The sequence below is a fragment of the Idiotropiscis lumnitzeri genome, chromosome 22 (genome assembly GCF_059441095.1).
Source record: "Idiotropiscis lumnitzeri isolate Australia: NSW breed Sydney's pygmy pipehorse chromosome 22, RoL_Ilum_1.0, whole genome shotgun sequence".
In the NCBI taxonomy this organism is placed as follows: Eukaryota; Metazoa; Chordata; class Actinopteri; order Syngnathiformes; family Syngnathidae; genus Idiotropiscis; species Idiotropiscis lumnitzeri.
Genome location: NC_142412.1, coordinates 1,005,888 through 1,077,607, shown reverse-complemented (window position 1 = coordinate 1,077,607; position 71,720 = coordinate 1,005,888).

Sequence of the window (71,720 nt, the reverse complement as noted above, 5' to 3'; positions counted from 1 at the left end):
ACGCCTTAGACCGCTCCGCCATCCTGGAAACTTGTAATGCTCTCTTGACTGTGTTTGCTTTGTTCTTGCTTGGTAGTTTCAATGGGCACTGTCTGAGGTGGGATTCGAACCCACGCCTCCTGAGGAGACTGCGACCTGAACGCAACGCCTTAGACCGCTCCGCCATCCTGGCACCTGGTAATGCTTTCTTGAATGTGTTTGCTTTGTTCTTGCTTGGTACTTTCAATGGGCTCTGTCTGAGGTGGAATTCGAACCCACGCCTCCTGGGGAGACTGCGACCTGAACGCAACGCCTTAGACCGCTTTGCCATCCTGGCAACTGGTAATGCTCTCTTGACTGTGTTTGCTTTGTTCTTGCTTGGTAGTTTCAATGGGCACTGTCTGAGGTGGGATTCGAACCCACGCCTCCTGGGGAGACTGCGACCTGAACGCAACGCCTTAGACCGCTCCGCCATCCTGGCACCTGGTAATGCTCTCTTGAATGTGTTTGCTTTGTTCTTGCTTGGTACTTTCAATGGGCTCTGTCTGAGGTGGGATTCGAACCCACGCATCCTGGGGAGACTGCGACCTGAACGCAACGCCTTAGACCGCTCCGCCATCCTGGCACCTGGTAATGCTCTCTTGAATGTGTTTGCTTTGTTCTTGCTTGGTACTTTCAATGGGCTCTGTCTGAGGTGGGATTCGAACCCACGCCTCCTGGGGAGACTGCGACCTGAACGCAACGCCTTAAACCGCTCCGCCATCCTGGCAACTTGTAATGCTCTCTTGACTGTGTTTGCTTTGTTCTTGCTTGGTAGTTTCAATGGGCACTGTCTGAGGTGGGATTCGAACCCACGCCTCCTGGGGAGACTGCGACCTGAACGCAACGCCTTAGACCGCTCCACCATCCTGGCAACTGGTAATGCTCTCTTGACTGTGTTTGCTTTGTGCTTGCTTGGTACTTTCAATGGGCACTGTCTGAGGTGGGATTCGAACCCACGCCTCCTGGGGAGACTGCGACCTGAACCCAACGCCTTAGACCGCTCCGCCATCCTGGCACCTAGTAATGCTCTCTTGAATGTGTTTGCTTTGTTCTTGCTTGGTACTTTCAATGGGCACTGTCTGAGGTGGGATTCGAACCCACGCCTCCTGGGGAGACTGCGACCTGAACGCAACGCCTTAGACCGCTCCGCCATCCTGGCAACTTGTAATGCTCTCTTGACTGTGTTTGCTTTGTTCTTGCTTGGTAGTTTCAATGGGCACTGTCTGAGGTGGGATTCGAACCCACGCCTCCTGGGGAGACTGCGACCTGAACGCAACGCCTTAGACCGCTCCGCCATCCTGGCAACTGGTAATGCTCTCATGACCGTGTTTCCTTTGTTATTGCTTGGTACTTTCAATGGGCTCTGTCTGAGGTGGGATTCGAACCCACGCCTCCTGGGGAGACTGCGACCTGAACGCAACGCCTTAGACTGCTCCGCCATCCTGGCAACTGGTAATGCTCTCTTGAATGTGTTTGCTTTGTTTTTGCTTGGTACTTTCAATGGGCTCTGTCTGAGGCGGGATTCGAACTCACGCTTCCAGGGGAGACTGCGACCTGAACGCAACGCCTTAGACCGCTCTGCAATCCTGGCAACTGGTAATGCTCTCTTGACTGTGTTTGCTTTGTTCTTGCTTGGTACTTTCAATGGGCTCTTTCTGAGGCGGGATTCGAACCCACGCCTCCTGGGGAGACTGCGACCTGAACGCAACGCCTTAGACCGCTCCGCCATCCTGGCACCTGGTAATGCTCTCTTGAATGTGTTTGCTTTGTTCTTGCTTGGTACTTTCAATGGGCTCTGTCTGATGTGGGATTCGAACCCACGCCTCCTGGGGAGATGCGACCTGAACGCAACGCCTTAAACCGCTCCGCCATCCTGGCAACTTGTAATGCTCTCTTGACTGTGTTTGCTTTGTTCTTGCTTGGTAGTTTCAATGGGCACTGTCTGAGGTGGGATTCGAACCCACGCCTCCTGGGGAGACTGCGACCTGAACGCAACGCCTTAGACCGCTCCACCATCCTGGCAACTGGTAATGCTCTCTTGACTGTGTTTGCTTTGTGCTTGCTTGGTACTTTCAATGGGCACTGTCTGAGGTGGGATTCGAACCCACGCCTCCTGGGGAGACTGCGACCTGAACCCAACGCCTTAGACCGCTCCGCCATCCTGGCACCTGGTAATGCTCTCTTGAATGTGTTTGCTTTGTTCTTGCTTGGTACTTTCAATGGGCTCTGTCTGAGGCGGGATTCGAACCCACGCCTCCTGGGGAGACTGCGACCTGAACGCAGCGCCTTAGACCGCTCTGCCATCCTGGCACCTGGTAATGCTCTCTTGAATGTGTTTGCTTTGTTCTTGCTTGGTACTTTCAATGGGCTTTGTCTGAGGCGGGATTCGAACCCACGACTCCTGGGGAGACTGCGACCTGAACGCAACGCCTTAGACCGCTCCGCCATCCTGGCACCTGGTAATGCTCTCTTGAAAGTGTTTGCTTTGTTCTTGCTTGGTACTTTCAATGGGCTCTGTCTGAGGTGGGATTCGAACCCACGCCTCCTGGGGAGACTGCGACCTGAACGCAACGCCTTAGACCGCTCCGCCATCCTGGCAACTGGTAATGCTCTCTTGACTGTGTTTGCTTTGTTCTTGCTTGGTACTTTCAATGGGCTCTTTCTGAGGTGGGATTCGAACCCACGCCTCCTGGGGAGACTGCGACCTGAACGCAACACCTTAGACCGCTCCGCCATCCTGGCAACTGGTAATGCTCTCTTGACCGTGTTTCCTTTGTTATTGCTTGGTACTTTCAATGGGCACTGTCTGAGGTGGGATTCGAACCCACGCCTCCTGGGGAGACTGCGACCTGAACGCAACGCCTTAGACCGCTCCGCCATCCAGGCAACTGGTAATGCTCTCTTGACCGTGTTTACTTTGTTATTGCTTGGTACTTTCAATGGGCTCTGTCTGAGGTGGGATTCGAACCCACGCCTCCTGGGGAGACTGCGACCTGAACGCAACGCCTTAGACCGCTCCGCCATCCTGGCAACTGGTAATGCTCTCTTGACCGTGTTTACTTTGTTATTGCTTGGTACTTTCAATGGGCTCTGTCTGAGGTGGGATTCGAACCCACGCCTCCTGGGGAGACTGCGACCTGAACGCAACGCCTTAGACCGCTCCGCCATCCTGGCAACTGGTAATGCTCTCTTGACCGTGTTTCCTTTGTTATTGCTTGGTACTTTCAATGGGCTCTGTCTGAGGTGGGATTCGAACCCACGCCTCCTGGGGAGACTGCGACCTGAACGCAGCGCCTTAGACTGCTCCGCCATCCTGGCAACTGGTAATGCTCTCTTGACCGTTTTTCCTTTGTTATTGCTTGGTACTTTCAATGGGCTCTGTCTGAGGCGGGATTCGAACCCACGACTCCTGGGGAGACTGCGACGTGAACGCAGCGCCTTAGACCGCTCTGCCATCCTGGCAACTGGTAATGCTCTCTTGAATGTGTTTGCTTTGTTTTTGCTTGGTACTTTCAATGGGCTCTGTCTGAGGCGGGATTCGAACCCACGCTTCCAGGGGAGACTGCGACCTAAACGCAACACCTTAGACCGCTCTGCAATCCTGGCAACTGGTAATGCTCTCTTGACTGTGTTTGCTTATTTCTTGCTTGGTACTTTCAATGGGCTCTTTCTGAGGCGGGATTCGAACCCACGCCTCCTGGGGAGACTGCGACCTAAACGCAACACCTTAGACCGCTCCGCCATCCTGGCACCTGGTAATGCTCTCTTGACTGTGTTTGCTTTGTTCTTGCTTGGTACTTTCAATGGGCACTGTCTGAGGTGGGATTCGAACCCACGCCTCCTGGGGAGACTGCGACCTGAACGCAACGCCTTAGACCGCTCCGCCATCCTGGCACCTGGTAATGCTCTCTTTACTGTGTTTCCTTTGTTCTTGCTTGGTACTTTCAATGGGCTCTGTCTGAGGTGGGATTCGAACCCACGCCTCCTGGGGAGACTGCGACCTGAACGCAACGCCTTAGACCGCTCCGCCATCCTGGAAACTTGTAATGCTCTCTTGACTGTGTTTGCTTTGTTCTTGCTTGGTAGTTTCAATGGGCACTGTCTGAGGTGGGATTCGAACCCACGCCTCCTGAGGAGACTGCGACCTGAACGCAACGCCTTAGACCGCTCCGCCATCCTGGCACCTGGTAATGCTTTCTTGAATGTGTTTGCTTTGTTCTTGCTTGGTACTTTCAATGGGCTCTGTCTGAGGTGGGATTCGAACCCACGCCTCCTGGGGAGACTGCGACCTGAACGCAACGCCTTAGACCGCTTTGCCATCCTGACAACTGGTAATGCTCTCTTGACTGTGTTTGCTTTGTTCTTGCTTGGTAGTTTCAATGGGCACTGTCTGAGGTGGGATTCGAACCCACGCCTCCTGGGGAGACTGCGACCTGAACGCAACGCCTTAGACCGCTCCGCCATCCTGGCACCTGGTAATGCTCTCTTGAATGTGTTTGCTTTGTTCTTGCTTGGTACTTTCAATGGGCTCTGTCTGAGGTGGGATTCGAACCCACGCATCCTGGGGAGACTGCGACCTGAACGCAACGCCTTAGACCGCTCCTACATCCTGGCACCTGGTAATGCTCTCTTGAATGTGTTTGCTTTGTTCTTGCTTGGTACTTTCAATGGGCTCTGTCTGAGGTGGGATTCGAACCCACGCCTCCTGGGGAGACTGCGACCTGAACGCAACGCCTTAAACCGCTCCGCCATCCTGGCACCTAGTAATGCTCTCTTGAATGTGTTTGCTTTGTTCTTGCTTGGTACTTTCAATGGGCACTGTCTGAGGTGGGATTCGAACCCACGCCTCCTGGGGAGACTGCGACCTGAACGCAACGCCTTAGACCGCTCCGCCATCCTGGCAACTTGTAATGCTCTCTTGACTGTGTTTGCTTTGTTCTTGCTTGGTAGTTTCAATGGGCACTGTCTGAGGTGGGATTCGAACCCACGCCTCCTGGGGAGACTGCGACCTGAACGCAACGCCTTAGACCGCTCCGCCATCCTGGCAACTGGTAATGCTCTCATGACCGTGTTTCCTTTGTTATTGCTTGGTACTTTCAATGGGCTCTGTCTGAGGTGGGATTCGAACCCACGCCTCCTGGGGAGACTGCGACCTGAACGCAACGCCTTAGACTGCTCCGCCATCCTGGCAACTGGTAATGCTCTCTTGAATGTGTTTGCTTTGTTTTTGCTTGGTACTTTCAATGGGCTCTGTCTGAGGCGGGATTCGAACTCACGCTTCCAGGGGAGACTGCGACCTGAACGCAACGCCTTAGACCGCTCTGCAATCCTGGCAACTGGTAATGCTCTCTTGACTGTGTTTGCTTTGTTCTTGCTTGGTACTTTCAATGGGCTCTTTCTGAGGCGGGATTCGAACCCACGCCTCCTGGGGAGACTGCGACCTGAACGCAACGCCTTAGACCGCTCCGCCATCCTGGCACCTGGTAATGCTCTCTTGAATGTGTTTGCTTTGTTCTTGCTTGGTACTTTCAATGGGCTCTGTCTGATGTGGGATTCGAACCCACGCCTCCTGGGGAGATGCGACCTGAACGCAACGCCTTAAACCGCTCCGCCATCCTGGCAACTTGTAATGCTCTCTTGACTGTGTTTGCTTTGTTCTTGCTTGGTAGTTTCAATGGGCACTGTCTGAGGTGGGATTCGAACCCACGCCTCCTGGGGAGACTGCGACCTGAACGCAACGCCTTAGACCGCTCCACCATCCTGGCAACTGGTAATGCTCTCTTGACTGTGTTTGCTTTGTGCTTGCTTGGTACTTTCAATGGGCACTGTCTGAGGTGGGATTCGAACCCACGCCTCCTGGGGAGACTGCGACCTGAACCCAACGCCTTAGACCGCTCCGCCATCCTGGCACCTAGTAATGCTCTCTTGAATGTGTTTGCTTTGTTCTTGCTTGGTACTTTCAATGGGCACTGTCTGAGGTGGGATTCGAACCCACGCCTCCTGGGGAGACTGCGACCTGAACGCAACGCCTTAGACCGCTCCGCCATCCTGGCAACTTGTAATGCTCTCATGACCGTGTTTCCTTTGTTATTGCTTGGTACTTTCAATGGGCTCTGTCTGAGGTGGGATTCGAACCCACGCCTCCTGGGGAGACTGCGACCTGAACCCAACGCCTTAGACCGCTCCGCCATCCTGGCACCTAGTAATGCTCTCTTGAATGTGTTTGCTTTGTTCTTGCTTGGTACTTTCAATGGGCACTGTCTGAGGTGGGATTCGAACCCACGCCTCCTGGGGAGACTGCGACCTGAACGCAACGCCTTAGACCGCTCCGCCATCCTGGCAACTTGTAATGCTCTCTTGACTGTGTTTGCTTTGTTCTTGCTTGGTAGTTTCAATGGGCACTGTCTGAGGTGGGATTCGAACCCACGCCTCCTGGGGAGACTGCGACCTGAACGCAACGCCTTAGACCGCTCCGCCATCCTGGCAACTGGTAATGCTCTCATGACCGTGTTTCCTTTGTTATTGCTTGGTACTTTCAATGGGCTCTGTCTGAGGTGGGATTCGAACCCACGCCTCCTGGGGAGACTGCGACCTGAACGCAACGCCTTAGACTGCTCCGCCATCCTGGCAACTGGTAATGCTCTCTTGAATGTGTTTGCTTTGTTTTTGCTTGGTACTTTCAATGGGCTCTGTCTGAGGCGGGATTCGAACTCACGCTTCCAGGGGAGACTGCGACCTGAACGCAACGCCTTAGACCGCTCTGCAATCCTGGCAACTGGTAATGCTCTCTTGACTGTGTTTGCTTTGTTCTTGCTTGGTACTTTCAATGGGCTCTTTCTGAGGCGGGATTCGAACCCACGCCTCCTGGGGAGACTGCGACCTGAACGCAACGCCTTAGACCGCTCCGCCATCCTGGCACCTGGTAATGCTCTCTTGAATGTGTTTGCTTTGTTCTTGCTTGGTACTTTCAATGGGCTCTGTCTGATGTGGGATTCGAACCCACGCCTCCTGGGGAGATGCGACCTGAACGCAACGCCTTAAACCGCTCCGCCATCCTGGCAACTTGTAATGCTCTCTTGACTGTGTTTGCTTTGTTCTTGCTTGGTAGTTTCAATGGGCACTGTCTGAGGTGGGATTCGAACCCACGCCTCCTGGGGAGACTGCGACCTGAACGCAACGCCTTAGACCGCTCCACCATCCTGGCAACTGGTAATGCTCTCTTGACTGTGTTTGCTTTGTGCTTGCTTGGTACTTTCAATGGGCACTGTCTGAGGTGGGATTCGAACCCACGCCTCCTGGGGAGACTGCGACCTGAACCCAACGCCTTAGACCGCTCCGCCATCCTGGCACCTAGTAATGCTCTCTTGAATGTGTTTGCTTTGTTCTTGCTTGGTACTTTCAATGGGCACTGTCTGAGGTGGGATTCGAACCCACGCCTCCTGGGGAGACTGCGACCTGAACGCAACGCCTTAGACCGCTCCGCCATCCTGGCAACTTGTAATGCTCTCATGACCGTGTTTCCTTTGTTATTGCTTGGTACTTTCAATGGGCTCTGTCTGAGGTGGGATTCGAACCCACGCCTCCTGGGGAGACTGCGACCTGAACGCAACGCCTTAGACTGCTCCGCCATCCTGGCAACTGGTAATGCTCTCTTGAATGTGTTTGCTTTGTTTTTGCTTGGTACTTTCAATGGGCTCTGTCTGAGGCGGGATTCGAACTCACGCTTCCAGGGGAGACTGCGACCTGAACGCAACGCCTTAGACCGCTCTGCAATCCTGGCAACTGGTAATGCTCTCTTGACTGTGTTTGCTTTGTTCTTGCTTGGTACTTTCAATGGGCTCTTTCTGAGGCGGGATTCGAACCCACACCTCCTGGGGAGACTGCGACCTGAACGCAACGCCTTAGACCGCTCCGCCATCCTGGCACCTGGTAATGCTCTCTTGAATGTGTTTGCTTTGTTCTTGCTTGGTACTTTCAATGGGCTCTGTCTGAGGTGGGATTCGAACCCACGCCTCCTGGGGAGACTGCGACCTGAACCCAACGCCTTAGACCGCTCCGCCATCCTGGCACCTGGTAATGCTCTCTTGAATGTGTTTGCTTTGTTCTTGCTTGGTTCTTTCAATGGGCTCTGTCTGAGGTGGGATTCGAACCCACACCTCCTGGGGAGACTGCGACCTGAACGCAACGCCTTAGACCGCTCCGCCATCCTGGCACCTGGTAATGCTCTCTTGAATGTGTTTGCTTTGTTCTTGCTTGGTACTTTCAATGGGCTCTGTCTGAGGCGGGATTCGAACCCACGACTCCTGGGGAGACTGCGACGTGAACGCAGCGACTTAGACCGCTCTGCCATCCTGGCAACTGGTAATGCTCTCTTGAATGTGTTTGCTTTGTTTTTGCTTGGTACTTTCAATGGGCTCTGTCTGAGGCGGGATTCGAACCCACGCTTCCAGGGGAGACTGCGACCTGAACGCAACGCCTTAGACCGCTCTGCAATCCTGGCAACTGGTAATGCTCTCTTGACTGTGTTTGCTTTGTTCTTGCTTGGTACTTTCAATGGGCTCTTTCTGAGGCGGGATTCGAACCCACGCCTCCTGGGGAGACTGCGACCTGAACGCAACGCCTTAGACCGCTCCGCCATCCTGGCACCTGGTAATGCTCTCTTGAATGTGTTTGCTTTGTTCTTGCTTGGTACTTTCAATGGGCTCTGTCTGATGTGGGATTCGAACCCACGCCTCCTGGGGAGACTGCGACCTGAACGCAACGCCTTAGACCGCTCCGCCATCCTGGCACCTGGTAATGCTCTCTTGAATGTGTTTGCTTTGTTCTTGCTTGTACTTTCAATGGGCTCTGTCTGAGGCGGGATTCGAACCCACGACTCCTGGGGAGACTGCGACCTGAACGCAACGCCTTAGACCGCTCCGCCATCCTGGCACTTGGTAATGCTCTCTTGAATGTGTTTGCTTTGTTCTTGCTTGGTACTTTCAATGGGCTCTGTCTGAGGTGGGATTCGAACCACGCCTCCTGGGGAGACTGCGACCTGAAAGCAACGCCTTAGACCGCTCTGCCATCCTGGCACCTGGTAATGCTCTCTTGAAAGTGTTTGCTTTGTTCTTGCTTGGTACTTTCAATGGGCTCTTTCTGAGGAGGGATTCGAACCCACGCCTCCTGGGGAGACTGCGACCTGAACGCAACACCTTAGACCGCTCCGCCATCCTGGCAACTGGTAATGCTCTCTTGACCGTGTTTCCTTTGTTATTGCTTGGTACTTTCAATGGGCACTGTCTGAGGTGGGATTCGAACCCACGCCTCCTGGGGAGACTGCGACCTGAACGCAACGCCTTAGACCGCTCCGCCATCCAGGCAACTGGTAATGCTCTCTTGACCGTGTTTCCTTTGTTATTGCTTGGTACTTTCAATGGGCTCTGTCTGAGGTGGGATTCGAACCCACGCCTCCTGGGGAGACTGCGACCTGAACGCAACGCCTTAGACCGCTCCGCCATCCTGGCAACTGGTAATGCTCTCTTGACCGTGTTTCCTTTGTTATTGCTTGGTACTTTCAATGGGCTCTGTCTGAGGTGGGATTCGAACCCACGCCTCCTGGGGAGACTGCGACCTGAACGCAACGCCTTAGGCCGCTCCGCCATCCTGGCAACTGGTAATGCTCTCTTGACCGTGTTTCCTTTGTTATTGCTTGGTACTTTCAATGGGCTCTGTCTGAGGTGGGATTCGAACCCACGCCTCCTGGGGAGACTGCGACGTGAACGCAGCGCCTTAGACCGCTCTGCCATCCTGGCAACTGGTAATGCTCTCTTGAATGTGTTTGCTTTGTTATTGCTTGGTACTTTCAATGGGCTCTGTCTGAGGCGGGATTCGAACCCACGCTTCCAGGGGAGACTGCGACCTGAACGCAATGCCTTAGACCGCTCTGCCATCCTTGCAACTGGTAATGCTCTCTTGAATGTGTTTGCTTTGTTCTTGCTTGGTACTTTCAATGGGCTCTTTCTGAGGCGGGATTCGAACCCACGCCTCCTGGGGAGACTGCGACCTAAACGCAACACCTTAGACCGCTCCGCCATCCTGGCAACTGGTAATGCTCTCTTGACTGTGTTTGCTTTGTTCTTGCTTGGTACTTTCAATGGGCACTGTCTGAGGTGGGATTCGAACCCACGCCTCCTGGGGAGACTGCGACCTGAACGCAACGCCTTAGACCGCTCCGCCATCCTGGCAACTGGTAATGCTCTCTTGACTGTGTTTCCTTTGTTCTTGCTTGGTACTTTCAATGGGCACTGTCTGAGGTGGGATTCGAACCCACGCCTCCTGGGGAGACTGCGACCTGAACGCAACGCCTTAGACCGCTCCGCCATCCTGGCACCTGGTAATGCTCTCTTTACTGTGTTTCCTTTGTTCTTGCTTGGTACTTTCAATGGGCACTGTCTGAGGTGGGATTCGAACCCACGCCTCCTGGGGAGACTGCGACCTGAACGCAACGCCTTAGACCGCTCCGCCATCCTGGAAACTTGTAATGCTCTCTTGACTGTGTTTGCTTTGTTCTTGCTTGGTAGTTTCAATGGGCACTGTCTGAGGTGGGATTCGAACCCACGCCTCCTGAGGAGACTGCGACCTGAACGCAACGCCTTAGACCGCTCCGCCATCCTGGCACCTGGTAATGCTTTCTTGAATGTGTTTGCTTTGTTCTTGCTTGGTACTTTCAATGGGCTCTGTCTGAGGTGGGATTCGAACCCACGCCTCCTGGGGAGACTGCGACCTGAACGCAACGCCTTAGACCGCTTTGCCATCCTGGCAACTGGTAATGCTCTCTTGACTGTGTTTGCTTTGTTCTTGCTTGGTAGTTTCAATGGGCACTGTCTGAGGTGGGATTCGAACCCACGCCTCCTGGGGAGACTGCGACCTGAACGCAACGCCTTAGACCGCTCCGCCATCCTGGCACCTGGTAATGCTCTCTTGAATGTGTTTGCTTTGTTCTTGCTTGGTACTTTCAATGGGCTCTGTCTGAGGTGGGATTCGAACCCACGCATCCTGGGGAGACTGCGACCTGAACGCAACGCCTTAGACCGCTCCGCCATCCTGGCACCTGGTAATGCTCTCTTGACTGTGTTTGCTTTGTTCTTGCTTGGTACTTTCAATGGGCTCTGTCTGAGGTGGGATTCGAACCCACGCCTCCTGGGGAGACTGCGACCTGAACGCAACGCCTTAAACCGCTCCGCCATCCTGGCAACTTGTAATGCTCTCTTGACTGTGTTTGCTTTGTTCTTGCTTGGTAGTTTCAATGGGCACTGTCTGAGGTGGGATTCGAACCCACGCCTCCTGGGGAGACTTCGACCTGAACGCAACGCCTTAGACCGCTCCACCATCCTGGCAACTGGTAATGCTCTCTTGACTGTGTTTGCTTTGTGCTTGCTTGGTACTTTCAATGGGCACTGTCTGAGGTGGGATTCGAACCCACGCCTCCTGGGGAGACTGCGACCTGAACCCAACGCCTTAGACCGCTCCGCCATCCTGGCAACTTGTAATGCTCTCTTGACTGTGTTTGCTTTGTTCTTGCTTGGTAGTTTCAATGGGCACTGTCTGAGGTGGGATTCGAACCCACGCCTCCTGGGGAGACTGCGACCTGAACGCAACGCCTTAGACCGCTCCACCATCCTGGCAACTGGTAATGCTCTCTTGACTGTGTTTGCTTTGTTCTTGCTTGGTACTTTCAATGGGCACTGTCTGAGGTGGGATTCGAACCCACGCCTCCTGGGGAGACTGCGACCTGAACGCAACGCCTTAGACCGCTCCGCCATCCTGGCAACTGGTAATGCTCTCATGACCGTGTTTCCTTTGTTATTGCTTGGTACTTTCAATGGGCTCTGTCTGAGGTGGGATTCGAACCCACGCCTCCTGGGGAGACTGCGACCTGAACGCAACGCCTTAGACCGCTCCGCCATCCTGGCACCTGGTAATGCTTTCTTGAATGTGTTTGCTTTGTTCTTGCTTGGTACTTTCAATGGGCTCTGTCTGAGGTGGGATTCGAACCCACGCCTCCTGGGGAGACTGCGACCTGAACGCAACGCCTTAGACCGCTTTGCCATCCTGGCAACTGGTAATGCTCTCTTGACTGTGTTTGCTTTGTTCTTGCTTGGTAGTTTCAATGGGCACTGTCTGAGGTGGGATTCGAACCCACGCCTCCTGGGGAGACTGCGACCTGAACGCAACGCCTTAGACCGCTCCGCCATCCTGGCACCTGGTAATGCTCTCTTGAATGTGTTTGCTTTGTTCTTGCTTGGTACTTTCAATGGGCTCTGTCTGAGGTGGGATTCGAACCCACGCATCCTGGGGAGACTGCGACCTGAACGCAACGCCTTAGACCGCTCCGCCATCCTGGCACCTGGTAATGCTCTCTTGAATGTGTTTGCTTTGTTCTTGCTTGGTACTTTCAATGGGCTCTGTCTGAGGTGGGATTCGAACCCACGCCTCCTGGGGAGACTGCGACCTGAACGCAACGCCTTAAACCGCTCCGCCATCCTGGCAACTTGTAATGCTCTCTTGACTGTGTTTGCTTTGTTCTTGCTTGGTAGTTTCAATGGGCACTGTCTGAGGTGGGATTCGAACCCACGCCTCCTGGGGAGACTGCGACCTGAACGCAACGCCTTAGACCGCTCCACCATCCTGGCAACTGGTAATGCTCTCTTGACTGTGTTTGCTTTGTGCTTGCTTGGTACTTTCAATGGGCACTGTCTGAGGTGGGATTCGAACCCACGCCTCCTGGGGAGACTGCGACCTGAACCCAACGCCTTAGACCGCTCCGCCATCCTGGCAACTTGTAATGCTCTCTTGACTGTGTTTGCTTTGTTCTTGCTTGGTAGTTTCAATGGGCACTGTCTGAGGTGGGATTCGAACCCACGCCTCCTGGGGAGACTGCGACCTGAACGCAACGCCTTAGACCGCTCCGCCATCCTGGCACCTGGTAATGCTCTCTTGAATGTGTTTGCTTTGTTCTTGCTTGGTACTTTCAATGGGCTCTGTCTGATGTGGGATTCGAACCCACGCCTCCTGGGGAGACTGCGACCTGAACGCAACGCCTTAGACCGCTCCGCCATCCTGGCACCTGGTAATGCTCTCTTGAATGTGTTTGCTTTGTTCTTGCTTGGTACTTTCAATGGGCACTGTCTGAGGTGGGATTCGAACCCACGCCTCCTGGGGAGACTGCGACCTGAACGCAACGCCTTAGACCGCTCCGCCATCCTGGCAACTTGTAATGCTCTCTTGAATGTGTTTGCTTTGTTCTTGCTTGGTACTTTCAATGGGCACTGTCTGAGGTGGGATTCGAACCCACGCCTCCTGGGGAGACTGCGACCTGAACCCAACGCCTTAGACCGCTCCGCCATCCTGGCACCTAGTAATGCTCTCTTGAATGTGTTTGCTTTGTTCTTGCTTGGTACTTTCAATGGGCACTGTCTGAGGTGGGATTCGAACCCACGCCTCCTGGGGAGACTGCGACCTGAACGCAACGCCTTAGACCGCTCCGCCATCCTGGCAACTGGTAATGCTCTCATGACCGTGTTTCCTTTGTTATTGCTTGGTACTTTCAATGGGCTCTGTCTGAGGTGGGATTCGAACCCACGCCTCCTGGGGAGACTGCGACCTGAACGCAACGCCTTAGACTGCTCCGCCATCCTGGCAACTGGTAATGCTCTCTTGAATGTGTTTGCTTTGTTTTTGCTTGGTACTTTCAATGGGCTCTGTCTGAGGCGGGATTCGAACTCACGCTTCCAGGGGAGACTGCGACCTGAACGCAACGCCTTAGACCGCTCTGCAATCCTGGCAACTGGTAATGCTCTCTTGACTGTGTTTGCTTTGTTCTTGCTTGGTACTTTCAATGGGCTCTGTCTGAGGTGGGATTCGAACCCACGCCTCCTGGGGAGACTGCGACCTGAACGCAACGCCTTAGACCGCTCCGCCATCCTGGCACCTGGTAATGCTCTCTTGAATGTGTTTGCTTTGTTCTTGCTTGGTACTTTCAATGGGCTCTGTCTGATGTGGGATTCGAACCCACGCCTCCTGGGGAGACTGCGACCTGAACGCAACGCCTTAGACCGCTCCGCCATCCTGGCACCTGGTAATGCTCTCTTGAATGTGTTTGCTTTGTTCTTGCTTGGTACTTTCAATGGGCTCTGTCTGAGGTGGGATTCGAACCCACGCCTCCTGGGGAGACTGCGACCTGAACCCAACGCCTTAGACCGCTCCGCCATCCTGGCACCTGGTAATGCTCTCTTGAATGTGTTTGCTTTGTTCTTGCTTGGTTCTTTCAATGGGCTCTGTCTGAGGTGGGATTCGAACCCACACCTCCTGGGGAGACTGCGACCTGAACGCAACGCCTTAGACCGCTCCGCCATCCTGGCACCTGGTAATGCTCTCTTGAATGTGTTTGCTTTGTTCTTGCTTGGTACTTTCAATGGGCTCTGTCTGAGGCGGGATTCGAACCCACGACTCCTGGGGAGACTGCGACGTGAACGCAGCGCCTTAGACCGCTCTGCCATCCTGGCAACTGGTAATGCTCTCTTGAATGTGTTTGCTTTGTTTTTGCTTGGTACTTTCAATGGGCTCTGTCTGAGGCGGGATTCGAACCCACGCTTCCAGGGGAGACTGCGACCTGAACGCAACGCCTTAGACCGCTCTGCAATCCTGGCAACTGGTAATGCTCTCTTGACTGTGTTTGCTTTGTTCTTGCTTGGTACTTTCAATGGGCTCTTTCTGAGGCGGGATTCGAACCCACGCCTCCTGGGGAGACTGCGACCTGAACGCAACGCCTTAGACCGCTCCGCCATCCTGGCACCTGGTAATGCTCTCTTGAATGTGTTTGCTTTGTTCTTGCTTGGTACTTTCAATGGGCTCTGTCTGATGTGGGATTCGAACCCACGCCTCCTGGGGAGACTGCGACCTGAACGCAGCGCCTTAGACCGCTCTGCCATCCTGGCAACTGGTAATGCTCTCTTGACTGTGTTTGCTTTGTTCTTGCTTGGTACTTTCAATGGGCTCTGTCTGAGGTGGGATTCGAACCACGCCTCCTGGGGAGACTGCGACCTGAACGCAACGCCTTAGACCGCTCCGCCATCCTGGCACCTGGTAATGCTCTCTTGAATGTGTTTGCTTTGTTCTTGCTTGGTACTTTCAATGGGCTCTGTCTGAGGCGGGATTCGAACCCACGACTCCTGGGGAGACTGCGACCTGAACGCAACGCCTTAGACCGCTCCGCCATCCTGGCAACTGGTAATGCTCTCTTGACTGTGTTTGCTTTGTGCTTGCTTGGTACTTTCAATGGGCACTGTCTGAGGTGGGATTCGAACCCACGCCTCCTGGGGAGACTGCGACCTGAACCCAACGCCTTAGACCGCTCCGCCATCCTGGCAACTTGTAATGCTCTCTTGACTGTGTTTGCTTTGTTCTTGCTTGGTAGTTTCAATGGGCACTGTCTGAGGTGGGATTCGAACCCACGCCTCCTGGGGAGACTGCGACCTGAACGCAACGCCTTAGACCGCTCCACCATCCTGGCAACTGGTAATGCTCTCTTGACTGTGTTTGCTTTGTTCTTGCTTGGTACTTTCAATGGGCACTGTCTGAGGTGGGATTCGAACCCACGCCTCCTGGGGAGACTGCGACCTGAACGCAACGCCTTAGACCGCTCCGCAATCCTGGCAACTGGTAATGCTCTCATGACCGTGTTTCCTTTGTTATTGCTTGGTACTTTCAATGGGCTCTGTCTGAGGTGGGATTCGAACCCACGCCTCCTGGGGAGACTGCGACCTGAACGCAACGCCTTAGACCGCTCCGCCATCCTGGCACCTGGTAATGCTCTCTTGAATGTGTTTGCTTTGTTCTTGCTTGGTACTTTCAATGGGCTCTGTCTGATGTGGGATTCGAACCCACGCCTCCTGGGGAGACTGCGACCTGAACGCAACGCCTTAGACCGCTCCGCCATCCTGGCACCTGGTAATGCTCTCTTGAATGTGTTTGCTTTGTTCTTGCTTGGTACTTTCAATGGGCACTGTCTGAGGTGGGATTCGAACCCACGCCTCCTGGGGAGACTGCGACCTGAACGCAACGCCTTAGACCGCTCCGCCATCCTGGCAACTTGTAATGCTCTCTTGAATGTGTTTGCTTTGTTCTTGCTTGGTACTTTCAATGGGCACTGTCTGAGGTGGGATTCGAACCCACGCCTCCTGGGGAGACTGCGACCTGAACCCAACGCCTTAGACCGCTCCGCCATCCTGGCACCTAGTAATGCTCTCTTGAATGTGTTTGCTTTGTTCTTGCTTGGTACTTTCAATGGGCACTGTCTGAGGTGGGATTCGAACCCACGCCTCCTGGGGAGACTGCGACCTCAACGCAACGCCTTAGACCGCTCCGCCATCCTGGCAACTGGTAATGCTCTCATGACCGTGTTTCCTTTGTTATTGCTTGGTACTTTCAATGGGCTCTGTCTGAGGTGGGATTCGAACCCACGCCTCCTGGGGATACTGCGACCTGAACGCAACGCCTTAGACTGCTCCGCCATCCTGGCAACTGGTAATGCTCTCTTGAATGTGTTTGCTTTGTTTTTGCTTGGTACTTTCAATGGGCTCTGTCTGAGGCGGGATTCGAACTCACGCTTCCAGGGGAGACTGCGACCTGAACGCAACGCCTTAGACCGCTCTGCAATCCTGGCAACTGGTAATGCTCTCTTGACTGTGTTTGCTTTGTTCTTGCTTGGTACTTTCAATGGGCTCTTTCTGAGGCGGGATTCGAACCCACGCCTCCTGGGGAGACTGCGACCTGAACGCAACGCCTTAGACCGCTCCGCCATCCTGGCACCTGGTAATGCTCTCTTGAATGTGTTTGCTTTGTTCTTGCTTGGTACTTTCAATGGGCTCTGTCTGAGGTGGGATTCGAACCCACGCCTCCTGGGGAGACTGCGACCTGAACCCAACGCCTTAGACCGCTCCGCCATCCTGGCACCTGGTAATGCTCTCTTGAATGTGTTTGCTTTGTTCTTGCTTGGTTCTTTCAATGGGCTCTGTCTGAGGTGGGATTCGAACCCACACCTCCTGGGGAGACTGCGACCTGAACGCAACGCCTTAGACCGCTCCGCCATCCTGGCACCTGGTAATGCTCTCTTGAATGTGTTTGCTTTGTTCTTGCTTGGTACTTTCAATGGGCTCTGTCTGAGGCGGGATTCGAACCCACGACTCCTGGGGAGACTGCGACGTGAACGCAGCGCCTTAGACCGCTCTGCCATCCTGGCAACTGGTAATGCTCTCTTGAATGTGTTTGCTTTGTTTTTGCTTGGTACTTTCAATGGGCTCTGTCTGAGGCGGGATTCGAACCCACGCTTCCAGGGGAGACTGCGACCTGAACGCAACGCCTTAGACCGCTCTGCAATCCTGGCAACTGGTAATGCTCTCTTGACTGTGTTTGCTTTGTTCTTGCTTGGTACTTTCAATGGGCTCTTTCTGAGGCGGGATTCGAACCCACGCCTCCTGGGGAGACTGCGACCTGAACGCAACGCCTTAGACCGCTCCGCCATCCTGGCAACTGGTAATGCTCTCATGACCGTGTTTCCTTTGTTATTGCTTGGTACTTTCAATGGGCTCTGTCTGATGTGGGATTCGAACCCACGCCTCCTGGGGAGACTGCGACCTGAACGCAGCGCCTTAGACCGCTCTGCCATCCTGGCAACTGGTAATGCTCTCTTGACTGTGTTTGCTTTGTTCTTGCTTGGTACTTTCAATGGGCTCTGTCTGAGGTGGGATTCGAACCACGCCTCCTGGGGAGACTGCGACCTGAACGCAACGCCTTAGACCGCTCCGCCATCCTGGCACCTGGTAATGCTCTCTTGAATGTGTTTGCTTTGTTCTTGCTTGGTACTTTCAATGGGCTCTGTCTGAGGCGGGATTCGAACCCACGACTCCTGGGGAGACTGCGACCTGAACGCAACGCCTTAGACCGCTCCGCCATCCTGGCAACTGGTAATGCTCTCTTGACTGTGTTTGCTTTGTTCTTGCTTGGTACTTTCAATGGGCACTGTCTGAGGTGGGATTCGAACCCACGCCTCCTGGGGAGACTGCGACCTGAACGCAACGCCTTAGACCGCTCCGCAATCCTGGCAACTGGTAATGCTCTCATGACCGTGTTTCCTTTGTTATTGCTTGGTACTTTCAATGGGCTCTGTCTGAGGTGGGATTCGAACCCACGCCTCCTGGGGAGACTGCGACCTGAACGCAACGCCTTAGACCGCTCCGCCATCCTGGCACCTGGTAATGCTCTCTTGAATGTGTTTGCTTTGTTCTTGCTTGGTACTTTCAATGGGCTCTGTCTGATGTGGGATTCGAACCCACGCCTCCTGGGGAGACTGCGACCTGAACGCAACGCCTTAGACCGCTCCGCCATCCTGGCACCTGGTAATGCTCTCTTGAATGTGTTTGCTTTGTTCTTCCTTGGTACTTTCAATGGGCACTGTCTGAGGTGGGATTCGAACCCACGCCTCCTGGGGAGACTGCGACCTGAACGCAACGCCTTAGACCGCTCCGCCATCCTGGCAACTTGTAATGCTCTCTTGAATGTGTTTGCTTTGTTCTTGCTTGGTACTTTCAATGGGCACTGTCTGAGGTGGGATTCGAACCCACGCCTCCTGGGGAGACTGCGACCTGAACCCAACGCCTTAGACCGCTCCGCCATCCTGGCACCTAGTAATGCTCTCTTGAATGTGTTTGCTTTGTTCTTGCTTGGTACTTTCAATGGGCACTGTCTGAGGTGGGATTCGAACCCACGCCTCCTGGGGAGACTGCGACCTGAACGCAACGCCTTAGACCGCTCCGCCATCCTGGCAACTGGTAATGCTCTCATGACCGTGTTTCCTTTGTTATTGCTTGGTACTTTCAATGGGCTCTGTCTGAGGTGGGATTCGAACCCACGCCTCCTGGGGAGACTGCGACCTGAACGCAACGCCTTAGACTGCTCCGCCATCCTGGCAACTGGTAATGCTCTCTTGAATGTGTTTGCTTTGTTTTTGCTTGGTACTTTCAATGGGCTCTGTCTGAGGCGGGATTCGAACTCACGCTTCCAGGGGAGACTGCGACCTGAACGCAACGCCTTAGACCGCTCTGCAATCCTGGCAACTGGTAATGCTCTCTTGACTGTGTTTGCTTTGTTCTTGCTTGGTACTTTCAATGGGCTCTGTCTGAGGTGGGATTCGAACCCACGCCTCCTGGGGAGACTGCGACCTGAACGCAACGCCTTAGACCGCTCCGCCATCCTGGCACCTGGTAATGCTCTCTTGAATGTGTTTGCTTTGTTCTTGCTTGGTACTTTCAATGGGCTCTGTCTGATGTGGGATTCGAACCCACGCCTCCTGGGGAGACTGCGACCTGAACGCAACGCCTTAGACCGCTCCGCCATCCTGGCACCTGGTAATGCTCTCTTGAATGTGTTTGCTTTGTTCTTGCTTGGTACTTTCAATGGGCTCTGTCTGAGGTGGGATTCGAACCCACGCCTCCTGGGGAGACTGCGACCTGAACCCAACGCCTTAGACCGCTCCGCCATCCTGGCACCTGGTAATGCTCTCTTGAATGTGTTTGCTTTGTTCTTGCTTGGTTCTTTCAATGGGCTCTGTCTGAGGTGGGATTCGAACCCACACCTCCTGGGGAGACTGCGACCTGAACGCAACGCCTTAGACCGCTCCGCCATCCTGGCACCTGGTAATGCTCTCTTGAATGTGTTTGCTTTGTTCTTGCTTGGTACTTTCAATGGGCTCTGTCTGAGGCGGGATTCGAACCCACGACTCCTGGGGAGACTGCGACGTGAACGCAGCGCCTTAGACCGCTCTGCCATCCTGGCAACTGGTAATGCTCTCTTGAATGTGTTTGCTTTGTTTTTGCTTGGTACTTTCAATGGGCTCTGTCTGAGGCGGGATTCGAACCCACGCTTCCAGGGGAGACTGCGACCTGAACGCAACGCCTTAGACCGCTCTGCAATCCTGGCAACTGGTAATGCTCTCTTGACTGTGTTTGCTTTGTTCTTGCTTGGTACTTTCAATGGGCTCTTTCTGAGGCGGGATTCGAACCCACGCCTCCTGGGGAGACTGCGACCTGAACGCAACGCCTTAGACCGCTCCGCCATCCTGGCACCTGGTAATGCTCTCTTGAATGTGTTTGCTTTGTTCTTGCTTGGTACTTTCAATGGGCTCTGTCTGATGTGGGATTCGAACCCACGCCTCCTGGGGAGACTGCGACCTGAACGCAGCGCCTTAGACCGCTCTGCCATCCTGGCAACTGGTAATGCTCTCTTGACTGTGTTTGCTTTGTTCTTGCTTGGTACTTTCAATGGGCTCTGTCTGAGGTGGGATTCGAACCACGCCTCCTGGGGAGACTGCGACCTGAACGCAACGCCTTAGACCGCTCCGCCATCCTGGCACCTGGTAATGCTCTCTTGAATGTGTTTGCTTTGTTCTTGCTTGGTACTTTCAATGGGCTCTGTCTGAGGCGGGATTCGAACCCACGACTCCTGGGGAGACTGCGACCTGAACGCAACGCCTTAGACCGCTCCGCCATCCTGGCAACTGGTAATGCTCTCTTGACTGTGTTTGCTTTGTGCTTGCTTGGTACTTTCAATGGGCACTGTCTGAGGTGGGATTCGAACCCACGCCTCCTGGGGAGACTGCGACCTGAACCCAACGCCTTAGACCGCTCCGCCATCCTGGCAACTTGTAATGCTCTCTTGACTGTGTTTGCTTTGTTCTTGCTTGGTAGTTTCAATGGGCACTGTCTGAGGTGGGATTCGAACCCACGCCTCCTGGGGAGACTGCGACCTGAACGCAACGCCTTAGACCGCTCCACCATCCTGGCAACTGGTAATGCTCTCTTGACTGTGTTTGCTTTGTTCTTGCTTGGTACTTTCAATGGGCACTGTCTGAGGTGGGATTCGAACCCACGCCTCCTGGGGAGACTGCGACCTGAACGCAACGCCTTAGACCGCTCCGCAATCCTGGCAACTGGTAATGCTCTCATGACCGTGTTTCCTTTGTTATTGCTTGGTACTTTCAATGGGCTCTGTCTGAGGTGGGATTCGAACCCACGCCTCCTGGGGAGACTGCGACCTGAACGCAACGCCTTAGACCGCTCCGCCATCCTGGCACCTGGTAATGCTCTCTTGAATGTGTTTGCTTTGTTCTTGCTTGGTACTTTCAATGGGCTCTGTCTGATGTGGGATTCGAACCCACGCCTCCTGGGGAGACTGCGACCTGAACGCAACGCCTTAGACCGCTCCGCCATCCTGGCACCTGGTAATGCTCTCTTGAATGTGTTTGCTTTGTTCTTGCTTGGTACTTTCAATGGGCACTGTCTGAGGTGGGATTCGAACCCACGCCTCCTGGGGAGACTGCGACCTGAACGCAACGCCTTAGACCGCTCCGCCATCCTGGCAACTTGTAATGCTCTCTTGAATGTGTTTGCTTTGTTCTTGCTTGGTACTTTCAATGGGCACTGTCTGAGGTGGGATTCGAACCCACGCCTCCTGGGGAGACTGCGACCTGAACCCAACGCCTTAGACCGCTCCGCCATCCTGGCACCTAGTAATGCTCTCTTGAATGTGTTTGCTTTGTTCTTGCTTGGTACTTTCAATGGGCACTGTCTGAGGTGGGATTCGAACCCACGCCTCCTGGGGAGACTGCGACCTCAACGCAACGCCTTAGACCGCTCCGCCATCCTGGCAACTGGTAATGCTCTCATGACCGTGTTTCCTTTGTTATTGCTTGGTACTTTCAATGGGCTCTGTCTGAGGTGGGATTCGAACCCACGCCTCCTGGGGATACTGCGACCTGAACGCAACGCCTTAGACTGCTCCGCCATCCTGGCAACTGGTAATGCTCTCTTGAATGTGTTTGCTTTGTTTTTGCTTGGTACTTTCAATGGGCTCTGTCTGAGGCGGGATTCGAACTCACGCTTCCAGGGGAGACTGCGACCTGAACGCAACGCCTTAGACCGCTCTGCAATCCTGGCAACTGGTAATGCTCTCTTGACTGTGTTTGCTTTGTTCTTGCTTGGTACTTTCAATGGGCTCTTTCTGAGGCGGGATTCGAACCCACGCCTCCTGGGGAGACTGCGACCTGAACGCAACGCCTTAGACCGCTCCGCCATCCTGGCACCTGGTAATGCTCTCTTGAATGTGTTTGCTTTGTTCTTGCTTGGTACTTTCAATGGGCTCTGTCTGAGGTGGGATTCGAACCCACGCCTCCTGGGGAGACTGCGACCTGAACCCAACGCCTTAGACCGCTCCGCCATCCTGGCACCTGGTAATGCTCTCTTGAATGTGTTTGCTTTGTTCTTGCTTGGTTCTTTCAATGGGCTCTGTCTGAGGTGGGATTCGAACCCACACCTCCTGGGGAGACTGCGACCTGAACGCAACGCCTTAGACCGCTCCGCCATCCTGGCACCTGGTAATGCTCTCTTGAATGTGTTTGCTTTGTTCTTGCTTGGTACTTTCAATGGGCTCTGTCTGAGGCGGGATTCGAACCCACGACTCCTGGGGAGACTGCGACGTGAACGCAGCGCCTTAGACCGCTCTGCCATCCTGGCAACTGGTAATGCTCTCTTGAATGTGTTTGCTTTGTTTTTGCTTGGTACTTTCAATGGGCTCTGTCTGAGGCGGGATTCGAACCCACGCTTCCAGGGGAGACTGCGACCTGAACGCAACGCCTTAGACCGCTCTGCAATCCTGGCAACTGGTAATGCTCTCTTGACTGTGTTTGCTTTGTTCTTGCTTGGTACTTTCAATGGGCTCTTTCTGAGGCGGGATTCGAACCCACGCCTCCTGGGGAGACTGCGACCTGAACGCAACGCCTTAGACCGCTCCGCCATCCTGGCAACTGGTAATGCTCTCATGACCGTGTTTCCTTTGTTATTGCTTGGTACTTTCAATGGGCTCTGTCTGATGTGGGATTCGAACCCACGCCTCCTGGGGAGACTGCGACCTTAACGCAGCGCCTTAGACCGCTCTGCCATCCTGGCAACTGGTAATGCTCTCTTGACTGTGTTTGCTTTGTTCTTGCTTGGTACTTTCAATGGGCTCTGTCTGAGGTGGGATTCGAACCACGCCTCCTGGGGAGACTGCGACCTGAACGCAACGCCTTAGACCGCTCCGCCATCCTGGCACCTGGTAATGCTCTCTTGAATGTGTTTGCTTTGTTCTTGCTTGGTACTTTCAATGGGCTCTGTCTGAGGCGGGATTCGAACCCACGACTCCTGGGGAGACTGCGACCTGAACGCAACGCCTTAGACCGCTCCGCCATCCTGGCAACTGGTAATGCTCTCTTGACTGTGTTTGCTTTGTTCTTGCTTGGTACTTTCAATGGGCACTGTCTGAGGTGGGATTCGAACCCACGCCTCCTGGGGAGACTGCGACCTGAACGCAACGCCTTAGACCGCTCCGCAATCCTGGCAACTGGTAATGCTCTCATGACCGTGTTTCCTTTGTTATTGCTTGGTACTTTCAATGGGCTCTGTCTGAGGTGGGATTCGAACCCACGCCTCCTGGGGAGACTGCGACCTGAACGCAACGCCTTAGACCGCTCCGCCATCCTGGCACCTGGTAATGCTCTCTTGAATGTGTTTGCTTTGTTCTTGCTTGGTACTTTCAATGGGCTCTGTCTGATGTGGGATTCGAACCCACGCCTCCTGGGGAGACTGCGACCTGAACGCAACGCCTTAGACCGCTCCGCCATCCTGGCACCTGGTAATGCTCTCTTGAATGTGTTTGCTTTGTTCTTGCTTGGTACTTTCAATGGGCACTGTCTGAGGTGGGATTCGAACCCACGCCTCCTGGGGAGACTGCGACCTGAACGCAACGCCTTAGACCGCTCCGCCATCCTGGCAACTTGTAATGCTCTCTTGAATGTGTTTGCTTTGTTCTTGCTTGGTACTTTCAATGGGCACTGTCTGAGGTGGGATTCGAACCCACGCCTCCTGGGGAGACTGCGACCTGAACCCAACGCCTTAGACCGCTCCGCCATCCTGGCACCTAGTAATGCTCTCTTGAATGTGTTTGCTTTGTTCTTGCTTGGTACTTTCAATGGGCACTGTCTGAGGTGGGATTCGAACCCACGCCTCCTGGGGAGACTGCGACCTGAACGCAACGCCTTAGACCGCTCCGCCATCCTGGCAACTGGTAATGCTCTCATGACCGTGTTTCCTTTGTTATTGCTTGGTACTTTCAATGGGCTCTGTCTGAGGTGGGATTCGAACCCACGCCTCCTGGGGAGACTGCGACCTGAACGCAACGCCTTAGACTGCTCCGCCATCCTGGCAACTGGTAATGCTCTCTTGAATGTGTTTGCTTTGTTTTTGCTTGGTACTTTCAATGGGCTCTGTCTGAGGCGGGATTCGAACTCACGCTTCCAGGGGAGACTGCGACCTGAACGCAACGCCTTAGACCGCTCTGCAATCCTGGCAACTGGTAATGCTCTCTTGACTGTGTTTGCTTTGTTCTTGCTTGGTACTTTCAATGGGCTCTTTCTGAGGCGGGATTCGAACCCACGCCTCCTGGGGAGACTGCGACCTGAACGCAACGCCTTAGACCGCTCCGCCATCCTGGCACCTGGTAATGCTCTCTTGAATGTGTTTGCTTTGTTCTTGCTTGGTACTTTCAATGGGCTCTGTCTGAGGTGGGATTCGAACCCACGCCTCCTGGGGAGACTGCGACCTGAACCCAACGCCTTAGACCGCTCCGCCATCCTGGCACCTGGTAATGCTCTCTTGAATGTGTTTGCTTTGTTCTTGCTTGGTTCTTTCAATGGGCTCTGTCTGAGGTGGGATTCGAACCCACACCTCCTGGGGAGACTGCGACCTGAACGCAACGCCTTAGACCGCTCCGCCATCCTGGCACCTGGTAATGCTCTCTTGAATGTGTTTGCTTTGTTCTTGCTTGGTACTTTCAATGGGCTCTGTCTGAGGCGGGATTCGAACCCACGACTCCTGGGGAGACTGCGACGTGAACGCAGCGCCTTAGACCGCTCTGCCATCCTGGCAACTGGTAATGCTCTCTTGAATGTGTTTGCTTTGTTTTTGCTTGGTACTTTCAATGGGCTCTGTCTGAGGCGGGATTCGAACCCACGCTTCCAGGGGAGACTGCGACCTGAACGCAACGCCTTAGACCGCTCTGCAATCCTGGCAACTGGTAATGCTCTCTTGACTGTGTTTGCTTTGTTCTTGCTTGGTACTTTCAATGGGCTCTTTCTGAGGCGGGATTCGAACCCACGCCTCCTGGGGAGACTGCGACCTGAACGCAACGCCTTAGACCGCTCCGCCATCCTGGCAACTGGTAATGCTCTCATGACCGTGTTTCCTTTGTTATTGCTTGGTACTTTCAATGGGCTCTGTCTGATGTGGGATTCGAACCCACGCCTCCTGGGGAGACTGCGACCTGAACGCAGCGCCTTAGACCGCTCTGCCATCCTGGCAACTGGTAATGCTCTCTTGACTGTGTTTGCTTTGTTCTTGCTTGGTACTTTCAATGGGCTCTGTCTGAGGTGGGATTCGAACCACGCCTCCTGGGGAGACTGCGACCTGAACGCAACGCCTTAGACCGCTCCGCCATCCTGGCACCTGGTAATGCTCTCTTGAATGTGTTTGCTTTGTTCTTGCTTGGTACTTTCAATGGGCTCTGTCTGAGGCGGGATTCGAACCCACGACTCCTGGGGAGACTGCGACCTGAACGCAACGCCTTAGACCGCTCCGCCATCCTGGCAACTGGTAATGCTCTCTTGACTGTGTTTGCTTTGTGCTTGCTTGGTACTTTCAATGGGCACTGTCTGAGGTGGGATTCGAACCCACGCCTCCTGGGGAGACTGCGACCTGAACCCAACGCCTTAGACCGCTCCGCCATCCTGGCAACTTGTAATGCTCTCTTGACTGTGTTTGCTTTGTTCTTGCTTGGTAGTTTCAATGGGCACTGTCTGAGGTGGGATTCGAACCCACGCCTCCTGGGGAGACTGCGACCTGAACGCAACGCCTTAGACCGCTCCACCATCCTGGCAACTGGTAATGCTCTCTTGACTGTGTTTGCTTTGTTCTTGCTTGGTACTTTCAATGGGCACTGTCTGAGGTGGGATTCGAACCCACGCCTCCTGGGGAGACTGCGACCTGAACGCAACGCCTTAGACCGCTCCGCCATCCTGGCAACTGGTAATGCTCTCATGACCGTGTTTCCTTTGTTATTGCTTGGTACTTTCAATGGGCTCTGTCTGAGGTGGGATTCGAACCCACGCCTCCTGGGGAGACTGCGACCTGAACGCAACGCCTTAGACTGCTCCGCCATCCTGGCAACTGGTAATGCTCTCTTGAATGTGTTTGCTTTGTTTTTGCTTGGTACTTTCAATGGGCTCTGTCTGAGGCGGGATTCGAACTCACGCTTCCAGGGGAGACTGCGACCTGAACGCAACGCCTTAGACCGCTCTGCAATCCTGGCAACTGGTAATGCTCTCTTGACTGTGTTTGCTTTGTTCTTGCTTGGTACTTTCAATGGGCTCTTTCTGAGGCGGGATTCGAACCCACGCCTCCTGGGGAGACTGCGACCTGAACGCAACGCCTTAGACCGCTCCGCCATCCTGGCACCTGGTAATGCTCTCTTGAATGTGTTTGCTTTGTTCTTGCTTGGTACTTTCAATGGGCTCTGTCTGATGTGGGATTCGAACCCACGCCTCCTGGGGAGACTGCGACCTGAACGCAACGCCTTAGACCGCTCCGCCATCCTGGCACCTGGTAATGCTCTCTTGAATGTGTTTGCTTTGTTCTTGCTTGGTACTTTCAATGGGCACTGTCTGAGGTGGGATTCGAACCCACGCCTCCTGGGGAGACTGCGACCTGAACGCAACGCCTTAGACCGCTCCGCCATCCTGGCAACTTGTAATGCTCTCTTGAATGTGTTTGCTTTGTTCTTGCTTGGTACTTTCAATGGGCACTGTCTGAGGTGGGATTCGAACCCACGCCTCCTGGGGAGACTGCGACCTGAACCCAACGCCTTAGACCGCTCCGCCATCCTGGCACCTAGTAATGCTCTCTTGAATGTGTTTGCTTTGTTCTTGCTTGGTACTTTCAATGGGCACTGTCTGAGGTGGGATTCGGACCCACGCCTCCTGGGGAGACTGCGACCTGAACGCAACGCCTTAGACCGCTCCGCCATCCTGGCAACTGGTAATGCTCTCATGACCGTGTTTCCTTTGTTATTGCTTGGTACTTTCAATGGGCTCTGTCTGAGGTGGGATTCGAACCCACGCCTCCTGGGGAGACTGCGACCTGAACGCAACGCCTTAGACTGCTCCGCCATCCTGGCAACTGGTAATGCTCTCTTGAATGTGTTTGCTTTGTTCTTGCTTGGTACTTTCAATGGGCTCTTTCTGAGGCGGGATTCGAACCCACGCCTCCTGGGGAGACTGCGACCTGAACGCAACGCCTTAGACCGCTCCGCCATCCTGGCACCTGGTAATGCTCTCTTGCATGTGTTTGCTTTGTTCTTGCTTGGTACTTTCAATGGGCTCTGTCTGAGGTGGGATTCGAACCCACGCCTCCTGGGGAGACTGCGACCTGAACCCAACGCCTTAGACCGCTCCGCCATCCTGGCACCTGGTAATGCTCTCTTGAATGTGTTTGCTTTGTTCTTGCTTGGTTCTTTCAATGGGCTCTGTCTGAGGTGGGATTCGAACCCACACCTCCTGGGGAGACTGCGACCTGAACGCAACGCCTTAGACCGCTCCGCCATCCTGGCACCTGGTAATGCTCTCTTGAATGTGTTTGCTTTGTTCTTGCTTGGTACTTTCAATGGGCTCTGTCTGAGGCGGGATTCGAACCCACGACTCCTGGGGAGACTGCGACGTGAACGCAGCGCCTTAGACCGCTCTGCCATCCTGGCAACTGGTAATGCTCTCTTGAATGTGTTTGCTTTGTTTTTGCTTGGTACTTTCAATGGGCTCTGTCTGAGGCGGGATTCGAACCCACGCTTCCAGGGGAGACTGCGACCTGAACGCAACGCCTTAGACCGCTCTGCAATCCTGGCAACTGGTAATGCTCTCATGACCGTGTTTCCTTTGTTATTGCTTGGTACTTTCAATGGGCTCTGTCTGATGTGGGATTCGAACCCACGCCTCCTGGGGAGACTGCGACCTGAACGCAGCGCCTTAGACCGCTCTGCCATCCTGGCAACTGGTAATGCTCTCTTGACTGTGTTTGCTTTGTTCTTGCTTGGTACTTTCAATGGGCTCTGTCTGAGGTGGGATTCGAACCACGCCTCCTGGGGAGACTGCGACCTGAACGCAACGCCTTAGACCGCTCCGCCATCCTGGCACCTGGTAATGCTCTCTTGAATGTGTTTGCTTTGTTCTTGCTTGGTACTTTCAATGGGCTCTGTCTGAGGCGGGATTCGAACCCACGACTCCTGGGGAGACTGCGACCTGAACGCAACGCCTTAGACCGCTCCGCCATCCTGGCAACTGGTAATGCTCTCTTGACTGTGTTTGCTTTGTTCTTGCTTGGTACTTTCAATGGGCACTGTCTGAGGTGGGATTCGAACCCACGCCTCCTGGGGAGACTGCGACCTGAACGCAACGCCTTAGACCGCTCCGCAATCCTGGCAACTGGTAATGCTCTCATGACCGTGTTTCCTTTGTTATTGCTTGGTACTTTCAATGGGCTCTGTCTGAGGTGGGATTCGAACCCACGCCTCCTGGGGAGACTGCGACCTGAACGCAACGCCTTAGACCGCTCCGCCATCCTGGCACCTGGTAATGCTCTCTTGAATGTGTTTGCTTTGTTCTTGCTTGGTACTTTCAATGGGCTCTGTCTGATGTGGGATTCGAACCCACGCCTCCTGGGGAGACTGCGACCTGAACGCAACGCCTTAGACCGCTCCGCCATCCTGGCACCTGGTAATGCTCTCTTGAATGTGTTTGCTTTGTTCTTGCTTGGTACTTTCAATGGGCACTGTCTGAGGTGGGATTCGAACCCACGCCTCCTGGGGAGACTGCGACCTGAACGCAACGCCTTAGACCGCTCCGCCATCCTGGCAACTTGTAATGCTCTCTTGAATGTGTTTGCTTTGTTCTTGCTTGGTACTTTCAATGGGCACTGTCTGAGGTGGGATTCGAACCCACGCCTCCTGGGGAGACTGCGACCTGAACCCAACGCCTTAGACCGCTCCGCCATCCTGGCACCTAGTAATGCTCTCTTGAATGTGTTTGCTTTGTTCTTGCTTGGTACTTTCAATGGGCACTGTCTGAGGTGGGATTCGAACCCACGCCTCCTGGGGAGACTGCGACCTGAACGCAACGCCTTAGACCGCTCCGCCATCCTGGCAACTGGTAATGCTCTCATGACCGTGTTTCCTTTGTTATTGCTTGGTACTTTCAATGGGCTCTGTCTGAGGTGGGATTCGAACCCACGCCTCCTGGGGAGACTGCGACCTGAACGCAACGCCTTAGACTGCTCCGCCATCCTGGCAACTGGTAATGCTCTCTTGAATGTGTTTGCTTTGTTTTTGCTTGGTACTTTCAATGGGCTCTGTCTGAGGCGGGATTCGAACTCACGCTTCCAGGGGAGACTGCGACCTGAACGCAACGCCTTAGACCGCTCTGCAATCCTGGCAACTGGTAATGCTCTCTTGACTGTGTTTGCTTTGTTCTTGCTTGGTACTTTCAATGGGCTCTTTCTGAGGCGGGATTCGAACCCACGCCTCCTGGGGAGACTGCGACCTGAACGCAACGCCTTAGACCGCTCCGCCATCCTGGCACCTGGTAATGCTCTCTTGAATGTGTTTGCTTTGTTCTTGCTTGGTACTTTCAATGGGCTCTGTCTGAGGTGGGATTCGAACCCACGCCTCCTGGGGAGACTGCGACCTGAACCCAACGCCTTAGACCGCTCCGCCATCCTGGCACCTGGTAATGCTCTCTTGAATGTGTTTGCTTTGTTCTTACTTGGTTCTTTCAATGGGCTCTGTCTGAGGTGGGATTCGAACCCACACCTCCTGGGGAGACTGCGACCTGAACGCAACGCCTTAGACCGCTCCGCCATCCTTGCACCTGGTAATGCTCTCTTGAATGTGTTTGCTTTGTTCTTGCTTGGTACTTTCAATGGGCTCTGTCTGAGGCGGGATTCGAACCCACGACTCCTGGGGAGACTGCGACGTGAACGCAGCGCCTTAGACCGCTCTGCCATCCTGGCAACTGGTAATGCTCTCTTGAATGTGTTTGCTTTGTTTTTGCTTGGTACTTTCAATGGGCTCTGTCTGAGGCGGGATTCGAACCCACGCTTCCAGGGGAGACTGCGACCTGAACGCAACGCCTTAGACCGCTCTGCAATCCTGGCAACTGGTAATGCTCTCATGACCGTGTTTCCTTTGTTATTGCTTGGTACTTTCAATGGGCTCTGTCTGATGTGGGATTCGAACCCACGCCTCCTGGGGAGACTGCGACCTGAACGCAGCGCCTTAGACCGCTCTGCCATCCTGGCAACTGGTAATGCTCTCTTGACTGTGTTTGCTTTGTTCTTGCTTGGTACTTTCAATGGGCTCTGTCTGAGGTGGGATTCGAACCACGCCTCCTGGGGAGACTGCGACCTGAACGCAACGCCTTAGACCGCTCCGCCATCCTGGCACCTGGTAATGCTCTCTTGAATGTGTTTGCTTTGTTCTTGCTTGGTACTTTCAATGGGCTCTGTCTGAGGCGGGATTCGAACCCACGACTCCTGGGGAGACTGCGACCTGAACGCAACGCCTTAGACCGCTCCGCCATCCTGGCAACTGGTAATGCTCTCTTGACTGTGTTTGCTTTGTTCTTGCTTGGTACTTTCAATGGGCACTGTCTGAGGTGGGATTCGAACCCACGCCTCCTGGGGAGACTGCGACCTGAACGCAACGCCTTAGACCGCTCCGCAATCCTGGCAACTGGTAATGCTCTCATGACCGTGTTTCCTTTGTTATTGCTTGGTACTTTCAATGGGCTCTGTCTGAGGTGGGATTCGAACCCACGCCTCCTGGGGAGACTGCGACCTGAACGCAACGCCTTAGACCGCTCCGCCATCCTGGCACCTGGTAATGCTCTCTTGAATGTGTTTGCTTTGTTCTTGCTTGGTACTTTCAATGGGCTCTGTCTGATGTGGGATTCGAACCCACGCCTCCTGGGGAGACTGCGACCTGAACGCAACGCCTTAGACCGCTCCGCCATCCTGGCACCTGGTAATGCTCTCTTGAATGTGTTTGCTTTGTTCTTGCTTGGTACTTTCAATGGGCACTGTCTGAGGTGGGATTCGAACCCACGCCTCCTGGGGAGACTGCGACCTGAACGCAACGCCTTAGACCGCTCCGCCATCCTGGCAACTTGTAATGCTCTCTTGAATGTGTTTGCTTTGTTCTTGCTTGGTACTTTCAATGGGCACTGTCTGAGGTGGGATTCGAACCCACGCCTCCTGGGGAGACTGCGACCTGAACCCAACGCCTTAGACCGCTCCGCCATCCTGGCACCTAGTAATGCTCTCTTGAATGTGTTTGCTTTGTTCTTGCTTGGTACTTTCAATGGGCACTGTCTGAGGTGGGATTCGAACCCACGCCTCCTGGGGAGACTGCGACCTGAACGCAACGCCTTAGACCGCTCCGCCATCCTGGCAACTGGTAATGCTCTCATGACCGTGTTTCCTTTGTTATTGCTTGGTACTTTCAATGGGCTCTGTCTGAGGTGGGATTCGAACCCACGCCTCCTGGGGAGACTGCGACCTGAACGCAACGCCTTAGACTGCTCCGCCATCCTGGCAACTGGTAATGCTCTCTTGAATGTGTTTGCTTTGTTTTTGCTTGGTACTTTCAATGGGCTCTGTCTGAGGCGGGATTCGAACTCACGCTTCCAGGGGAGACTGCGACCTGAACGCAACGCCTTAGACCGCTCTGCAATCCTGGCAACTGGTAATGCTCTCTTGACTGTGTTTGCTTTGTTCTTGCTTGGTACTTTCAATGGGCTCTTTCTGAGGCGGGATTCGAACCCACGCCTCCTGGGGAGACTGCGACCTGAACGCAACGCCTTAGACCGCTCCGCCATCCTGGCACCTGGTAATGCTCTCTTGAATGTGTTTGCTTTGTTCTTGCTTGGTACTTTCAATGGGCTCTGTCTGAGGTGGGATTCGAACCCACGCCTCCTGGGGAGACTGCGACCTGAACCCAACGCCTTAGACCGCTCCGCCATCCTGGCACCTGGTAATGCTCTCTTGAATGTGTTTGCTTTGTTCTTGCTTGGTTCTTTCAATGGGCTCTGTCTGAGGTGGGATTCGAACCCACACCTCCTGGGGAGACTGCGACCTGAACGCAACGCCTTAGACCGCTCCGCCATCCTGGCACCTGGTAATGCTCTCTTGAATGTGTTTGCTTTGTTCTTGCTTGGTACTTTCAATGGGCTCTGTCTGAGGCGGGATTCGAACCCACGACTCCTGGGGAGACTGCGACGTGAACGCAGCGCCTTAGACCGCTCTGCCATCCTGGCAACTGGTAATGCTCTCTTGAATGTGTTTGCTTTGTTTTTGCTTGGTACTTTCAATGGGCTCTGTCTGAGGCGGGATTCGAACCCACGCTTCCAGGGGAGACTGCGACCTGAACGCAACGCCTTAGACCGCTCTGCAATCCTGGCAACTGGTAATGCTCTCTTGACTGTGTTTGCTTTGTTCTTGCTTGGTACTTTCAATGGGCTCTTTCTGAGGCGGGATTCGAACCCACGCCTCCTGGGGAGACTGCGACCTGAACGCAACGCCTTAGACCGCTCCGCCATCCTGGCAACTGGTAATGCTCTCATGACCGTGTTTCCTTTGTTATTGCTTGGTACTTTCAATGGGCTCTGTCTGATGTGGGATTCGAACCCACGCCTCCTGGGGAGACTGCGACCTGAACGCAGCGCCTTAGACCGCTCTGCCATCCTGGCAACTGGTAATGCTCTCTTGACTGTGTTTGCTTTGTTCTTGCTTGGTACTTTCAATGGGCTCTGTCTGAGGTGGGATTCGAACCACGCCTCCTGGGGAGACTGCGACCTGAACGCAACGCCTTAGACCGCTCCGCCATCCTGGCACCTGGTAATGCTCTCTTGAATGTGTTTGCTTTGTTCTTGCTTGGTACTTTCAATGGGCTCTGTCTGAGGCGGGATTCGAACCCACGACTCCTGGGGAGACTGCGACCTGAACGCAACGCCTTAGACCGCTCCGCCATCCTGGCAACTGGTAATGCTCTCTTGACTGTGTTTGCTTTGTGCTTGCTTGGTACTTTCAATGGGCACTGTCTGAGGTGGGATTCGAACCCACGCCTCCTGGGGAGACTGCGACCTGAACCCAACGCCTTAGACCGCTCCGCCATCCTGGCAACTTGTAATGCTCTCTTGACTGTGTTTGCTTTGTTCTTGCTTGGTAGTTTCAATGGGCACTGTCTGAGGTGGGATTCGAACCCACGCCTCCTGGGGAGACTGCGACCTGAACGCAACGCCTTAGACCGCTCCACCATCCTGGCAACTGGTAATGCTCTCTTGACTGTGTTTGCTTTGTTCTTGCTTGGTACTTTCAATGGGCACTGTCTGAGGTGGGATTCGAACCCACGCCTCCTGGGGAGACTGCGACCTGAACGCAACGCCTTAGACCGCTCCGCCATCCTGGCAACTGGTAATGCTCTCATGACCGTGTTTCCTTTGTTATTGCTTGGTACTTTCAATGGGCTCTGTCTGAGGTGGGATTCGAACCCACGCCTCCTGGGGAGACTGCGACCTGAACGCAACGCCTTAGACTGCTCCGCCATCCTGGCAACTGGTAATGCTCTCTTGAATGTGTTTGCTTTGTTTTTGCTTGGTACTTTCAATGGGCTCTGTCTGAGGCGGGATTCGAACTCACGCTTCCAGGGGAGACTGCGACCTGAACGCAACGCCTTAGACCGCTCTGCAATCCTGGCAACTGGTAATGCTCTCTTGACTGTGTTTGCTTTGTTCTTGCTTGGTACTTTCAATGGGCTCTTTCTGAGGCGGGATTCGAACCCACGCCTCCTGGGGAGACTGCGACCTGAACGCAACGCCTTAGACCGCTCCGCCATCCTGGCACCTGGTAATGCTCTCTTGAATGTGTTTGCTTTGTTCTTGCTTGGTACTTTCAATGGGCTCTGTCTGATGTGGGATTCGAACCCACGCCTCCTGGGGAGACTGCGACCTGAACGCAACGCCTTAGACCGCTCCGCCATCCTGGCACCTGGTAATGCTCTCTTGAATGTGTTTGCTTTGTTCTTGCTTGGTACTTTCAATGGGCACTGTCTGAGGTGGGATTCGAACCCACGCCTCCTGGGGAGACTGCGACCTGAACGCAACGCCTTAGACCGCTCCGCCATCCTGGCAACTTGTAATGCTCTCTTGAATGTGTTTGCTTTGTTCTTGCTTGGTACTTTCAATGGGCACTGTCTGAGGTGGGATTCGAACCCACGCCTCCTGGGGAGACTGCGACCTGAACCCAACGCCTTAGACCGCTCCGCCATCCTGGCACCTAGTAATGCTCTCTTGAATGTGTTTGCTTTGTTCTTGCTTGGTACTTTCAATGGGCACTGTCTGAGGTGGGATTCGGACCCACGCCTCCTGGGGAGACTGCGACCTGAACGCAACGCCTTAGACCGCTCCGCCATCCTGGCAACTGGTAATGCTCTCATGACCGTGTTTCCTTTGTTATTGCTTGGTACTTTCAATGGGCTCTGTCTGAGGTGGGATTCGAACCCACGCCTCCTGGGGAGACTGCGACCTGAACGCAACGCCTTAGACTGCTCCGCCATCCTGGCAACTGGTAATGCTCTCTTGAATGTGTTTGCTTTGTTCTTGCTTGGTACTTTCAATGGGCTCTTTCTGAGGCGGGATTCGAACCCACGCCTCCTGGGGAGACTGCGACCTGAACGCAACGCCTTAGACCGCTCCGCCATCCTGGCACCTGGTAATGCTCTCTTGCATGTGTTTGCTTTGTTCTTGCTTGGTACTTTCAATGGGCTCTGTCTGAGGTGGGATTCAAACCCACGCCTCCTGGGGAGACTGCGACCTGAACCCAACGCCTTAGACCGCTCCGCCATCCTGGCACCTGGTAATGCTCTCTTGAATGTGTTTGCTTTGTTCTTGCTTGGTTCTTTCAATGGGCTCTGTCTGAGGTGGGATTCGAACCCACACCTCCTGGGGAGACTGCGACCTGAACGCAACGCCTTAGACCGCTCCGCCATCCTGGCACCTGGTAATGCTCTCTTGAATGTGTTTGCTTTGTTCTTGCTTGGTACTTTCAATGGGCTCTGTCTGAGGCGGGATTCGAACCCACGACTCCTGGGGAGACTGCGACGTGAACGCAGCGCCTTAGACCGCTCTGCCATCCTGGCAACTGGTAATGCTCTCTTGAATGTGTTTGCTTTGTTTTTGCTTGGTACTTTCAATGGGCTCTGTCTGAGGCGGGATTCGAACCCACGCTTCCAGGGGAGACTGCGACCTGAACGCAACGCCTTAGACCGCTCTGCAATCCTGGCAACTGGTAATGCTCTCTTGACTGTGTTTGCTTTGTTCTTGCTTGGTACTTTCAATGGGCTCTTTCTGAGGCGGGATTCGAACCCACGCCTCCTGGGGAGACTGCGACCTGAACGCAACGCCTTAGACCGCTCCGCCATCCTGGCACCTGGTAATGCTCTCTTGAATGTGTTTGCTTTGTTCTTGCTTGGTACTTTCAATGGGCTCTGTCTGATGTGGGATTCGAACCCACGCCTCCTGGGGAGACTGCGACCTGAACGCAGCGCCTTAGACCGCTCTGCCATCCTGGCAACTGGTAATGCTCTCTTGACTGTGTTTGCTTTGTTCTTGCTTGGTACTTTCAATGGGCTCTGTCTGAGGTGGGATTCGAACCACGCCTCCTGGGGAGACTGCGACCTGAACGCAACGCCTTAGACCGCTCCGCCATCCTGGCACCTGGTAATGCTCTCTTGAATGTGTTTGCTTTGTTCTTGCTTGGTACTTTCAATGGGCTCTGTCTGATGTGGGATTCGAACCACGCCTCCTGGGGAGACTGCGACCTGAACGCAACGCCTTAGACCGCTCCGCCATCCAGGCAACTGGTAATGCTCTCTTGACCGTGTTTCCTTTGTTATTGCTTGGTACTTTCAATGGGCTCTGTCTGAGGTGGGATTCGAACCCACGCCTCCTGGGGAGACTGCGACCTGAACGCAACGCCTTAGACCGCTCCGCCATCCTGGCAACTGGTAATGCTCTCTTGACCGTGTTTCCTTTGTTATTGCTTGGTACTTTCAATGGGCTCTGTCTGAGGTGGGATTCGAACCCACGCCTCCTGGGGAGACTGCGACCTGAACGCAACGCCTTAGACCGCTCCGCCATCCTGGCAACTGGTAATGCTCTCTTGACCGTGTTTCCTTTGTTATTGCTTGGTACTTTCAATGGGCTCTGTCTGAGGTGGGATTCGAACCCACGCCTCCTGGGGAGACTGCGACGTGAACGCAGCGCCTTAGACCGCTCTGCCATCCTGGCAACTGGTAATGCTCTCTTGAATGTGTTTGCTTTGTTATTGCTTGGTACTTTCAATGGGCTCTGTCTGAGGCGGGATTCGAACCCACGCTTCCAGGGGAGACTGCGACCTGAACGCAATGCCTTAGACCGCTCTGCCATCCTGGCAACTGGTAATGCTCTCTTGAATGTGTTTGCTTTGTTCTTGCTTGGTACTTTCAATGGGCTCTTTCTGAGGCGGGATTCGAACCCACGCCTCCTGGGGAGACTGCGACCTAAACGCAACACCTTAGACCGCTCCGCCATCCTGGCAACTGGTAATGCTCTCTTGACTGTGTTTGCTTTGTTCTTGCTTGGTACTTTCAATGGGCACTGTCTGAGGTGGGATTCGAACCCACGCCTCCTGGGGAGACTGCGACCTGAACGCAACGCCTTAGACCGCTCCGCCATCCTGGCAACTGGTAATGCTCTCTTGACTGTGTTTCCTTTGTTCTTGCTTGGTACTTTCAATGGGCACTGTCTGAGGTGGGATTCGAACCCACGCCTCCTGGGGAGACTGCGACCTGAACGCAACGCCTTAGACCGCTCCGCCATCCTGGCACCTGGTAATGCTCTCTTTACTGTGTTTCCTTTGTTCTTGCTTGGTACTTTCAATGGGCACTGTCTGAGGTGGGATTCGAACCCACGCCTCCTGGGGAGACTGCGACCTGAACGCAACGCCTTAGACCGCTCCGCCATCCTGGAAACTTGTAATGCTCTCTTGACTGTGTTTGCTTTGTTCTTGCTTGGTAGTTTCAATGGGCACTGTCTGAGGTGGGATTCGAACCCACGCCTCCTGAGGAGACTGCGACCTGAACGCAACGCCTTAGACCGCTCCGCCATCCTGGCACCTGGTAATGCTTTCTTGAATGTGTTTGCTTTGTTCTTGCTTGGTACTTTCAATGGGCTCTGTCTGAGGTGGGATTCGAACCCACGCCTCCTGGGGAGACTGCGACCTGAACGCAACGCCTTAGACCGCTTTGCCATCCTGGCAACTGGTAATGCTCTCTTGACTGTGTTTGCTTTGTTCTTGCTTGGTAGTTTCAATGGGCACTGTCTGAGGTGGGATTCGAACCCACGCCTCCTGGGGAGACTGCGACCTGAACGCAACGCCTTAGACCGCTCCGCCATCCTGGCACCTGGTAATGCTCTCTTGAATGTGTTTGCTTTGTTCTTGCTTGGTACTTTCAATGGGCTCTGTCTGAGGTGGGATTCGAACCCACGCATCCTGGGGAGACTGCGACCTGAACGCAACGCCTTAGACCGCTCCGCCATCCTGGCACCTGGTAATGCTCTCTTGAATGTGTTTGCTTTGTTCTTGCTTGGTACTTTCAATGGGCTCTGTCTGAGGTGGGATTCGAACCCACGCCTCCTGGGGAGACTGCGACCTGAACGCAACGCCTTAAACCGCTCCGCCATCCTGGCAACTTGTAATGCTCTCTTGACTGTGTTTGCTTTGTTCTTGCTTGGTAGTTTCAATGGGCACTGTCTGAGGTGGGATTCGAACCCACGCCTCCTGGGGAGACTGCGACCTGAACGCAACGCCTTAGACCGCTCCGCCATCCTGGCACCTAGTAATGCTCTCTTGAATGTGTTTGCTTTGTTCTTGCTTGGTACTTTCAATGGGCACTGTCTGAGGTGGGATTCGAACCCACGCCTCCTGGGGAGACTGCGACCTGAACGCAACGCCTTAGACCGCTCCGCCATCCTGGCAACTGGTAATGCTCTCATGACCGTGTTTCCTTTGTTATTGCTTGGTACTTTCAATGGGCTCTGTCTGAGGTGGGATTCGAACCCACGCCTCCTGGGGAGACTGCGACCTGAACGCAACGCCTTAGACTGCTCCGCCATCCTGGCAACTGGTAATGCTCTCTTGAATGTGTTTGCTTTGTTTTTGCTTGGTACTTTCAATGGGCTCTGTCTGAGGCGGGATTCGAACTCACGCTTCCAGGGGAGACTGCGACCTGAACGCAACGCCTTAGACCGCTCTGCAATCCTGGCAACTGGTAATGCTCTCTTGACTGTGTTTGCTTTGTTCTTGCTTGGTACTTTCAATGGGCTCTTTCTGAGGCGGGATTCGAACCCACGCCTCCTGGGGAGACTGCGACCTGAACGCAACGCCTTAGACCGCTCCGCCATCCTGGCACCTGGTAATGCTCTCTTGAATGTGTTTGCTTTGTTCTTGCTTGGTACTTTCAATGGGCTCTGTCTGATGTGGGATTCGAACCCACGCCTCCTGGGGAGACTGCGACCTGAACGCAACGCCTTAGACCGCTCTGCCATCCAGGCAACTGGTAATGCTCTCTTGACTGTGTTTGCTTTGTTCTTGCTTGGTACTTTCAATGGGCACTGTCTGAGGTGGGATTCGAACCCACGCCTCCTGGGGAGACTGCGACCTGAACGCAACGCCTTAGACCGCTCTGCCATCCTGGCACCTGGTAATGCTCTCTTGAAAGTGTTTGCTTTGTTCTTGCTTGGTACTTTCAATGGGCTCTTTCTGAGGTGGGATTCGAACTCACGCCTCCTGGGGAGACTGCGACCTGAACGCAACACCTTAGACCGCTCCGCCATCCTGGCAACTGGTAATGCTCTCTTGACCGTGTTTCCTTTGTTATTGCTTGGTACTTTCAATGGGCACTGTCTGAGGTGGGATTCGAACCCACGCCTCCTGGGGAGACTGCGACCTGAACGCAACGCCTTAGACCGCTCCGCCATCCAGGCAACTGGTAATGCTCTCTTGACCGTGTTTCCTTTGTTATTGCTTGGTACTTTCAATGGGCTCTGTCTGAGGTGGGATTCGAACCCACGCCTCCTGGGGAGACTGCGACCTGAACGCAACGCCTTAGACCGCTCCGCCATCCTGGCAACTGGTAATGCTCTCTTGACCGTGTTTCCTTTGTTATTGCTTGGTACTTTCAATGGGCTCTGTCTGAGGTGGGATTCGAACCCACGCCTCCTGGGGAGACTGCGACGTGAACGCAGCGCCTTAGACCGCTCTGCCATCCTGGCAACTGGTAATGCTCTCTTGAATGTGTTTGCTTTGTTATTGCTTGGTACTTTCAATGGGCTCTGTCTGAGGCGGGATTCGAACCCACGCTTCCAGGGGAGACTGCGACCTGAACGCAATGCCTTAGACCGCTCTGCCATCCTGGCAACTGGTAATGCTCTCTTGAATGTGTTTGCTTTGTTCTTGCTTGGTACTTTCAATGGGCTCTTTCTGAGGCGGGATTCGAACCCACGCCTCCTGGGGAGACTGCGACCTAAACGCAACACCTTAGACCGCTCCGCCATCCTGGCAACTGGTAATGCTCTCTTGACTGTGTTTGCTTTGTTCTTGCTTGGTACTTTCAATGGGCACTGTCTGAGGTGGGATTCGAACCCACGCCTCCTGGGGAGACTGCGACCTGAACGCAACGCCTTAGACCGCTCCGCCATCCTGGCAACTGGTAATGCTCTCTTGACTGTGTTTCCTTTGTTCTTGCTTGGTACTTTCAATGGGCACTGTCTGAGGTGGGATTCGAACCCACGCCTCCTGGGGAGACTGCGACCTGAACGCAACGCCTTAGACCGCTCCGCCATCCTGGCACCTGGTAATGCTCTCTTTACTGTGTTTCCTTTGTTCTTGCTTGGTACTTTCAATGGGCACTGTCTGAGGTGGGATTCGAACCCACGCCTCCTGGGGAGACTGCGACCTGAACGCAACGCCTTAGACCGCTCCGCCATCCTGGAAACTTGTAATGCTCTCTTGACTGTGTTTGCTTTGTTCTTGCTTGGTAGTTTCAATGGGCACTGTCTGAGGTGGGATTCGAACCCACGCCTCCTGAGGAGACTGCGACCTGAACGCAACGCCTTAGACCGCTCCGCCATCCTGGCACCTGGTAATGCTTTCTTGAATGTGTTTGCTTTGTTCTTGCTTGGTACTTTCAATGGGCTCTGTCTGAGGTGGGATTCGAACCCACGCCTCCTGGGGAGACTGCGACCTGAACGCAACGCCTTAGACCGCTTTGCCATCCTGGCAACTGGTAATGCTCTCTTGACTGTGTTTGCTTTGTTCTTGCTTGGTAGTTTCAATGGGCACTGTCTGAGGTGGGATTCGAACCCACGCCTCCTGGGGAGACTGCGACCTGAACGCAACGCCTTAGACCGCTCCGCCATCCTGGCACCTGGTAATGCTCTCTTGAATGTGTTTGCTTTGTTCTTGCTTGGTACTTTCAATGGGCTCTGTCTGAGGTGGGATTCGAACCCACGCATCCTGGGGAGACTGCGACCTGAACGCAACGCCTTAGACCGCTCCGCCATCCTGGCACCTGGTAATGCTCTCTTGAATGTGTTTGCTTTGTTCTTGCTTGGTACTTTCAATGGGCTCTGTCTGAGGTGGGATTCGAACCCACGCCTCCTGGGGAGACTGCGACCTGAACGCAACGCCTTAAACCGCTCCGCCATCCTGGCAACTTGTAATGCTCTCTTGACTGTGTTTGCTTTGTTCTTGCTTGGTAGTTTCAATGGGCACTGTCTGAGGTGGGATTCGAACCCACGCCTCCTGGGGAGACTGCGACCTGAACGCAACGCCTTAGACCGCTCCGCCATCCTGGCACCTAGTAATGCTCTCTTGAATGTGTTTGCTTTGTTCTTGCTTGGTACTTTCAATGGGCACTGTCTGAGGTGGGATTCGAACCCACGCCTCCTGGGGAGACTGCGACCTGAACGCAACGCCTTAGACCGCTCCGCCATCCTGGCAACTGGTAATGCTCTCATGACCGTGTTTCCTTTGTTATTGCTTGGTACTTTCAATGGGCTCTGTCTGAGGTGGGATTCGAACCCACGCCTCCTGGGGAGACTGCGACCTGAACGCAACGCCTTAGACTGCTCCGCCATCCTGGCAACTGGTAATGCTCTCTTGAATGTGTTTGCTTTGTTTTTGCTTGGTACTTTCAATGGGCTCTGTCTGAGGCGGGATTCGAACTCACGCTTCCAGGGGAGACTGCGACCTGAACGCAACGCCTTAGACCGCTCTGCAATCCTGGCAACTGGTAATGCTCTCTTGACTGTGTTTGCTTTGTTCTTGCTTGGTACTTTCAATGGGCTCTTTCTGAGGCGGGATTCGAACCCACGCCTCCTGGGGAGACTGCGACCTGAACGCAACGCCTTAGACCGCTCCGCCATCCTGGCACCTGGTAATGCTCTCTTGAATGTGTTTGCTTTGTTCTTGCTTGGTACATTCAATGGGCTCTGTCTGATGTGGGATTCGAACCCACGCCTCCTGGGGAGACTGCGACCTGAACGCAACGCCTTAGACCGCTCTGCCATCCAGGCAACTGGTAATGCTCTCTTGACTGTGTTTGCTTTGTTCTTGCTTGGTACTTTCAATGGGCACTGTCTGAGGTGGGATTCGAACCCACGCCTCCTGGGGAGACTGCGACCTGAACGCAACGCCTTAGACCGCTCCGCCATCCAGGCACTTGGTAATGCTCTCTTGACCGTGTTTCCTTTGTTATTGCTTGGTACTTTCAATGGGCTCTGTCTGAGGTGGGATTCGAACCCACGCCTCCTGGGGAGACTGCGACCTGAACGCAACGCCTTAGACCGCTCTGCCATCCTGGCACCTGGTAATGCTCTCTTGAAAGTGTTTGCTTTGTTCTTGCTTGGTACTTTCAATGGGCTCTTTCTGAGGTGGGATTCGAACCCACGCCTCCTGGGGAGACTGCGACCTGAACGCAACGCCTTAGACCGCTCCACCATCCTGGCAACTGGTAATGCTCTCTTGACTGTGTTTGCTTTGTTCTTGCTTGGTACTTTCAATGGGCACTGTCTGAGGTGGGATTCGAACCCACGCCTCCTGGGGAGACTGCGACCTGAACGCAACGCCTTAGACCGCTCCGCCATCCTGGCAACTGGTAATGCTCTCATGACCGTGTTTCCTTTGTTATTGCTTGGTACTTTCAATGGGCTCTGTCTGAGGTGGGATTCGAACCCACGCCTCCTGGGGAGACTGCGACCTGAACGCAACGCCTTAGACTGCTCCGCCATCCTGGCAACTGGTAATGCTCTCTTGAATGTGTTTGCTTTGTTTTTGCTTGGTACTTTCAATGGGCTCTGTCTGAGGCGGGATTCGAACTCACGCTTCCAGGGGAGACTGCGACCTGAACGCAACGCCTTAGACCGCTCTGCAATCCTGGCAACTGGTAATGCTCTCTTGACTGTGTTTGCTTTGTTCTTGCTTGGTACTTTCAATGGGCTCTTTCTGAGGCGGGATTCGAACCCACGCCTCCTGGGGAGACTGCGACCTGAACGCAACGCCTTAGACCGCTCCGCCATCCTGGCACCTGGTAATGCTCTCTTGAATGTGTTTGCTTTGTTCTTGCTTGGTACTTTCAATGGGCTCTGTCTGATGTGGGATTCGAACCCACGCCTCCTGGGGAGACTGCGACCTGAACGCAACGCCTTAGACCGCTCCGCCATCCTGGCACCTGGTAATGCTCTCTTGAATGTGTTTGCTTTGTTCTTGCTTGGTACTTTCAATGGGCACTGTCTGAGGTGGGATTCGAACCCACGCCTCCTGGGGAGACTGCGACCTGAACGCAACGCCTTAGACCGCTCCGCCATCCTGGCAACTTGTAATGCTCTCTTGAATGTGTTTGCTTTGTTCTTGCTTGGTACTTTCAATGGGCACTGTCTGAGGTGGGATTCGAACCCACGCCTCCTGGGGAGACTGCGACCTGAACCCAACGCCTTAGACCGCTCCGCCATCCTGGCACCTAGTAATGCTCTCTTGAATGTGTTTGCTTTGTTCTTGCTTGGTACTTTCAATGGGCACTGTCTGAGGTGGGATTCGGACCCACGCCTCCTGGGGAGACTGCGACCTGAACGCAACGCCTTAGACCGCTCCGCCATCCTGGCAACTGGTAATGCTCTCATGACCGTGTTTCCTTTGTTATTGCTTGGTACTTTCAATGGGCTCTGTCTGAGGTGGGATTCGAACCCACGCCTCCTGGGGAGACTGCGACCTGAACGCAACGCCTTAGACTGCTCCGCCATCCTGGCAACTGGTAATGCTCTCTTGAATGTGTTTGCTTTGTTCTTGCTTGGTACTTTCAATGGGCTCTTTCTGAGGCGGGATTCGAACCCACGCCTCCTGGGGAGACTGCGACCTGAACGCAACGCCTTAGACCGCTCCGCCATCCTGGCACCTGGTAATGCTCTCTTGCATGTGTTTGCTTTGTTCTTGCTTGGTACTTTCAATGGGCTCTGTCTGAGGTGGGATTCGAACCCACGCCTCCTGGGGAGACTGCGACCTGAACCCAACGCCTTAGACCGCTCCGCCATCCTGGCACCTGGTAATGCTCTCTTGAATGTGTTTGCTTTGTTCTTGCTTGGTTCTTTCAATGGGCTCTGTCTGAGGTGGGATTCGAACCCACACCTCCTGGGGAGACTGCGACCTGAACGCAACGCCTTAGACCGCTCCGCCATCCTGGCACCTGGTAATGCTCTCTTGAATGTGTTTGCTTTGTTCTTGCTTGGTACTTTCAATGGGCTCTGTCTGAGGCGGGATTCGAACCCACGACTCCTGGGGAGACTGCGACGTGAACGCAGCGCCTTAGACCGCTCTGCCATCCTGGCAACTGGTAATGCTCTCTTGAATGTGTTTGCTTTGTTTTTGCTTGGTACTTTCAATGGGCTCTGTCTGAGGCGGGATTCGAACCCACGCTTCCAGGGGAGACTGCGACCTGAACGCAACGCCTTAGACCGCTCTGCAATCCTGGCAACTGGTAATGCTCTCTTGACTGTGTTTGCTTTGTTCTTGCTTGGTACTTTCAATGGGCTCTTTCTGAGGCGGGATTCGAACCCACGCCTCCTGGGGAGACTGCGACCTGAACGCAACGCCTTAGACCGCTCCGCCATCCTGGCACCTGGTAATGCTCTCTTGAATGTGTTTGCTTTGTTCTTGCTTGGTACTTTCAATGGGCTCTGTCTGATGTGGGATTCGAACCCACGCCTCCTGGGGAGACTGCGACCTGAACGCAGCGCCTTAGACCGCTCTGCCATCCTGGCAACTGGTAATGCTCTCTTGACTGTGTTTGCTTTGTTCTTGCTTGGTACTTTCAATGGGCTCTGTCTGAGGTGGGATTCGAACCACGCCTCCTGGGGAGACTGCGACCTGAACGCAACGCCTTAGACCGCTCCGCCATCCTGGCACCTGGTAATGCTCTCTTGAATGTGTTTGCTTTGTTCTTGCTTGGTACTTTCAATGGGCTCTGTCTGATGTGGGATTCGAACCACGCCTCCTGGGGAGACTGCGACCTGAACGCAACGCCTTAGACCGCTCCGCCATCCAGGCAACTGGTAATGCTCTCTTGACCGTGTTTCCTTTGTTATTGCTTGGTACTTTCAATGGGCTCTGTCTGAGGTGGGATTCGAACCCACGCCTCCTGGGGAGACTGCGACCTGAACGCAACGCCTTAGACCGCTCCGCCATCCTGGCAACTGGTAATGCTCTCTTGACCGTGTTTCCTTTGTTATTGCTTGGTACTTTCAATGGGCTCTGTCTGAGGTGGGATTCGAACCCACGCCTCCTGGGGAGACTGCGACCTGAACGCAACGCCTTAGACCGCTCCGCCATCCTGGCAACTGGTAATGCTCTCTTGACCGTGTTTCCTTTGTTATTGCTTGGTACTTTCAATGGGCTCTGTCTGAGGTGGGATTCGAACCCACGCCTCCTGGGGAGACTGCGACGTGAACGCAGCGCCTTAGACCGCTCTGCCATCCTGGCAACTGGTAATGCTCTCTTGAATGTGTTTGCTTTGTTATTGCTTGGTACTTTCAATGGGCTCTGTCTGAGGCGGGATTCGAACCCACGCTTCCAGGGGAGACTGCGACCTGAACGCAATGCCTTAGACCGCTCTGCCATCCTGGCAACTGGTAATGCTCTCTTGAATGTGTTTGCTTTGTTCTTGCTTGGTACTTTCAATGGGCTCTTTCTGAGGCGGGATTCGAACCCACGCCTCCTGGGGAGACTGCGACCTAAACGCAACACCTTAGACCGCTCCGCCATCCTGGCAACTGGTAATGCTCTCTTGACTGTGTTTGCTTTGTTCTTGCTTGGTACTTTCAATGGGCACTGTCTGAGGTGGGATTCGAACCCACGCCTCCTGGGGAGACTGCGACCTGAACGCAACGCCTTAGACCGCTCCGCCATCCTGGCAACTGGTAATGCTCTCTTGACTGTGTTTCCTTTGTTCTTGCTTGGTACTTTCAATGGGCACTGTCTGAGGTGGGATTCGAACCCACGCCTCCTGGGGAGACTGCGACCTGAACGCAACGCCTTAGACCGCTCCGCCATCCTGGCACCTGGTAATGCTCTCTTTACTGTGTTTCCTTTGTTCTTGCTTGGTACTTTCAATGGGCACTGTCTGAGGTGGGATTCGAACCCACGCCTCCTGGGGAGACTGCGACCTGAACGCAACGCCTTAGACCGCTCCGCCATCCTGGAAACTTGTAATGCTCTCTTGACTGTGTTTGCTTTGTTCTTGCTTGGTAGTTTCAATGGGCACTGTCTGAGGTGGGATTCGAACCCACGCCTCCTGAGGAGACTGCGACCTGAACGCAACGCCTTAGACCGCTCCGCCATCCTGGCACCTGGTAATGCTTTCTTGAATGTGTTTGCTTTGTTCTTGCTTGGTACTTTCAATGGGCTCTGTCTGAGGTGGGATTCGAACCCACGCCTCCTGGGGAGACTGCGACCTGAACGCAACGCCTTAGACCGCTTTGCCATCCTGGCAACTGGTAATGCTCTCTTGACTGTGTTTGCTTTGTTCTTGCTTGGTAGTTTCAATGGGCACTGTCTGAGGTGGGATTCGAACCCACGCCTCCTGGGGAGACTGCGACCTGAACGCAACGCCTTAGACCGCTCCGCCATCCTGGCACCTGGTAATGCTCTCTTGAATGTGTTTGCTTTGTTCTTGCTTGGTACTTTCAATGGGCTCTGTCTGAGGTGGGATTCGAACCCACGCATCCTGGGGAGACTGCGACCTGAACGCAACGCCTTAGACCGCTCCGCCATCCTGGCACCTGGTAATGCTCTCTTGAATGTGTTTGCTTTGTTCTTGCTTGGTACTTTCAATGGGCTCTGTCTGAGGTGGGATTCGAACCCACGCCTCCTGGGGAGACTGCGACCTGAACGCAACGCCTTAAACCGCTCCGCCATCCTGGCAACTTGTAATGCTCTCTTGACTGTGTTTGCTTTGTTCTTGCTTGGTAGTTTCAATGGGCACTGTCTGAGGTGGGATTCGAACCCACGCCTCCTGGGGAGACTGCGACCTGAACGCAACGCCTTAGACCGCTCCGCCATCCTGGCACCTAGTAATGCTCTCTTGAATGTGTTTGCTTTGTTCTTGCTTGGTACTTTCAATGGGCACTGTCTGAGGTGGGATTCGAACCCACGCCTCCTGGGGAGACTGCGACCTGAACGCAACGCCTTAGACCGCTCCGCCATCCTGGCAACTGGTAATGCTCTCATGACCGTGTTTCCTTTGTTATTGCTTGGTACTTTCAATGGGCTCTGTCTGAGGTGGGATTCGAACCCACGCCTCCTGGGGAGACTGCGACCTGAACGCAACGCCTTAGACTGCTCCGCCATCCTGGCAACTGGTAATGCTCTCTTGAATGTGTTTGCTTTGTTTTTGCTTGGTACTTTCAATGGGCTCTGTCTGAGGCGGGATTCGAACTCACGCTTCCAGGGGAGACTGCGACCTGAACGCAACGCCTTAGACCGCTCTGCAATCCTGGCAACTGGTAATGCTCTCTTGACTGTGTTTGCTTTGTTCTTGCTTGGTACTTTCAATGGGCTCTTTCTGAGGCGGGATTCGAACCCACGCCTCCTGGGGAGACTGCGACCTGAACGCAACGCCTTAGACCGCTCCGCCATCCTGGCACCTGGTAATGCTCTCTTGAATGTGTTTGCTTTGTTCTTGCTTGGTACTTTCAATGGGCTCTGTCTGATGTGGGATTCGAACCCACGCCTCCTGGGGAGACTGCGACCTGAACGCAACGCCTTAGACCGCTCTGCCATCCAGGCAACTGGTAATGCTCTCTTGACTGTGTTTGCTTTGTTCTTGCTTGGTACTTTCAATGGGCACTGTCTGAGGTGGGATTCGAACCCACGCCTCCTGGGGAGACTGCGACCTGAACGCAACGCCTTAGACCGCTCTGCCATCCTGGCACCTGGTAATGCTCTCTTGAAAGTGTTTGCTTTGTTCTTGCTTGGTACTTTCAATGGGCTCTTTCTGAGGTGGGATTCGAACTCACGCCTCCTGGGGAGACTGCGACCTGAACGCAACACCTTAGACCGCTCCGCCATCCTGGCAACTGGTAATGCTCTCTTGACCGTGTTTCCTTTGTTATTGCTTGGTACTTTCAATGGGCACTGTCTGAGGTGGGATTCGAACCCACGCCTCCTGGGGAGACTGCGACCTGAACGCAACGCCTTAGACCGCTCCGCCATCCAGGCAACTGGTAATGCTCTCTTGACCGTGTTTCCTTTGTTATTGCTTGGTACTTTCAATGGGCTCTGTCTGAGGTGGGATTCGAACCCACGCCTCCTGGGGAGACTGCGACCTGAACGCAACGCCTTAGACCGCTCCGCCATCCTGGCAACTGGTAATGCTCTCTTGACCGTGTTTCCTTTGTTATTGCTTGGTACTTTCAATGGGCTCTGTCTGAGGTGGGATTCGAACCCACGCCTCCTGGGGAGACTGCGACCTGAACGCAACGCCTTAGACCGCTCCGCCATCCTGGCAACTGGTAATGCTCTCTTGACCGTGTTTCCTTTGTTATTGCTTGGTACTTTCAATGGGCTCTGTCTGAGGTGGGATTCGAACCCACGCCTCCTGGGGAGACTGCGACGTGAACGCAGCGCCTTAGACCGCTCTGCCATCCTGGCAACTGGTAATGCTCTCTTGAATGTGTTTGCTTTGTTATTGCTTGGTACTTTCAATGGGCTCTGTCTGAGGCGGGATTCGAACCCACGCTTCCAGGGGAGACTGCGACCTGAACGCAATGCCTTAGACCGCTCTGCCATCCTGGCAACTGGTAATGCTCTCTTGAATGTGTTTGCTTTGTTCTTGCTTGGTACTTTCAATGGGCTCTTTCTGAGGCGGGATTCGAACCCACGCCTCCTGGGGAGACTGCGACCTAAACGCAACACCTTAGACCGCTCCGCCATCCTGGCAACTGGTAATGCTCTCTTGACTGTGTTTGCTTTGTTCTTGCTTGGTACTTTCAATGGGCACTGTCTGAGGTGGGATTCGAACCCACGCCTCCTGGGGAGACTGCGACCTGAACGCAACGCCTTAGACCGCTCCGCCATCCTGGCAACTGGTAATGCTCTCTTGACTGTGTTTCCTTTGTTCTTGCTTGGTACTTTCAATGGGCACTGTCTGAGGTGGGATTCGAACCCACGCCTCCTGGGGAGACTGCGACCTGAACGCAACGCCTTAGACCGCTCCGCCATCCTGGCACCTGGTAATGCTCTCTTTACTGTGTTTCCTTTGTTCTTGCTTGGTACTTTCAATGGGCACTGTCTGAGGTGGGATTCGAACCCACGCCTCCTGGGGAGACTGCGACCTGAACGCAACGCCTTAGACCGCTCCGCCATCCTGGAAACTTGTAATGCTCTCTTGACTGTGTTTGCTTTGTTCTTGCTTGGTAGTTTCAATGGGCACTGTCTGAGGTGGGATTCGAACCCACGCCTCCTGAGGAGACTGCGACCTGAACGCAACGCCTTAGACCGCTCCGCCATCCTGGCACCTGGTAATGCTTTCTTGAATGTGTTTGCTTTGTTCTTGCTTGGTACTTTCAATGGGCTCTGTCTGAGGTGGGATTCGAACCCACGCCTCCTGGGGAGACTGCGACCTGAACGCAACGCCTTAGACCGCTTTGCCATCCTGGCAACTGGTAATGCTCTCTTGACTGTGTTTGCTTTGTTCTTGCTTGGTAGTTTCAATGGGCACTGTCTGAGGTGGGATTCGAACCCACGCCTCCTGGGGAGACTGCGACCTGAACGCAACGCCTTAGACCGCTCCGCCATCCTGGCACCTGGTAATGCTCTCTTGAATGTGTTTGCTTTGTTCTTGCTTGGTACTTTCAATGGGCTCTGTCTGAGGTGGGATTCGAACCCACGCATCCTGGGGAGACTGCGACCTGAACGCAACGCCTTAGACCGCTCCGCCATCCTGGCACCTGGTAATGCTCTCTTGAATGTGTTTGCTTTGTTCTTGCTTGGTACTTTCAATGGGCTCTGTCTGAGGTGGGATTCGAACCCACGCCTCCTGGGGAGACTGCGACCTGAACGCAACGCCTTAAACCGCTCCGCCATCCTGGCAACTTGTAATGCTCTCTTGACTGTGTTTGCTTTGTTCTTGCTTGGTAGTTTCAATGGGCACTGTCTGAGGTGGGATTCGAACCCACGCCTCCTGGGGAGACTGCGACCTGAACGCAACGCCTTAGACCGCTCCGCCATCCTGGCACCTAGTAATGCTCTCTTGAATGTGTTTGCTTTGTTCTTGCTTGGTACTTTCAATGGGCACTGTCTGAGGTGGGATTCGAACCCACGCCTCCTGGGGAGACTGCGACCTGAACGCAACGCCTTAGACCGCTCCGCCATCCTGGCAACTGGTAATGCTCTCATGACCGTGTTTCCTTTGTTATTGCTTGGTACTTTCAATGGGCTCTGTCTGAGGTGGGATTCGAACCCACGCCTCCTGGGGAGACTGCGACCTGAACGCAACGCCTTAGACTGCTCCGCCATCCTGGCAACTGGTAATGCTCTCTTGAATGTGTTTGCTTTGTTTTTGCTTGGTACTTTCAATGGGCTCTGTCTGAGGCGGGATTCGAACTCACGCTTCCAGGGGAGACTGCGACCTGAACGCAACGCCTTAGACCGCTCTGCAATCCTGGCAACTGGTAATGCTCTCTTGACTGTGTTTGCTTTGTTCTTGCTTGGTACTTTCAATGGGCTCTTTCTGAGGCGGGATTCGAACCCACGCCTCCTGGGGAGACTGCGACCTGAACGCAACGCCTTAGACCGCTCCGCCATCCTGGCACCTGGTAATGCTCTCTTGAATGTGTTTGCTTTGTTCTTGCTTGGTACTTTCAATGGGCTCTGTCTGATGTGGGATTCGAACCCACGCCTCCTGGGGAGACTGCGACCTGAACGCAACGCCTTAGACCGCTCTGCCATCCAGGCAACTGGTAATGCTCTCTTGACTGTGTTTGCTTTGTTCTTGCTTGGTACTTTCAATGGGCACTGTCTGAGGTGGGATTCGAACCCACGCCTCCTGGGGAGACTGCGACCTGAACGCAACGCCTTAGACCGCTCCGCCATCCAGGCACTTGGTAATGCTCTCTTGACCGTGTTTCCTTTGTTATTGCTTGGTACTTTCAATGGGCTCTGTCTGAGGTGGGATTCGAACCCACGCCTCCTGGGGAGACTGCGACCTGAACGCAACGCCTTAGACCGCTCTGCCATCCTGGCACCTGGTAATGCTCTCTTGAAAGTGTTTGCTTTGTTCTTGCTTGGTACTTTCAATGGGCTCTTTCTGAGGTGGGATTCGAACCCACGCCTCCTGGGGAGACTGCGACCTGAACGCAACACCTTAGACCGCTCCGCCATCCTGGCAACTGGTAATGCTCTCTTGACTGTGTTTGCTTTGTTCTTGCTTGGTACTTTCAATGGGCACTGTCTGAGGTGGGATTCGAACCCACGCCTCCTGGGGAGACTGCGACCTGAACGCAACGCCTTAGACCGCTCCGCCATCCAGGCAACTGGTAATGCTCTCTTGACCGTGTTTCCTTTGTTATTGCTTGGTACTTTCAATGGGCTCTGTCTGAGGTGGGATTCGAACCCACGCCTCCTGGGGAGACTGCGACCTGAACGCAACGCCTTAGACCGCTCCGCCATCCTGGCAACTGGTAATGCTCTCTTGACCGTGTTTCCTTTGTTATTGCTTGGTACTTTCAATGGGCTCTGTCTGAGGTGGGATTCGAACCCACGCCTCCTGGGGAGACTGCGACCTGAACGCAACGCCTTAGACCGCTCCGCCATCCTGGCAAATGGTAATGCTCTCTTGACCGTGTTTCCTTTGTTATTGCTTGGTACTTTCAATGGGCTCTGTCTGAGGTGGGATTCGAACCCACGCCTCCTGGGGAGACTGCGACCTGAACGCAACGCCTTAGACTGCTCCGCCATCCTGGCAACTGGTAATGCTCTCTTGACCGTTTTTCCTTTGTTATTGCTTGGTACTTTCAATGGGCTCTGTCTGAGGTGGGATTCGAACCCACGACTCCTGGGGAGACTGCGACGTGAACGCAGCGCCTTAGACCGCTCTGCCATCCTGGCAACTGGTAATGCTCTCTTGAATGTGTTTGCTTTGTTTTTGCTTGGTACTTTCAATGGGCTCTGTCTGAGGCGGGATTCGAACCCACGCTTCCAGGGGAGACTGCGACCTGAACGCAATGCCTTAGACCGCTCTGCAATCCTGGCAACTGGTAATGCTCTCTTGACTGTGTTTGCTTTGTTCTTGCTTGGTACTTTCAATGGGCACTGTCTGAGGTGGGATTCGAACCCACGCCTCCTGGGGAGACTGCGACGTGAACGCAGCGCCTTAGACCGCTCTGCCATCCTGGCAACTGGTAATGCTCTCTTGAATGTGTTTGCTTTGTTCTTGCTTGGTACTTTCAATGGGCTCTTTCTGAGGCGGGATTCGAACCCACGCCTCCTGGGGAGACTGCGACCTAAACGCAACACCTTAGACCGCTCCGCCATCCTGGCAACTGGTAATGCTCTCTTGACTGTGTTTGCTTTGTTCTTGCTTGGTACTTTCAATGGGCACTGTCTGAGGTGGGATTCGAACCCACGCCTCCTGGGGAGACTGCGACCTGAACGCAACGCCTTAGACCGCTCCGCCATCCTGGCACCTGGTAATGCTCTCTTTACTGTGTTTCCTTTGTTCTTGCTTGGTACTTTCAATGGGCACTGTCTGAGGTGGGATTCGAACCCACGCCTCCTGGGGAGACTGCGACCTGAACGCAACGCCTTAGACCGCTCCGCCATCCTGGAAACTTGTAATGCTCTCTTTACTGTGTTTCCTTTGTTCTTGCTTGGTAGTTTCAATGGGCTCTGTCTGAGGTGGGATTCGAACCCACGCCTCCTGGGGAGACTGCGACCTGAACGCAACGCCTTAGACCGCTCCGCCATCCTGGAAACTTGTAATGCTCTCTTGACTGTGTTTGCTTTGTTCTTGCTTGGTAGTTTCAATGGGCTCTGTCTGAGGTGGGATTCGAACCCACGCCTCCTGAGGAGACTGCGACCTGAACGCAACGCCTTAGACCGCTCCGCCATCCTGGCAACTGGTAATGCTTTCTTGAATGTGTTTGCTTTGTTCTTGCTTGGTACTTTCAATGGGCTCTGTCTGAGGTGGGATTCGAACCCACGCATCCTGGGGAGACTGCGAACTGAACGCAACGCCTTAGACCGCTCCGCCATCCTGGCACCTGGTAATGCTCTCTTGAATGTGTTTGCTTTGTTCTTGCTTGGTACTTTCAATGGGCTCTGTCTGAGGTGGGATTCGAACCCACGCCTCCTGGGGAGACTGCGACCTGAACGCAACGCCTTAAACCGCTCCGCCATCCTGGCAACTTGTAATGCTCTCTTGACTGTGTTTGCTTTGTTCTTGCTTGGTAGTTTCAATGGGCACTGTCTGAGGTGGGATTCGAACCCACGCCTCCTGGGGAGACTGCGACCTGAACGCAACGCCTTAGACCGCTCCACCATCCTGGCAACTGGTAATGCTCTCTTGACTGTGTTTGCTTTGTGCTTGCTTGGTACTTTCAATGGGCACTGTCTGAGGTGGGATTCGAACCCACGCCTCCTGGGGAGACTGCGACCTGAACGCAACGCCTTAGACCGCTCCGCCATCCTGGCACCTGGTAATGCTCTCTTGAATGTGTTTGCTTTGTTCTTGCTTGGTAGTTTCAATGGGCACTGTCTGAGGTGGGATTCGAACCCACGCCTCCTGGGGAGACTGCGACCTGAACGCAACGCCTTAGACCGCTCCGCCATCCTGGCAACTGTTAATGCTCTCTTGACTGTGTTTTCTTTGTTATTGCTTGGTAGTTTCAATGGGCACTGTCTGAGGTGGGATTCGAACCCACGCCTCCTGGGGAGACTGCGACCTGAACGCAATGCCTTAGACCGCTCCGCCATCCTGGCAACTGGTAATGCTCTCATGACCGTGTTTGCTTTGTTTTTGCTTGGTACTTTCAATGGGCTCTGTCTGAGGCGGGATTCGAACCCACGCTTCCAGGGGAGACTGCGACCTGAACGCAACGCCTTAGACCGCTCTGCAATCCTGGCAACTGGTAATGCTCTCTTGAATGTGTTTGCTTTGTTCTTGCTTGGTACTTTCAATGGGCTCTGTCTGAGGTGGGATTCGAACCCACGCCTCCTGGGGAGACTGCGACCTGAACGCAACGCCTTAAACCGCTCCGCCATCCTGGCAACTTGTAATGCTCTCTTGACTGTGTTTGCTTTGTTCTTGCTTGGTAGTTTCAATGGGCACTGTCTGAGGTGGGATTCGAACCCACGCCTCCTGGGGAGACTGCGACCTGAACGCAACGCCTTAGACCGCTCCGCCATCCTGGCACCTGGTAATGCTCTCTTTACTGTGTTTCCTTTGTTCTTGCTTGGTAGTTTCAATGGGCTCTGTCTGAGGTGGGATTCGAACCCACGCCTCCTGAGGAGACTGCGACCTGAACGCAACGCCTTAGACCGCTCCGCCATCCTGGCAACTGGTAATGCTTTCTTGAATGTGTTTGCTTTGTTCTTGCTTGGTACTTTCAATGGGCTCTGTCTGAGGTGGGATTCGAACCCACGCATCCTGGGGAGACTGCGACCTGAACGCAACGCCTTAGACCGCTCCGCCATCCTGGCACCTGGTAATGCTCTCTTGAATGTGTTTGCTTTGTTCTTGCTTGGTACTTTCAATGGGCTCTGTCTGAGGTGGGATTCGAACCCACGCCTCCTGGGGAGACTGCGACCTGAACGCAACGCCTTAAACCGCTCCGCCATCCTGGCAACTTGTAATGCTCTCTTGACTGTGTTTGCTTTGTTCTTGCTTGGTAGTTTCAATGGGCACTGTCTGAGGTGGGATTCGAACCCACGCCTCCTGGGGAGACTGCGACCTGAACGCAACGCCTTAGACCGCTCCACCATCCTGGCAACTGGTAATGCTCTCTTGACTGTGTTTGCTTTGTGCTTGCTTGGTACTTTCAATGGGCACTGTCTGAGGTGGGATTCGAACCCACGCCTCCTGGGGAGACTGCGACCTGAACGCAACGCCTTAGACCGCTCCGCCATCCTGGCAACTGGTAATGCTCTGATGACCGTGTTTGCTTTGTTTTTGCTTGGTACTTTCAATGGGCTCTGTCTGAGGCGGGATTCAAACCCACGCTTCCAGGGGAGACTGCGACCTGAACGCAACGCCTTAGACCGCTCTGCAATCCTGGCAACTGGTAATGCTCTCTTGAATGTGTTTGCTTTGTTCTTGCTTGGTACTTTCAATGGGCTCTTTCTGAGGCGGGATTCGAACTCACGCCTCCTGGGGAGACTGCGACCTGAACGCAACGCCTTAGACCGCTCTGCAATCCTGGCACCTGGTAATGCTCTCTTGAATGTGTTTGCTTTGTTCTTGCTTGGTACTTTCAATGGGCTCTGTCTGATGTGGGATTCGAACCCACGCCTCCTGGGGAGACTGCGACCTGAACGCAACGCCTTAGACCGCTCCGCCATCCTGGCAACTTGTAATGCTCTCTTGAATGTGTTTGCTTTGTTCTTGCTTGGTACTTTCAATGGGCTTTGTCTGAGGTGGGATTCGAACCCACGCCTCCTGGGGAGACTGCGACCTGAACGCAACGCCTTAGACCGCTCCGCCATCCTGGCACCTGGTAATGCTCTCTTGAATGTGTTTGCTTTGTTCTTGCTTGGTACTTTCAATGGGCTCTGTCTGAGGTTGTATTCGAACCCACGCCTCCTGGGGAGACTGCGACCTAAACGCAACGCCTTAGACCGCTCCGCCATCCTGGCACCTGGTAATGCTCTCTTGAATGTGTTTCCTTTGTTCTTGCTTGGTACTTTCAATGGGCTCTGTCTGAGGTGGGATTCGAACCCACGCCTCCTGGGGAGACTGCGACCTAAACGCAACGCCTTAGACCGCTCCGCCATCCTGGCAACTTGTAATGCTCTCTTGACTGTGTTTCCTTTGTTCTTGCTTGGTAGTTTCAATGGGCACTGTCTGAGGTGGGATTCGAACCCACGCCTCCTGGGGAGACTGCGACCTGAACGCAACGCCTTAGACCGCTCCGCCATCCTGGCAACTGGTAATGCTCTCTTGACTGTGTTTGCTTTGTTCTTGCTTGGTACTTTCAATGGGCACTGTCTGAGGTGGGATTCGAACCCACGCCTCCTGGGGAGACTGCGACCTGAACGCAACGCCTTAGACCGCTCCGCCATCCTGGCACCTGGTAATGCTCTCTTGACTGTGTTTGCTTTGTTCTTGCTTGGTACTTTCAATGGGCACTGTCTGAGGTGGGATTCGAACCCACACCTCCTGGGGAGACTGCGACCTGAACGCAACGCCTTAGACCGCTCCGCCATCCTGGCACCTGGTAATGCTCTCTTGAATGTGTTTGCTTTGTTCTTGCTTGGTACTTTCAATGGGCTCTGTCTGAGGCGGGATTCGAACCCACGACTCCTGGGGAGACTGCGACGTGAACGCAGCGCCTTAGACCGCTCTGCCATCCTGGCAACTGGTAATGCTCTCTTGAATGTGTTTGCTTTGTTTTTGCTTGGTACTTTCAATGGGCTCCGTCTGAGGCGGGATTCGAACCCACAACTCCTGGGGAGACTGCGACCTGAACGCAACGCCTTAGACCGCTCTGCAATCCTGGCAACTGGTAATGCTCTCTTGACTGTGTTTGCTTTGTTCTTGCTTGGTACTTTCAATGGGCTCTTTCTGAGGCGGGATTCGAACCCACGCCTCCTGGGGAGACTGCGACCTGAACGCAACGCCTTAGACCGCTCCGCCATCCTGGCACCTGGTAATGCTCTCTTGAATGTGTTTGCTTTGTTCTTGCTTGGTACTTTCAATGGGCTCTGTCTGATGTGGGATTCGAACCCACGCCTCCTGGGGAGACTGCGACCTGAACGCAACGCCTTAGACCGCTCCGCCATCCTGGCACCTGGTAATGCTCTCTTGAATGTGTTTGCTTTGTTCTTGCTTGGTACTTTCAATGGGCTCTGTCTGAGGTGGGATTCGAACCCACGCCTCCTGGGGAGACTGCGACCTAAACGCAACACCTTAGACCGCTCCGCCATCCTGGCAACTGGTAATGCTCTCTTGACTGTGTTTGCTTTGTTCTTGCTTGGTACTTTCAATGGGCACTGTCTGAGGTGGGATTCGAACCCACGCCTCCTGGGGAGACTGCGACCTGAACGCAACGCCTTAGACCGCTCCACCATCCTGGCAACTGGTAATGCCCTCTTGACTGTGTTTGCTTTGTTCTTGCTTGGTACTTTCAATGGGCACTGTCTGAGGTGGGATTCGAACCCACGCCTCCTGGGGAGACTGCGACCTGAACGCAACGCCTTAGACCGCTCCGCCATCCTGGCACCTGGTAATGCTCTCTTGAATGTGTTTGCTTTGTTCTTGCTTGGTACTTTCAATGGGCTCTGTCTGAGGTGGGATTCGAACCCACGCCTCCTGGGGAGACTGCGACCTGAACGCAACGCCTTAGACAGCTTTGCCATCCTGGCACCTGGTAATGCTCTCTTGACTGTGTTTGCTTTGTTCTTGCTTGGTAGTTTCAATGGGCACTGTCTGAGGTGGGATTCGAACCCACGCCTCCTGGGGAGACTGCGACCTGAACGCAACGCCTTAGACCGCTCCGCCATCCTGGCACCTGGTAATGCTCTCTTGAATGTGTTTGCTTTGTTCTTGCTTGGTACTTTCAATGGGCACTGTCTGAGGTGGGATTCGAACCCACGCATCCTGGGGAGACTGCGACCTGAACGCAACGCCTTAGACCGCTCCGCCATCCTGGCACCTGGTAATGCTCTCTTGAATGTGTTTGCTTTGTTCTTGCTTGGTACTTTCAATGGGCTCTGTCTGAGGTGGGATTCGAACCCACGCCTCCTGGGGAGACTGCGACCTGAACGCAACGCCTTAGACCGCTCCGCCATCCTGGCAATTTGTAATGCTCTCTTGACTGTGTTTGCTTTGTTCTTGCTTGGTAGTTCAATGGGCACTGTCTGAGGTGGGATTCGAACCTACGCCTCCTGGGGAGACTGCGACCTGAACGCAACGCCTTAGACCGCTCCGCCATCCTGGCAACTGGTAATGCTCTCATGACCGTGTTTCCTTTGTTATTGCTTGGTACTTTCAATGGGCACTGTCTGAGGTGGGATTCGAACCCACGCCTCCTGGGGAGACTGCGACCTGAACGCAACGCCTTAGACCGCTCCGCCATCCTGGCAACTGGTAATGCTCTCTTGACTGTGTTTGCTTTGTTATTGCTTGGTACTTTCAATGGGCACTGTCTGAGGTGGGATTCGAACCCACGCCTCCTGGGGAGACTGCGACCTGAACGCAACGCCTTAGACCGCTCCGCCATCCTGGCACCTGGTAATGCTCTCTTGACTGTGTTTGCTTTCTTCTTGCTTGGTACTTTCAATGGGCTCTGTCTGAGGTGGGATTCGAACCCACGCCTCCTGGGGAGACTGCGACCTGAACGCAACGCCTTAGACCGCTCCGCCATCCTGGCACCTGGTAATGCTCTCTTGAATGTGTTTGCTTTGTTCTAGCTTGGTACTTTCAATGGGCTCTGTCTGAGGTGGGATTCGAACCCACGCCTCCTGGGGAGACTGCGACCTGAACGCAACGCCTTAGACCGCTCCGCCATCCTGGCACCTGGTAATGCTCTCTTGAATGTGTTTGCTTTGTTCTAGCTTGGTACTTTCAATGGGCTCTGTCTGAGGTGGGATTCGAACCCACGCCGCCTGGGGAGACTGCGACCTGAACGCAACGCCTTAGACCGCTCCGCCATCCTGGCAACTGGTAATGCTCTCTTGAATGTGTTTGCTTTGTTCTAGCTTGGTACTTTCAATGGGCACTGTCTGAGGTGGGATTCGAACCCACGCCTCCTGGGGAGACTGCGACCTGAACGCAATGCCTTAGACCGCTCCGCCATCCTGGCAACTGGTAATGCTCTCATGACCGTGTTTGCTTTGTTTTTGCTTGGTACTTTCAATGGGCTCTGTCTGAGGCGGGATTCGAACCCACGCTTCCAGGGGAGACTGCGACCTGAACGCAACGCCTTAGACCGCTCTGCAATCCTGGCAACTGGTAATGCTCTCTTGAATGTGTTTGCTTTGTTCTTGCTTGGTACTTTCAATGGGCTCTGTCTGAGGTGGGATTCGAACCCACGCCTCCTGGGGAGACTGCGACCTGAACGCAACGCCTTAGACCGCTCCGCCATCCTGGCACCTGGTAATGCTCTCTTGAATGTGTTTGCTTTGTTCTTGCTTGGTAGTTTCAATGGGCACTGTCTGAGGTGGGATTCGAACCCACGCCTCCTGGGGAGACTGCGACCTGAACGCAACGCCTTAGACCGCTCCGCCATCCTGGCACCTGGTAATGCTCTCTTGAATGTGTTTGCTTTGTTCTTGCTTGGTAGTTTCAATGGGCACTGTCTGAGGTGGGATTCGAACCCACGCCTCCTGGGGAGACTGCGACCTGAACGCAACGCCTTAGACCGCTCCGCCATCCTGGCAACTGTTAATGCTCTCTTGACTGTGTTTTCTTTGTTATTGCTTGGTAGTTTCAATGGGCACTGTCTGAGGTGGGATTCGAACCCACGCCTCCTGGGGAGACTGCGACCTGAACGCAATGCCTTAGACCGCTCCGCCATCCTGGCAACTGGTAATGCTCTCATGACCGTGTTTGCTTTGTTTTTGCTTGGTACTTTCAATGGGCTCTGTCTGAGGCGGGATTCGAACCCACGCTTCCAGGGGAGACTGCGACCTGAACGCAACGCCTTAGACCGCTCTGCAATCCTGGCAACTGGTAATGCTCTCTTGAATGTGTTTGCTTTGTTCTTGCTTGGTACTTTCAATGGGCTCTGTCTGAGGTGGGATTCGAACCCACGCCTCCTGGGGAGACTGCGACCTGAACGCAACGCCTTAAACCGCTCCGCCATCCTGGCAACTTGTAATGCTCTCTTGACTGTGTTTGCTTTGTTCTTGCTTGGTAGTTTCAATGGGCACTGTCTGAGGTGGGATTCGAACCCACGCCTCCTGGGGAGACTGCGACCTGAACGCAACGCCTTAGACCGCTCCGCCATCCTGGCACCTGGTAATGCTCTCTTTACTGTGTTTCCTTTGTTCTTGCTTGGTAGTTTCAATGGGCTCTGTCTGAGGTGGGATTCGAACCCACGCCTCCTGAGGAGACTGCGACCTGAACGCAACGCCTTAGACCGCTCCGCCATCCTGGCAACTGGTAATGCTTTCTTGAATGTGTTTGCTTTGTTCTTGCTTGGTACTTTCAATGGGCTCTGTCTGAGGTGGGATTCGAACCCACGCATCCTGGGGAGACTGCGACCTGAACGCAACGCCTTAGACCGCTCCGCCATCCTGGCACCTGGTAATGCTCTCTTGAATGTGTTTGCTTTGTTCTTGCTTGGTACTTTCAATGGGCTCTGTCTGAGGTGGGATTCGAACCCACGCCTCCTGGGGAGACTGCGACCTGAACGCAACGCCTTAAACCGCTCCGCCATCCTGGCAACTTGTAATGCTCTCTTGACTGTGTTTGCTTTGTTCTTGCTTGGTAGTTTCAATGGGCACTGTCTGAGGTGGGATTCGAACCCACGCCTCCTGGGGAGACTGCGACCTGAACGCAACGCCTTAGACCGCTCCACCATCCTGGCAACTGGTAATGCTCTCTTGACTGTGTTTGCTTTGTGCTTGCTTGGTACTTTCAATGGGCACTGTCTGAGGTGGGATTCGAACCCACGCCTCCTGGGGAGACTGCGACCTGAACGCAACGCCTTAGACCGCTCCGCCATCCTGGCAACTGGTAATGCTCTGATGACCGTGTTTGCTTTGTTTTTGCTTGGTACTTTCAATGGGCTCTGTCTGAGGCGGGATTCAAACCCACGCTTCCAGGGGAGACTGCGACCTGAACGCAACGCCTTAGACCGCTCTGCAATCCTGGCAACTGGTAATGCTCTCTTGAATGTGTTTGCTTTGTTCTTGCTTGGTACTTTCAATGGGCTCTTTCTGAGGCGGGATTCGAACTCACGCCTCCTGGGGAGACTGCGACCTGAACGCAACGCCTTAGACCGCTCTGCAATCCTGGCACCTGGTAATGCTCTCTTGAATGTGTTTGCTTTGTTCTTGCTTGGTACTTTCAATGGGCTCTGTCTGATGTGGGATTCGAACCCACGCCTCCTGGGGAGACTGCGACCTGAACGCAACGCCTTAGACCGCTCCGCCATCCTGGCAACTTGTAATGCTCTCTTGAATGTGTTTGCTTTGTTCTTGCTTGGTACTTTCAATGGGCTTTGTCTGAGGTGGGATTCGAACCCACGCCTCCTGGGGAGACTGCGACCTGAACGCAACGCCTTAGACCGCTCCGCCATCCTGGCACCTGGTAATGCTCTCTTGAATGTGTTTGCTTTGTTCTTGCTTGGTACTTTCAATGGGCTCTGTCTGAGGTGGTATTCGAACCCACGCCTCCTGGGGAGACTGCGACCTAAACGCAACGCCTTAGACCGCTCCGCCATCCTGGCACCTGGTAATGCTCTCTTGAATGTGTTTCCTTTGTTCTTGCTTGGTACTTTCAATGGGCTCTGTCTGAGGTGGGATTCGAACCCACGCCTCCTGGGGAGACTGCGACCTAAACGCAACGCCTTAGACCGCTCCGCCATCCTGGCAACTTGTAATGCTCTCTTGACTGTGTTTCCTTTGTTCTTGCTTGGTAGTTTCAATGGGCACTGTCTGAGGTGGGATTCGAACCCACGCCTCCTGGGGAGACTGCGACCTGAACGCAACGCCTTAGACCGCTCCGCCATCCTGGCAACTGGTAATGCTCTCTTGACTGTGTTTGCTTTGTTCTTGCTTGGTACTTTCAATGGGCACTGTCTGAGGTGGGATTCGAACCCACGCCTCCTGGGGAGACTGCGACCTGAACGCAACGCCTTAGACCGCTCCGCCATCCTGGCACCTGGTAATGCTCTCTTGACTGTGTTTGCTTTGTTCTTGCTTGGTACTTTCAATGGGCACTGTCTGAGGTGGGATTCGAACCCACACCTCCTGGGGAGACTGCGACCTGAACGCAACGCCTTAGACCGCTCCGCCATCCTGGCACCTGGTAATGCTCTCTTGAATGTGTTTGCTTTGTTCTTGCTTGGTACTTTCAATGGGCTCTGTCTGAGGCGGGATTCGAACCCACGACTCCTGGGGAGACTGCGACGTGAACGCAGCGCCTTAGACCGCTCTGCCATCCTGGCAACTGGTAATGCTCTCTTGAATGTGTTTGCTTTGTTTTTGCTTGGTACTTTCAATGGGCTCCGTCTGAGGCGGGATTCGAACCCACAACTCCTGGGGAGACTGCGACCTGAACGCAACGCCTTAGACCGCTCTGCAATCCTGGCAACTGGTAATGCTCTCTTGACTGTGTTTGCTTTGTTCTTGCTTGGTACTTTCAATGGGCTCTTTCTGAGGCGGGATTCGAACCCACGCCTCCTGGGGAGACTGCGACCTGAACGCAACGCCTTAGACCGCTCCGCCATCCTGGCACCTGGTAATGCTCTCTTGAATGTGTTTGCTTTGTTCTTGCTTGGTACTTTCAATGGGCTCTGTCTGATGTGGGATTCGAACCCACGCCTCCTGGGGAGACTGCGACCTGAACGCAACGCCTTAGACCGCTCCGCCATCCTGGCACCTGGTAATGCTCTCTTGAATGTGTTTGCTTTGTTCTTGCTTGGTACTTTCAATGGGCTCTGTCTGAGGTGGGATTCGAACCCACGCCTCCTGGGGAGACTGCGACCTAAACGCAACACCTTAGACCGCTCCGCCATCCTGGCAACTGGTAATGCTCTCTTGACTGTGTTTGCTTTGTTCTTGCTTGGTACTTTCAATGGGCACTGTCTGAGGTGGGATTCGAACCCACGCCTCCTGGGGAGACTGCGACCTGAACGCAACGCCTTAGACCGCTCCACCATCCTGGCAACTGGTAATGCCCTCTTGACTGTGTTTGCTTTGTTCTTGCTTGGTACTTTCAATGGGCACTGTCTGAGGTGGGATTCGAACCCACGCCTCCTGGGGAGACTGCGACCTGAACGCAACGCCTTAGACCGCTCCGCCATCCTGGCACCTGGTAATGCTCTCTTGAATGTGTTTGCTTTGTTCTTGCTTGGTACTTTCAATGGGCTCTGTCTGAGGTGGGATTCGAACCCACGCCTCCTGGGGAGACTGCGACCTGAACGCAACGCCTTAGACAGCTTTGCCATCCTGGCACCTGGTAATGCTCTCTTGACTGTGTTTGCTTTGTTCTTGCTTGGTAGTTTCAATGGGCACTGTCTGAGGTGGGATTCGAACCCACGCCTCCTGGGGAGACTGCGACCTGAACGCAACGCCTTAGACCGCTCCGCCATCCTGGCACCTGGTAATGCTCTCTTGAATGTGTTTGCTTTGTTCTTGCTTGGTACTTTCAATGGGCACTGTCTGAGGTGGGATTCGAACCCACGCATCCTGGGGAGACTGCGACCTGAACGCAACGCCTTAGACCGCTCCGCCATCCTGGCACCTGGTAATGCTCTCTTGAATGTGTTTGCTTTGTTCTTGCTTGGTACTTTCAATGGGCTCTGTCTGAGGTGGGATTCGAACCCACGCCTCCTGGGGAGACTGCGACCTGAACGCAACGCCTTAGACCGCTCCGCCATCCTGGCAATTTGTAATGCTCTCTTGACTGTGTTTGCTTTGTTCTTGCTTGGTAGTTCAATGGGCACTGTCTGAGGTGGGATTCGAACCTACGCCTCCTGGGGAGACTGCGACCTGAACGCAACGCCTTAGACCGCTCCGCCATCCTGGCAACTGGTAATGCTCTCATGACCGTGTTTCCTTTGTTATTGCTTGGTACTTTCAATGGGCACTGTCTGAGGTGGGATTCGAACCCACGCCTCCTGGGGAGACTGCGACCTGAACGCAACGCCTTAGACCGCTCCGCCATCCTGGCAACTGGTAATGCTCTCTTGACTGTGTTTGCTTTGTTATTGCTTGGTACTTTCAATGGGCACTGTCTGAGGTGGGATTCGAACCCACGCCTCCTGGGGAGACTGCGACCTGAACGCAACGCCTTAGACCGCTCCGCCATCCTGGCACCTGGTAATGCTCTCTTGACTGTGTTTGCTTTCTTCTTGCTTGGTACTTTCAATGGGCTCTGTCTGAGGTGGGATTCGAACCCACGCCTCCTGGGGAGACTGCGACCTGAACGCAACGCCTTAGACCGCTCCGCCATCCTGGCACCTGGTAATGCTCTCTTGAATGTGTTTGCTTTGTTCTAGCTTGGTACTTTCAATGGGCTCTGTCTGAGGTGGGATTCGAACCCACGCCTCCTGGGGAGACTGCGACCTGAACGCAACGCCTTAGACCGCTCCGCCATCCTGGCACCTGGTAATGCTCTCTTGAATGTGTTTGCTTTGTTCTAGCTTGGTACTTTCAATGGGCTCTGTCTGAGGTGGGATTCGAACCCACGCCGCCTGGGGAGACTGCGACCTGAACGCAACGCCTTAGACCGCTCCGCCATCCTGGCAACTGGTAATGCTCTCTTGAATGTGTTTGCTTTGTTCTAGCTTGGTACTTTCAATGGGCTCTGTCTGAGGCGGGATTCGAACCGACGCTTCCAGGGGAGACTGCGACCTGAACGCAACGCCTTAGACCGCTCCGCCATCCTGGCACCTGGTAATGCTCTCTTGAATGTGTTTGCTTTGTTCTTGCTTGGTACTTTCAATGGGCACTGTCTGAGGTGGGATTCGAACCCACGCCTCCTGGGGAGACTGCGACCTGAACACAACGCCTTAGACCGCTCCGCCATCCTGGCACCTGGTAATGCTCTCTTGACTGTGTTTGCTTTGTTCTTGCTTGGTACTTTCAATGGGCACTGTCTGAGGTGGGATTCGAACCCACGCCTCCTGGGGAGACTGCGACCTGAACGCAACGCCTTAGACCGCTCCGCCATCCTGGCAACTTGTAATGCTCTCTTTACTGTGTTTCCTTTGTTCTTGCTTGGTAGTTTCAATGGGCACTGTCTGAGGTGGGATTCGAACCCACGCCTCCTGGGGAGACTGCGACCTGAACGCAACGCCTTAGACCGCTCCGCCATCCTGGCAACTGGTAATGCTCTCTTGACTGTGTTTGCTTTGTTCTTGCTTGGTGGTTTCAATGGGCACTGTCTGAGGTGGGATTCGAACCCACGCCTCCTGGGGAGACTGCGACCTGAACGCAACGCCTTAGACCGCTCCGCCATCCTGGCACCTGGTAATGCTCTCTTGAATGTGTTTGCTTTGTTCTAGCTTGGTACTTTCAATGGGCTCTGTCTGAGGTGGGATTCGAACCCACGCCTCCTGGGGAGACTGCGACCTGAACGCAACGCCTTAGACCGCTCCGCCATCCTGGCAACTGGTAATGCTCTCTTGACTGTGTTTGCTTTGTTCTAGCTTGGTACTTTCAATGGGCACTGTCTGAGGTGGGATTCGAACCCACGCCTCCTGGGGAGACTGCGACCTGAACGCAACGCCTTAGACCGCTCCGCCATCCTGGCAACTTGTAATGCTCTCTTGACTGTGTTTGCTTTGTTCTTGCTTGGTACTTTCAATGGGCACTGTCTGAGGTGGGATTCGAACCCACGCCTCCTGGGGAGACTGCGACCTGAACGCAACGCCTTAGACCGCTCCACCATCCTGGCAACTGGTAATGCTCTCTTGACTGTGTTTGCTTTGTTCTTGCTTGGTACTTTCAATGGGCACTGTCTGAGGTGGGATTCGAACCCACGCCTCCTGGGGAGACTGCGACCTGAACGCAACGCCTTAGACCGCTCCGCCTTCCTGGCACCTGGTAATGCTCTCTTGAATGTGTTTGCTTTGTTCTTGCTTGGTACTTTCAATGGGCTCTGTCTGAGGTGGGATTCGAACCCACACCTCCTGGGGAGACTGCGACCTGAACGCAACGCCTTAGACCGCTCCGCCATCCTGGCAACTGGTAATGCTCTCTTGACTGTGTTTGCTTTGTTCTTGCTTGGTACTTTCAATGGGCACTGTCTGAGGTGGGATTCGAACCCACGCCTTCTGGGGGTACTTTCAATGGGCTCTGTCTGAGGTGGGATTCGAACCCACGCCTCCTGGGGAGACTGCGACCTGAACGCAACGCCTTAGACCGCTCCGCCATCCTGGCACCTGGTAATGCTCTCTTGAATGTGTTTGCTTTGTTCTAGCTTGGTACTTTCAATGGGCTCTGTCTGAGGTGGGATTCGAACCCACGCCTCCTGGGGAGACTGCGACCTGAACGCAACACCTTAGACCGCTCCGCCATCCTGGCAACTGGTAATGCTCTCTTGACTGTGTTTGCTTTGTTCTTGCTTGGTACTTTCAATGGGCTCTGTCTGAGGTGGGATTCGAACCCACGCATCCTGGGGAGACTGCGACCTGAACGCAACGCCTTAGACCGCTCCGCCATCCTGGCACCTGGTAATGCTCTCTTGAATGTGTTTGCTTTGTTCTTGCTTGGTACTTTCAATGGGCTCTGTCTGAGGTGGGATTCGAACCCACGCCTCCTGGGGAGACTGCGACCTGAACGCAACGCCTTAAACCGCTCCGCCATCCTGGCAACTTGTAATGCTCTCTTGACTGTGTTTGCTTTGTTCTTGCTTGGTAGTTTCAATGGGCACTGTCTGAGGTGGGATTCGAACCCACGCCTCCTGGGGAGACTGCGACCTGAACGCAACGCCTTAGACCGCTCCACCATCCTGGCAACTGGTAATGCTCTCTTGACTGTGTTTGCTTTGTGCTTGCTTGGTACTTTCAATGGGCACTGTCTGAGGTGGGATTCGAACCCACGCCTCCTGGGGAGACTGCGACCTGAACCCAACGCCTTAGACCGCTCCGCCATCCTGGCACCTAGTCATGCTCTCTTGAATGTGTTTGCTTTGTTCTTGCTTGGTACTTTCAATGGGCACTGTCTGAGGTGGGATTCGAACCCACGCCTCCTGGGGAGACTGCGACCTGAACGCAACGCCTTAGACCGCTCCGCCATCCTGGCAACTTGTAATGCTCTCTTGACTGTGTTTGCTTTGTTCTTGCTTGGTAGTTTCAATGGGCACTGTCTGAGGTGGGATTCGAACCCACGCCTCCTGGGGAGACTGCGACCTGAACGCAACGCCTTAGACCGCTCCGCCATCCTGGCAACTGGTAATGCTCTCATGACCGTGTTTCCTTTGTTATTGCTTGGTACTTTCAATGGGCTCTGTCTGAGGTGGGATTCGAACCCACGCCTCCTGGGGAGACTGCGACCTGAACGCAACGCCTTAGACTGCTCCGCCATCCTGGCAACTGGTAATGCTCTCTTGAATGTGTTTGCTTTGTTTTTGCTTGGTACTTTCAATGGGCTCTGTCTGAGGTGGGATTCGAACCCACGCCTCCTGGGGAGACTGCGACCTGAACGCAACGCCTTAGACCGCTCCGCCATCCTGGCAATTTGTAATGCTCTCTTGACTGTGTTTGCTTTGTTCTTGCTTGGTACTTTCAATGGGCACTGTCTGAGGTGGGATTCGAACCCACGCCTCCTGGGGAGACTGCGACCTGAACGCAACGCCTTAGACCGCTCCGCCATCCTGGCAACTTGTAATGCTCTCTTGACTGTGTTTGCTTTGTTCTTGCTTGGTAGTTTCAATGGGCACTGTCTGAGGTGGGATTCGAACCCACGCCTCCTGGGGAGACTGCGACCTGAACGCAACGCCTTAGACCGCTCCGCCATCCTGGCAACTGGTAATGCTCTCATGACCGTGTTTCCTTTGTTATTGCTTGGTACTTTCAATGGGCACTGTCTGAGGTGGGATTCGAACCCACGCCTCCTGGGGAGACTGCGACCTGAACGCAACGCCTTAGACCGCTCCGCCATCCTGGCAACTGGTAATGCTCTCTTGACTGTGTTTGCTTTGTTATTGCTTGGTACTTTCAATGGGCACTGTCTGAGGTGGGATTCGAACCCACGCCTCCTGGGGAGACTGCGACCTGAACGCAACGCCTTAGACCGCTCCGCCATCCTGGCACCTGGTAATGCTCTCTTGACTGTGTTTGCTTTCTTCTTGCTTGGTACTTTCAATGGGCTCTGTCTGAGGTGGGATTCGAACCCACGCCTCCTGGGGAGACTGCGACCTGAACGCAACGCCTTAGACCGCTCCGCCATCCTGGCACCTGGTAATGCTCTCTTGAATGTGTTTGCTTTGTTCTAGCTTGGTACTTTCAATGGGCTCTGTCTGAGGTGGGATTCGAACCCACGCCTCCTGGGGAGACTGCGACCTGAACGCAACGCCTTAGACCGCTCCGCCATCCTGGCAACTGGTAATGCTCTCTTGAATGTGTTTGCTTTGTTCTAGCTTGGTACTTTCAATGGGCTCTGTCTGAGGTGGGATTCGAACCCACGCTTCCAGGGGAGACTGCGACCTAAACGCAACACCTTAGACCGCTCCGCCATTCTGGCAACTGGTAATGCTCTCTTGACTGTGTTTGCTTTGTTCTTGCTTGGTAGTTTCAATGGGCACTGTCTGAGGTGGGATTCGAACCCACGCCTCCTGGGGAGACTGCGACCTGAACACAACGCCTTAGACCGCTCCGCCATCCTGGCACCTGGTAATGCTCTCTTGACTGTGTTTGCTTTGTTCTTGCTTGGTACTTTCAATGGGCACTGTCTGAGGTGGGATTCGAACCCACGCCTCCTGGGGAGACTGCGACCTGAACGCAACGCCTTAGACCGCTCCGCCATCCTGGCAACTTGTAATGCTCTCTTTACTGTGTTTCCTTTGTTCTTGCTTGGTAGTTTCAATGGGCACTGTCTGAGGTGGGATTCGAACCCACGCCTCCTGGGGAGACTGCGACCTGAACGCAACGCCTTAGCCCGCTCCGCCATCCTGGCAACTGGTAATGCTCTCTTGACTGTGTTTGCTTTGTTCTTGCTTGGTAGTTTCAATGGGCACTGTCTGAGGTGGGATTCGAACCCACGCCTCCTGGGGAGACTGCGACCTGAACGCAACGCCTTAGACCGCTCCGCCATCCTGGCACCTGGTAATGCTCTCTTGAATGTGTTTGCTTTGTTCTAGCTTGGTACTTTCAATGGGCACTGTCTGAGGTGGGATTCGAACCCACGCCTTCTGGGGGTACTTTCAATGGGCTCTGTCTGAGGTGGGATTCGAACCCACGCCTCCTGGGGAGACTGCGACCTGAACGCAACGCCTTAGACCGCTCCGCCATCCTGGCACCTGGTAATGCTCTCTTGAATGTGTTTGCTTTGTTCTTGCTTGGTACTTTCAATGGGCTCTGTCTGAGGTGGGATTCGAACCCACGCCTCCTGGGGAGACTGCGACCTAAACGCAACACCTTAGACCGCTCCGCCATCCTGGCAACTGGTAATGCTCTCTTGACTGTGTTTGCTTTGTTCTTGCTTGGTACTTTCAATGGGCACTGTCTGAGGTGGGATTCGAACCCACGCCTCCTGGGGAGACTGCGACCTGAACGCAACGCCTTAGACCGCTCCACCATCCTGGCAACTGGTAATGCCCTCTTGACTGTGTTTGCTTTGTTCTTGCTTGGTACTTTCAATGGGCACTGTCTGAGGTGGGATTCGAACCCACGCCTCCTGGGGAGACTGCGACCTGAACGCAACGCCTTAGACCGCTCCGCCATCCTGGCACCTGGTAATGCTCTCTTGAATGTGTTTGCTTTGTTCTTGCTTGGTACTTTCAATGGGCTCTGTCTGAGGTGGGATTCGAACCCACGCCTCCTGGGGAGACTGCGACCTGAACGCAACGCCTTAGACAGCTTTGCCATCCTGGCACCTGGTAATGCTCTCTTGACTGTGTTTGCTTTGTTCTTGCTTGGTAGTTTCAATGGGCACTGTCTGAGGTGGGATTCGAACCCACGCCTCCTGGGGAGACTGCGACCTGAACGCAACGCCTTAGACCGCTCCGCCATCCTGGCACCTGGTAATGCTCTCTTGAATGTGTTTGCTTTGTTCTTGCTTGGTACTTTCAATGGGCACTGTCTGAGGTGGGATTCGAACCCACGCATCCTGGGGAGACTGCGACCTGAACGCAACGCCTTAGACCGCTCCGCCATCCTGGCACCTGGTAATGCTCTCTTGAATGTGTTTGCTTTGTTCTTGCTTGGTACTTTCAATGGGCTCTGTCTGAGGTGGGATTCGAACCCACGCCTCCTGGGGAGACTGCGACCTGAACGCAACGCCTTAGACCGCTCCGCCATCCTGGCAATTTGTAATGCTCTCTTGACTGTGTTTGCTTTGTTCTTGCTTGGTAGTTCAATGGGCACTGTCTGAGGTGGGATTCGAACCTACGCCTCCTGGGGAGACTGCGACCTGAACGCAACGCCTTAGACCGCTCCGCCATCCTGGCAACTGGTAATGCTCTCATGACCGTGTTTCCTTTGTTATTGCTTGGTACTTTCAATGGGCACTGTCTGAGGTGGGATTCGAACCCACGCCTCCTGGGGAGACTGCGACCTGAACGCAACGCCTTAGACCGCTCCGCCATCCTGGCAACTGGTAATGCTCTCTTGACTGTGTTTGCTTTGTTATTGCTTGGTACTTTCAATGGGCACTGTCTGAGGTGGGATTCGAACCCACGCCTCCTGGGGAGACTGCGACCTGAACGCAACGCCTTAGACCGCTCCGCCATCCTGGCACCTGGTAATGCTCTCTTGACTGTGTTTGCTTTCTTCTTGCTTGGTACTTTCAATGGGCTCTGTCTGAGGTGGGATTCGAACCCACGCCTCCTGGGGAGACTGCGACCTGAACGCAACGCCTTAGACCGCTCCGCCATCCTGGCACCTGGTAATGCTCTCTTGAATGTGTTTGCTTTGTTCTAGCTTGGTACTTTCAATGGGCTCTGTCTGAGGTGGGATTCGAACCCACGCCTCCTGGGGAGACTGCGACCTGAACGCAACGCCTTAGACCGCTCCGCCATCCTGGCACCTGGTAATGCTCTCTTGAATGTGTTTGCTTTGTTCTAGCTTGGTACTTTCAATGGGCTCTGTCTGAGGTGGGATTCGAACCCACGCCGCCTGGGGAGACTGCGACCTGAACGCAACGCCTTAGACCGCTCCGCCATCCTGGCAACTGGTAATGCTCTCTTGAATGTGTTTGCTTTGTTCTAGCTTGGTACTTTCAATGGGCTCTGTCTGAGGCGGGATTCGAACCGACGCTTCCAGGGGAGACTGCGACCTGAACGCAACGCCTTAGACCGCTCCGCCATCCTGGCACCTGGTAATGCTCTCTTGAATGTGTTTGCTTTGTTCTTGCTTGGTACTTTCAATGGGCACTGTCTGAGGTGGGATTCGAACCCACGCCTCCTGGGGAGACTGCGACCTGAACGCAACGCCTTAGACCGCTCCGCCATCCTGGCAACTGGTAATGCTCTCATGACCGTGTTTCCTTTGTTATTGCTTGGTACTTTCAATGGGCTCTGTCTGAGGTGGGATTCGAACCCACGCCTCCTGGGGAGACTGCGACCTGAACGCAACGCCTTAGACTGCTCCGCCATCCTGGCAACTGGTAATGCTCTCTTGAATGTGTTTGCTTTGTTTTTGCTTGGTACTTTCAATGGGCTCTGTCTGAGGTGGGATTCGAACCCACGCCTCCTGGGGAGACTGCGACCTGAACGCAACGCCTTAGACCGCTCCGCCATCCTGGCAATTTGTAATGCTCTCTTGACTGTGTTTGCTTTGTTCT